The 72,089-nt window shown below is 40.5% G+C and overlaps 1 long non-coding RNA gene and 1 pseudogene across 1 annotated transcript; one reads left to right on the top strand and one right to left on the bottom strand.

The window, feature by feature from the left end:
• Nucleotides 1–28,741: 28,741 nt before the first annotated feature.
• On the top strand, nucleotides 28,742–33,335 carry LOC138906545 (uncharacterized). The gene is made up of 2 exons (XR_011413985.1): nucleotides 28,742–29,730; nucleotides 29,815–33,335. It is a non-coding gene; the product is annotated as an uncharacterized lncRNA (long non-coding RNA).
• Nucleotides 33,336–33,777: 442 nt separating this feature from the next.
• Nucleotides 33,778–46,870, bottom strand: LOC104106273 (probable hexosyltransferase MUCI70; annotated as a pseudogene).
• Between the last annotated feature and the right edge of the window lie 25,219 nt (nucleotides 46,871–72,089).

Here is a 72,089-nt window from a genome sequence, read left to right as displayed (position 1 = left end):
TAGAATTTAGAGTTGTATTATTTTCTTGGATTTAAGTTGATCAGCATCTTTTCAAATTTCTTTAATATTTCTAGAAAAATAATAAAATTACTTAGAAAATTATTCTGAAAATAATTGATATATGTTTAAATTATTTGTTGGCTTGCCTAGCTGTAGTGTTGGGCGCCATCATGACCTATAGGTGAAATTGGGTCGTGACACCTCCTAAGTTTGAAATGTTCGACGGAACTGGTGATCCGAAGGTGCATTTGATAACGTATTGTGACAAACTTGTAGGGGTTGGCAAGGATGAACGAATCCATATGAAGATGTTCATGAGGAGCCTCACCGGAGATGCCTTGTCTTGGTACATCAGTCAGAACCCAAAAAAGTGGGTTAATTGGGTGAGCATAGCGTCAGATTTCATGGATCGATTTAGGTTCAACACAGAAAACGCACTAGACGTTTTCTACATTCAAAACCTCAAGAAGAAACCAACGGAAACCTTCCGCGAGTATGCTACTCGGTGGAGGTCTGAAGCCGCAAAAGTAAGGCCGACACTTGAAGAAGAACAAATGAATAAGTTCTTCGTCAGAGCTCAAGACCCGCAATACTATGAAAGGTTGATAGTTATTGAAAACCATAAGTTCTCTGACATCATCAAGCTGGGAGAGAGAATAGAAGAAGGGATCAAAAGTGGAATGGTGACGAATTTCGAAGCACTCCAGGCCACAAATAAAGCTTTGCAGTTAGGAGGTATCTCTAAGAGGAAAGAAGTGGGTGCAGTAATGGTAGCTCAAGGTCCGAAGTCTCCTCTCACATACCAAACACCTCCACCCACATATCAGCCTTCACCTCCCAGATACCAACAACCTTCCGCCACTTACCATACCAATAACACCCAACTAGCATACTACCACTCACCACCAGCCTGCCAAAATTACCAAAAACCAAGACCAAATTTCGACCGCAGACCACCCAGACAATATACTCCAATTGCTGAACCCATAGACTAACTATACGAGAGGCTAAAGGCTACCGGTTATGTCACTCCCATTCCCACTGTTGGTATGGAAAACTCTTCCCAGTGGATTAACCTAAATAAGACATGTGCCTATCACTCAGACATGAAGGGTCATACTACTGATAAGTGTCGTACTATGAAGGATAAGATTCAGACATTAATTGACACCAAAGTCATACATGCAAATAAGACATATGCCTATCACTCAGGCATGAAGGGTCATACTATTTATGAGTATCGTACTGTGAAGGATAAGATTCAGACATTAATTGATACCAAAGTTATACAGGCAAAGGAGGCTGCACCCAATATCCATAACAATCCTCTCCCGGATCACAGGGGTGAAGGGGTTAACGTGATTAGAGATCGATGAAGAATGGGACTCGGAAGGGTCAGTTGGACTCATTCGAGAAGGGGATAATCCTAAAACATCTCCAGTTACTCTCACACCTATCATGGTACAAACTCAGGCACCAATTGAAGTTGAGGTAGCTACACCAACTCCGTTTGAGGTTGAAATAACAATACCCTTCACCGTGATGGTAGCACCTACGCCGTCTTATAAGTCTAATGCTATACCATGGGATTATGTTGTAGAAGCAAGAAGGAAAGGAAAAGCAAAAATGGAAGAAACAGGTGCAGCGCAAGGCATGACCAGAACCGGTAGGGTCTATACACCCGAGCATTTGGGAGGAACGAGCAAAGAAGCTGCATCTAAGCCGCCTGTCATTGAGACTGGCCCAGATGACCTTTGGAGAAAGGTGCAAGCAAGAGAATATTCTGTGGTTGATCATCTGAACAAAACCCCTGCTCAAATATCCATCTTATCACTGCTGCAAAACTCTGAGGCACATAGGAATGCCCTGATAAAGGTGTTGAATGAAGCCTATGTATCCAATAACATCACCAGTGGAGAAATGGCCAACATGGTAGGGAAAGTGTTGGAAATCCTCAAGATCACTTTTCATGAAGACGAGCTGCCACCGGAAGGACTAAGTCACAACAAGGCACTGCATATCACAGTGCAGTTTGAGGATAAATTCATTGCAAGAGTCCTGATAGATGGGGGTTCGAGTCTCAACATATGTCCACTAACTACTTTGAAAAGATTGGGTAAAGGCCTGCACGAGATACGAGCGGGAAATATGAATGTAAAAGCATTTGATGGGTCTCAAAAGGCCACAATTGGGGAGACCAACCTCAGCCTACAGATGGGCCCAACCTGGTTTGTTGTTGAGTTTTAAGTGTTGAACATATCTGCTACCTACAACCTATTGTTGGGACAACCTTGGATACATGCCGCTGGGGCCGTAGCTTCTACTCTACATTAAGCCCTGAAGTTTGAGTGGAACCATCAGGAAGTAATTATCCATGAAGACGGAAGTAATCCTATTTATACCAATCAGACTGTTCCGGTCGTCGAGAATAGAATGAAGTTGGGTGGAGAAACATACCATCGCATCGAGCGTGTCAACGCAATTGAGAAAGACAAATGGTAGAGCAGTAAGATAGAAAGCATACTTTCATGGACAGGGTATGAACCCGGTAAGGGTCTCGGTAAGAATCTCTAGGGGATCACCAAACCGATACAGCTAAAGCGCCATGGCACAACCTTTAGGCTTGGATATGAATACACCTGACAAGAGTGTCAGAATTGGTCACCACCATGGCGTGGTCCTTATTACCCTCTAGAACAACCAGTACCACATTTGCACCAGTCATTTCATCAAGCTGACATGATGTGGGGGTCCGAAGAAGATGAAGTTTTAGCTAGCATAAGGAATTTGTTTTTGGATGATGAAGTCATGGATTGCAGTGCGATAGTTGAGGAGGAGGAGGAGGAAGGCCTTATTATTCAGACCGTAGAGAAGAGAGTTGTTCTCAAGAGCTGGACTGCTGCACCATCAAGGGCCCGTCGAGTTCTGGGTAGTGTGGCAATTAGCATCATTTTATTTTCTTGAAAGCAATTTTATGAGCATCTAAGACGTTTTCAGTATTTTGTTTTAAGCACATTTTGTTTTGAAATAATTGCTCGAGTCATCGAGCCGTACTTGTTTGATGTTTTCAAGATTTATTTAATGCATTGTTATTTTTAGTATTTATTATTATTCTTTACATTTTTTCTCTACAACATTATTATTACTTATCCTAATGAACCTACGACCGTGACATGTAATGAGACAATGCAACATAAGGATAGTGATTCAGAGGATCTGGAAGAGGATGTAATACCCGAGGAAATTGTCAGAGAAGTGGAAAATTTTGAAAACAAGCCTAAGTCCAATTTGGATGAGACTGAAACTGTTAATTTGGGAGACTCCGAAATAGTCAAGGAAACGCGTGTAAGCATTCACCTATCACCGTCAGAGAATGAAGAGTACATCCAGTTCTTGAAGGAGTATGAAGACATCTTTGCATGGTCTTACGATGATATGACTGGTCTGAGCACATCCATAGTGGCTCACAAGTTGCCCACCGATCCCATGTGTCCACCAGTGAAACAAAAGCTCAGAAAATTCAAGCCAGATATGAGTTTGAAAATAAAAGAGGAAGTCACCAAGAAAATCAAAGCCAAGGTTCTCAGAGTGGTTGAATATCCGACCTGGTTGTCTAACATTGTGCCGGCTCCAAAGAAATATGGGAAGGTCAGAGTGTGTGTCGACTATCGGGATTTAAACAGAGCAAGTCCCAAAGATAATTTCCCTTTGCTCAATATACACATACTGATTGACAACTGTGCCAAGCATGAACTTCAATCCTTTGTGGATTGCTTCGCAGGATATCATCAGATCTAGATAGATGAAGAGGATGCCGAAAAGACAGCCTTTATTACACCATGGGGAGTATATTGTTACAAAATGATGTCGTTTGGCCTAAAGAATGCTGGAGCCACTTATATGAGGGCCATGACAACTATTTTGCACGACATGATACACAGGGAAATAGAGGTGTACGTGGATGACATCATCATCAAATCCAGGAGAAGCACAGATCATATAGCAAACTTGAAGAAATTTTTTAATCGGCTTCGAAGGTACAATCTGAAACTGAATCCTGCAAAATGTGCCTTCGGAGTCCCTGCCGGAAAATTGCTAGGATTCATCGTCAGCCGCCGAGGGATTGAATTGGACCCGTCAAAGGTCAAAGCTATCCAGGACTTGCCACCTCCAAAGAACAAGAAAGATGTGATGAGTTTCTTAGGGCGTCTCAACTATATCAGCCATTTCATAGCACAATCAACTGTGATCTGTGAACCGATTTTCAAAATGTTGAAGAAAGACATTGCAACAAGTTGGACTGAAGAGTGCCAGAAAGCCTTTGACAAGATCAAGGAATATTTATCCAAACCACTTGTTCTGGTCCCACCGAAACCTGGGAGACCTCTGCTACTCTATTTTTCTGTACTAGATGGGGCTTTCGGCTGTGTCTTGGGACAACACGATGAGACGGGAAGAAAGGAGCAGGCCATATACTATCTGAGTTAGAAGTTCACACCCTACCAAGCATGGTATTCTTTGCTGGAACGCACCTGCTGCGCTTTGACATGGATAACTCAAAAGTTGAGGCACTACTTTTGTGCCTACACTATATATCTCATATCAAGGATGGATCCGCTAAAATACATCTTCCAGAAACCCATGCCTATGGGAAAGTTAGCAAAATGGCAGATACTACTGAGTGAGTTCGACATCATCTATGTAACTCAGAAGGTGGTCAAAGGGCAAGCATTGGCAGATCATCTGGCAAAAAATCCTGTAGACGGAGAGTACGAACCACTGAAAACATATTTTTCCGATGAAGAGGTATCATTCGTAGGAGAAGATATCACCGAAGCCTATGATGGTTGGAGAATGTTCTTCGATTGGGCTGCGAATTTCAAAGGAGTGGGTATTGGAGCGGTTTTAGTGTCAGAAATGGGTCAACACTATCCAGTATCCGCAAAGCTCAGGTTTCCATATACCAACAATATGGCAGAATATGAGGCTTGTATCTTGGGACTTAGGTTGGCCATTGACATGAACGTTCAGGAGTTGTTGGTGATTGGAGATTCTGATCTCTTAGTACATCAGGTTTCAGGAGAGTGGGCCACGAAGAACACTAAGATATTACCATATCTGTACTGTGCACAAGAGTTGATGAAGAGATTCACAAAAATAGAGTTCAAACATGTTCCGAGAATCCAGAATGAGTTCGCAGATGCATTGGCCACTTTATCTGTTATAATTGATCCTATTGATAGTACAGAGAATGGGAGACAAGAATTTCATCAATCCTATCCAGTAGGGATTCATAATTAGCCAGCTTATTGTTCTCATGTTGAAGAGAAAATGGATGGAAATCCGTGGTTCCACGACATCAAAGAATATTTGGAAAAATGAGAGTACCCGGAGCACACAAATCATACTCAGAAACGCACAATCCAAAGATTATCCAACCACTTCTTCCAAAGCGGAGGAATTCTATACAGAAGGATTCCAGATCTGGGATTATTGCGGTGTGTCGACGCCAAGGAAGCATCCAAATTAATCGAAGAGATACATGCCGGAACTTGCGGACCGCACATGAATGGCTTTGTCTTAGCAAAGAAGATATTAAGAGCAGGATATTTTTGGATGACTATGTAAACAGACTGCATCATGTCTGTCCAAAAATGTCATCAATGCCAAGTACATGCTGATATGATACGAGTGCCACCCAATGAACTCAATACAACAAGTGCACCTTGGCCTTTCTCCGCTTGGGGGTTGGATGTCATCAGTCCAATCGAACCCGCCGCTTCAAATGGGCAAAGGTTCATTCTAGTGGCCATAGACTATTTCACAAAATGGGTTGAAGCCGCATCTTACAAGGTTGTAACTAAGAAGGTCATCACAGATTTTGTTAGGGATCGTATTGTTTGTCGGTTCGGGGTGCCGAAATCAATCATCACCGACAATGCGGCCAACCTTAACAGTGATTTGATGAGATCCATGTGTGAAACCTTCAAGATCAAGCATAAGAATTCCACAGCATACAGGCCGCAAATGAATGGAGTTGTAGAAGCCGCCAATAAGAACATCAAGAAGATATTGAGGAAGATGGTAGATAATTACAAACGGTGGCACGAGAAGCTACCATTTGCTTTGCTCGGATATTATACCACGGTTCGCACATCAACTGGGGCAACTCCTTATTTGTTGGTTTACAGTACTGAAGCGATTATCCATGCCAAAGTAGAAATCACTTCTCTGAGAATCATACAAGAAGCCGAGCTCAGCGACGCAGAATGGGTACAGAGCCGATATGAGCAACTGGCCCTCATTGATGGAAAAAGAATGAGTGCAATATGTCACGGTCAACTCTACCAAAATAGAATGGCCATAGATTTCAACAAAAGGGTCAGGCCTAGACAATTCACACCGGGGCAGTTGGTGCTGAAGCGGATCTTCCCGCATCAAGATGAAGCCAAAGGAAAATTTTCACCTAATTGGCAAGGGCCCTACATAGTTCATCGAGTACTAACAGGAGGGGCACTTATACTTGCAGAAATGGACGGAGAAATTTGGCCGAAACCTATCAACTCAGACGCAGTCAAGAGATACTATGTTTAGGATTGTTTACATTTCTTCATCTAATGTAAATGAACTACGCTTGACCTGATTCCCATTTAAGAAGGGATATGTAGGCAGCCCTGTGGGTTCGGTCACATCTTAATAAAATCTACATTTTTCCATGATCAGAAAACTGGGGCAGAATTTTGAGGAGGACCCTCAAAATTCTAAAGCGAGTTCAACCGACATTGTCATACACGGAACAACAAAAGTATTGCATTTAAACTGGGGCAGAATTTTGAGGGGAACCCTCAAAATTCTAAAGCAAGGAGGTCGCAATGTCTCTAAAATATGTCACAATCACTAGTTCATCTAAATTATTTGAAATCGCATACTACTACATTTAAAATAAATATATTTATCAAATGCATGCATATTTTTCGAAAACTTTATTTCTATGATAGCCAGATGCTACCCAGGGTAACTCAAACAGAACCTCAAGATAGGAGCAAAGGAAAAACAGAAGATAAAAGCGCAAACCAACCTTCCCCCCATAAAACTCATGATTTTTCTTTGGATGCAGGCACGATAAGGCAACAATACCTGCAGATACATCAAATCACTACCTTCATGACGACAAGTTACCAAACGCAAACATTTCCAGCTAAGAAATACTTTACTTTCTCACTGTCACTCATCATTTTTCTTGCATAAGGCTAAGCACTGCCTTTCCTTGCATGAGACTAAGTATTATCTCCCTCTTTGCATGAGGCTAAGCACTGCCTCCCTTCTTGCATAAGGCTAAGCATTGCCTTTTCCGCATGAGACTAAGCATTGTCTCCTATTTGCATGAGGCTAAGCATTGCCTCCTTAACTGCATAAGGCTAAGAACTGCCTTTCTTTGCATGATACTAAGCATCGTCTCCTATTTTCATGAGGCTAAGCATTGCCTCCTTAACTGCATAAGGCTAAGCATTGCCTTTTCCCCATGAGACTAAGCAGCGTCTCCTATTTGCATGAGGCTAAGCATTGCCTCCCTAATTGCATAAGGCTAAGCACTGCCTTTTCCGCATGAGACTAAGCATTGTCTCCTATTTGCATGAGGCTAAGCACTGCCTCCTTAACTGCATAAGGCTAAGCACTGCCTTTCTTTGCATGAGACTAAGCATTGTCTCCTATTTGCATGAGGCTAAGCCCTGTCTCCCTATTTGTATGAGGCTAAGCCCTGCCTCTTTAATTTCATAAGGCTAAGCATTGCCTTTCCTGCATGAAGCTAAGCACCGCTTCCCTTACTTGCATGAGACTAAGCATTGTCTCCTCTTCCTGCATGAGACTAAGCATTGACTCCCTAATTCCACAAGGCTAGGAACTGCCTTTTCCTCGTGATTAAATGCTATCTCCATTACGCCATCTAAGACCTAGCATTATCCTTTACTCACCCAGGTCTAAGCATTACCCTCATCTTACCCAAGACTAAGCCTTGTCTTGTCTCATCTTCGCATATGGTCAAACATCATATTTTGCATCTCATGGGCTGAAATATCGTCATTTTGTCCAAAGGCGTCATGGTCTGAAGGCATCATCCTCATAGCCGGAAGACACCATTCCATGGCCCGAGGATCTCTTAAACGTGCATATCATTATTCAAAGGTTTCATGGTTCGGAGGCACTATTCTCATGGCCCGAGGACATCATTTCATGGCCTGCGAATCCCTTATCACATGATTCATGGCCCAGGACGTCATGGTCTAAGGACACCATCCCCACCGTCCAAAGACAACCCTCATGGTCCGAAGGGAATCTACATCATGTTTAAATTCTCGCAATAATCCATATATACTTGTATGCATCGTGTTTTAAGTTTTGCAGGTAATCCAGGAAGTAACCGTTCTCCTAACGGGAGCATTCTTCATTCCGATTTTCGTTCAGTGTTCATATCCTGCAATTATTTCAAACGTAACCAACCACCATCAATTACCCGCCTTTTACTCCATGACTGTTCAGATATTTGCTCAGTGATACATCTATAACATTTTAAATTCACATTCATGACTTCGCATATATTCATCTGATACTATCCTACCCAAAGGAACCCTTTCCAAAACATAGACCATTCCTATAATAACTCAATCGGTTCCGTCCACTGTTGGATCCAGAACTACACACGACCTGATTCCTGTAACACCAGGGATATGTAGGCAACTCAGGAATCAGGGTTCGACCCCATTTTTTCAAATCACATCATTCCTCGCTCAATTCGGCCAAAATTGGTCATCATTTTCTTTACCCGACAACTCTTTCATCATCCCCGGGTAAAGAGGGGCAGATGTTGATACCCAATTTTGCCCTCATATTTTCTCGAATAGTATATATACTTTCAAAACATCATTTGGCATCATTATTTAGTTACAAATCTATACAAGCATTTTTCTATAATTTTTCATAATTTTTCAGAGCTTTAAAATTGATTTTCCTGTATTTAAATTACTTGAATATTTATTAATTACTCCTTTCAATTATTTTGTGATGATTTAATTACCTAAAATTATTATTTTTGCATCTATAATACTTGCTTTAGATATTTTACGCTATTTTTTATATATAATTATATTAGTATTTTTAGGCCATTTGCACAATCTTGCAACAATAGCCTATATTTTATAATTTTATTATATTTGTCATTTTATTTAAGGTCAAAATAATATCTTACATTTGTATAATCTTCTACTATTATTTTAAAATATTACTTTGCATAAATAGCATTTTTTATAATTTATTTAATTATTTTATTAAATTATTTTACCTTAATTTCCTATTTTAAAATCTGGCCCAAAATTGGGATTAATTTCGGACCAGACAAGCCCCAAATCCCTGGCCCAATCCCCAAGCCCAATACAAATGACCCTTTTATCCCCAACCCAGTCCAAAAACCCCGACCCATGTCTTCTTAAATCCCAACCGTTGATCCAAGTGATCAACGGCTCACAACACTCCTCCCCATTCTCCTTATATCCCCTCACCCAAACCCTAATCCCCATTTCCTAAAGACAACCGCCCCTATTCTCTGTCACGCCCTTCTCCTTCACGAACCCTAGTCGTCACACCCCTAATTATCTCCGATTCCGACCTTAATATGGAAACCTCTTACAATTTGCCTTCTATATATGCTCCATCTCCATGTTACTTACACGATTTTGGTATTACTTAGTACTTGCCTATTTTTGACAAGTACCAGAACTGGAATCATGTGGAACTCATCTTTAATCTTTAAGATCCAGACGGTATTCCGTTTATATACATTTATATCAAGGCTTTATGGGTCCGATTAGCCAAGATCTACGGCCAATTTTTGATTTCTGTCAACTAGGGTTTACCTAATTTTTCTCTAATCCGACTTTTACTGATTCTGCATGTTATTATTTCCTTAATTATATTGATTTTATAGTTTTCCTTGTTTACTTGTTCGATTTCTATCACTATATAAACCCCTCCTCATTCCCCTTTGAAAGGGGACCGAATCGATATAATCTCACTAAAATTTGAAGCTTTGCTCTGTTAATTCCTTCATTATCTTGTTCTGTGTTTTGTGTTGGCCGGCTGAAAGCCAAGGCCACTAAGAGTCTACTGTTCGAACTTTCTCTTTGTGCGAGCATTGCCCGGGGTTCTTTCGAAGCTCTTGGGAACTTTGACGCATCGAGGTTTCTGGGTCCTTGTGGATTTTTTGTTCTTTATTGTTGTCCATTAACTGGTAAGCCACTTGACTTTTGCAATTTTATCCCTATGTGTCTTTGATTTACATGTGTTCTCACCTCTGAAATCCATGGCTTAATATATTTCTGGATTACTTTTGTGCACGATTCTGTTAATTCTACTTTGTTGTAAGTCTCTTTAGCATTTAACTTCCTCCTAATGCTGCTAGTTCTGAGATTGCCTAAGTCTAACTTGGATAATCTGACCCTCTTAAGTTCGTTTAGCCAGTGTATTGGAGCCTGAATGTTCCCTAAAACATGCTTATTTGCTTTGTCCTTAATCTCTATAATCACACTTGTGCTAGAACTTCCTGTGTGAATTATGACATGTTCCTATGCTATTGTGTCACTAAGAATGATCCCCATACCCCATTAGTGATTGATTGATATCTTGACAGTTACCTCAACTTGTTTTCCCTGCCCTGTTTGAACCATTTTATTTTATGGCATAACTTAGATCTTCTTTAGTTAATTAGTCTATTGTGTCAATCCCAGAATCCCTACATATGCTATTTGGTATGAACTTGCTATCTCACACTGCTATGAATCTCTGCAATATTTGTTTTGCATGTACAATGTGTTTCAATTAAGACCATTCTCTATGATCTTGCTTCTGTGCTAATATATTCCCCAGCATGCCTATGGTTCATCTGATATCCTGTTCTTTCAGTAATTATTTGGCTTGTCACAATGTGCATTCCCATCATGTCTAAATACTGATTAGCATGACACTAGGATGTATGTTTAGCATAATCTCTTAGGTTTTAACTTGTTTGTATTGTGCATCTGTGACTGCAAACTTGTTTCTCCCCTGACCCTTCCCACATGTGATTTTGTCATAATATGTATTCCCTATCATGTCTCAATGCAGTCATGTTTCCTAATAAGAGTTAATATATCTATCTTATGATACTAGGATGCACACTTAGCTTAATTTGGACCTTTTAGGTCTCAACTGGTTTAGTATAATGCATCTGTACATTATAATCTGTGTATATCCATGCAAACATGTTTCTTCCCCAACTTTTTCAAAATGTGGCTGTCTATGTGATAGTTTGCTATGTATGGAAATCCTGCTGAACTTACTGTCCTTCTTGATTAGTTGCTTGTATGCTCAACTTGGCTATGTCTACTTTAGGTTATAAGTGTACCCCCAGTTCTATCCCTCAGCCATTGTCCATTCTCCTCATTTGCTACTTATGCTATTCTGAACTTCTTATTCTTAGCCGACTGAAAGTCAAGGCTATCTAGGCTTTACTGCTGACCTCCTAGTGTGAGCACTGCTCGGGGTCCATTTGAGGCCCTTGTGAACTCTGACACACTAGGATTTGGGTCCTTAGTCATTCCCTGAAACTTAAACTACCTCCATTCAACCCCTTTCTTCCTATTATCTGTTGTACATCTAAGTCGGTTGGTTTAACTGATGCAATGCTTAGCAATATGGTTATATGACTTGACTTTGGACTCCTCTATGAATTCTGGGTTGTGTTGATGAATACGACTCTTTATTAGAAGTCTGGGTATGCTGTGTGAGGCTTGCTGAAGGCTCAGACAGTGCTGTGTATTTCATTTGGGCCTGTTATGGGCCTATTGTCATTATTTGTATAATATTTATATCTTACTCATTAATGGGCCTGTAATAACTTTGTATAAATGATTGGGCTGTTAGTAAAGTGGGGAAGGGGTAGATTCTTAATGTTTGTATAAAAGGGGTAGACAACATGCCAATAGGATTCATTGATTCACTAGCTATATGTGTTGTTCAATTTATATGTGCACTGTAGAAACCTAGTCATCAGGGTAAGTGCACACACACACACACACACACACACACACACACACACACTATTTTCTAGCAAACATGAATCCAAATGCTGCAATCATTCTTATTGCTATGTGCCACTAGAAAATCTGCCTATAGGAACAAATGTCACTGGACTTTTCTTTAATCCGCTTCAGCATGTTCGTTAGGAATTATGTCTATAGGATTTTGATCATGTCATTTGCTATTATCTCGTATTGTCCACTAGAAACCATGCCTATAGGATTTTAATCATCTCATTTGTTACTGCATCGCACTGTTCACCTAGAAACCATGTCTATAGGGTTGAGTATAATGATAAAATCAGCTCTAAGTGCTAAACATTGGAGATCATGTCTGTAGGACATCACTGTTTCGTCTTAATAAGAATCAATGCTCCACCTCTCAATATGGTTTATTACGCACTTCTGGGATCCTCCCAATGGTCTTTTCATTATTCCTTACTGCACGAGTTACCTAGACACAACAGGCTTAATGACTGAAAATCTGCAATTTCATTAATCAGCGTGCAAATCGTATAATCATGTCTATGAACAACGCTTGGCCTCTGAAACTGCTTGCATGCCTTGTCACATAGAAGTCATGTCTATATGGATTTAAGTTTCTTAATTCTGAATTGCTTAACCTGAAATTTGTCTTGTGTGCATTTGCTGCTTAAGTGTGGAGGTAAACTTGAGCCCTTAACTGCCATATTTGAAGTCCAATATGTGTTTTGTATGTCGCCTAGTTTTGACATTTTTGAGCAGCCTATATAAGGTCTAGAACTACCTAAATAGAGGTCCAAATCCTCCTGGACCATAGGTATGGGACGGGCAGTGCACGCATAGGGCACGGTTTGGAATTGAATTAGAGCGCTCTTAGGTAAACAACTTTAACATAGTAATCGGGTAACAGGAGATGATAGTCTGTGCCCGTTGGATAACATGAGTAACACCCTATCTCAAGGGAGTTACGAAATATTATTTATGTTGCACGGGGTGATCCTTTAGGCTAAAAAACTTAGGACCTCCCCTTTTTTCCTTTCTTTTCTATTAGAATGGAAAAAAAAATAGTTGTACCTCCATATTCAAGATCTCTTTGTAATAAAATTCTTAGATTTTGTACTCTCTTTGCTTACTTGATCACATAGACTAATCCATATAATTTAAGTTTGACCGGGACCCACAGTTGTGGACCTCGAGGAGTGCCTAACACCTTCTCTTTGAGGTAACTTGATCCCTTACCCGATCTTTGGTGGCGTTGACTAGTTAAAACAGAGTTATTTGCAAATAGGTGCCCTAACGCACCTTAAACATCATTAGGTGGCGACTCTCCTCTTTTAATACTTCCTTTAAAAGAGTTGTCACATGTCGAAGCCTGATTTCGCGAGAAAAAAAGGGGCGCGACACACATTACGAACTTAGTCGAGCCTTTAAATCACATCAAACAACAACGCTAAAAACATGAATCACCCTCCAATTCAAACTTAATGAACTTTGAAACTTCAAACTTCTACCTTCGATGCCGAAACCTATCAAATCACGTCCGATTGACCTCAAATTTTGCACACAAGTCATAATTGATATTACAGACCTACTCCAACTCCCAAAATCGGATTCCGACTCTGATATCAAAAAGTCCACTCCCGATCAAACTTTCCAAAATCCTTCAAATTTCTATTTTTCGCCAAATGACCCCGAAACGACCTACGGACCTCCAAATCCACTTCCGGACGCGCCCCTAAGTCCAGAATCACCATACGGAGCTATTCCCAGGCTCAGAATCCGAATCGGACATCGATAACACTGAAATGCACTTCAACCCATATTTATGAAATCCTTCCAAAATGCCAACTTCTACAATAGACGCCGAAACGCTCCCGGGTCATCCAAAACCCGATCCGGACATACGCCCAAGTCCAATATCATCATACGAATCTGTTGGAATCTTCAAATCCCTATTCCGAGGTCATTTACTCAAAAATTACCCTTTAGTCAATTTCTCCGACTTAAAGCTTTCGAAATTAGAATTTTCTTTCCAAATCAACTCCGAACTTCTCGAAATTAAATTCCGACCACACGTACAAGTCATAATACCTGAAGTGAAGCTGCTCAGGGTGTCAAACTGCTGAATGACGCGCTAGAACTCAAAACGACCGGTCGAGTCGTTACAACCTGATGTTTGTACCTGCACATTGAACCAGAGCTCTGAGGAGTAATGATATCTCCTTCATCATCGTGGCCTGCTCGGTCTGAACTCGGCTTAGATCCGCACGAGTCTGTCTCAACTCATCCCTGGTGGCACTCAACTCGACACGAGTCGCTATCAGCTCAGCCCTGTTCTCTTGCATATCTGCTTGCATATGCTCAAATAATTGTTGGACGGTGAGCTTAGAAGACCTTCCCTTGTTCGGCTCTAGAACATGAGTGACATCATATGGTCCTGGAGCTTTAGCCTCAATGTCGTCATTCTCCTTGTCCCATAGTACTCCCCTCTCTGTTAAAAAAGCCGTTAGGGTATTAGCAAAGAACAGCCTCCACTTGTAATTCATCCTGGTTCGCTGCATTTGATCATGCATGATGGCTCCGAAGTTGAGTGGTATCCCCTCTAATAAAGCATATAATACGAGTGCGCGGTAACGAGGGACATCAGTTTTATGTTGGCATGGCAGCAGTCGGTTACAAATGAAATTTAGAGCCACACGTGCTAACGCACTCATGAATTCCTTTGCTATAGAGTGGTACTCCATACTCCCATGCTTCCATTCTGCATCCTTCCTGGTAGGGCATAGGACAGACTTAATGTGTGCATAATCTGGTGTTTTGCATATGGCGTCAAACCTGTCAGTGAGTGTGTGTGGCACCCTTAAGAAGTTATTCAGAGCTTCAGCTGACACATTAATATCTACCCCTCTTACTCGCACAATGTTTCCCCGTGCGTGACGCCAATTGGCGTAGAGCTCTCTAACAATGGTGAGGTTGGCTTTGCCATGACCTTTCAGAATGGGTCCCCATTTTTGCACCTCTCGAATTGACTTGAGAAACTCTGAGTACTTTGTCTTAAGTGGTCCGATGTTTATCGGCTTTTCCGGAATGTACTTCTTTGAAACCAATATCTTCTTATAGGCTCGGAATGCCTTCTCATTAACAAAGTATTTCTCCCAATCAACTCGGTCTATGGGTTCACCTTCGTCTTCATCACTCATGTTGATCTGTAGGTGGTCATTGTCCGAATCGGAATCGGATTCAGATTCTGTAGTAATCTTCTCCTTCCCTTTATCAGTTGGAGCACTCATTCTCGAAGCTTTTCTTTGGTATGTCACAGGCTCTCGTATCTCTATTCCTTTGCTTGGTGTAATACCCTTCTTCACTGTCCTCCGGACCAATGTTTCCTCCTCCTCTTGCTCTGAATCATCACTTAACTGCCTAGGCAGCAGTTCCATTTCCTTCTCCGTCCGCTTCCTCTTTTTCTGTGGATTTGGACCGCCCGCTGCCCTTCCGGTAGGCTTTTTGGGCGGTTGCTTGTTACCATCTTTGTCTTGTTGCTTGGATGGTTTACTCGCTGCTGTCATTTTACGAATCTAAGTACCTGCAATGCAAAGAATTCAACAATTAGCAGATGAAACAGCGAAGTTCAGCTTGAAAGCAATTGCGACAGCTTGCAGACTTCAATTTATTCGTAAAGTCATGCCATTCACTCTTCATGGAATTGTAGCTCATGACTTTCAGCAAGTATGTGATAACTCTCTTCAAAAATTCAATTTCACATAGCCCCTCACTCGACCCCACACTTATTCTCAAGCATACACCAATGTTGCTCGGTTACTCAGACTTCACCGACGCCTAAATTTTTCTCAGGGACAATTCGTCGAACATGTGGTATGCAACAAGTGTGCCTAGTTCATTCTATCAGTTGAGCAGTGCAACTACCCTCCCAAAGTTGGACGAGATGAAGGGAATTATAGTTTATCATCTCTCAACCATTACAACTACCAAGAACGACAGCCCTAAAAATCTTGAAATTGCAAAACCTACTTGTTGCTACCATTGAAGGAGGGAGGAGAGACGAATTAGGAGAGAAGCCAACGGAAGAACGAAGAGGATGATGCGTACCTGTCGCGTTTGAGCTTATTGCGTTACAATTTCGATGAGAGAATTCTGTTCTGCGTTCGTAGGCGTCGCCAAAACGAGACGAGTGGATGCGTCGCAAGAAACGTTTTTGTTCGAATAGGTTATCTTAAGATGTGTTAAAATATATATTACTTACCTGTGCGTGCGAGCTTTGACGCGACGCATCCCCTTGTCTTCCTTCAAAAATTTTCGGACGCGATACGGGCGCGATAGGCAGACTTCACTGCCTTGAGCAATTGGCCCGTCAAAAAAAAAAAAAAAAATTTTTGCTGAGGGGGACGCGACGCATCCGCCTCGTTTTCTTGAATAAAATCTATGTCCTACGAAAAGAAAGGAGAAAAAAAATTAAAATAAAAATAAAAAACTAACTAACTTGGGTGGCCTCCCAAGAAGCGCCTGATTTAACGTCGCGGCACGACGCAACATGTTCTTCATGCCTCCACTAAATCCATTGTGGTCTTGTGACGTGCAATGTCACCACCCCAATAGTGTTTTACTCTTTGGCCATTTACCAAGAATGTCGTATTGGACCCCTTATCACACAATTCTATCGCACCATGAGGTTTCACACTAACCACTTCAAACGGACCCGACCATCGAGATTTAAGCTTTCCTGGAAAAAGCTTTAGCCTTGAATTAAACAGTAGAATTTGTTGACCTGGTTCAAACTCACGATGTTGGATATGCTTATCATGCCATCTTTTGGTCTTCTCTTTATACAATTTGGCATTTTCATACGCATGCAATCGAAACTCATCAAGCTCGTTGAGTTGTAGCAATCTCTTTTCACCGGCCAAGTCCATCTCCATATTTAGCTTTTTAATCGCCCAATATGCTTTGTGTTCAAGCTCGACGGGCAGATGGCAGGCCTTCCCATAAACCAACCTGTACGGAGAAGTGCCTATTGGGGTCTTGTACGCAGTGCGATATGCCCATAATGCGTCATCCAGCTTCCCGGCCCAGTCCTTTCTATTCATACTTACTGTCTTTTCCAAAATCTGCTTGACCTCTCTGTTGGAAACTTCTACTTGACCACTCGTTTGGGGATGATAGGCAGTGGAAACTTTGTGCTTGACTCCGTATTTTGCAAGAATATTATTCAGCAGTTTGTTACAAAAGTGAGTTCCCCCGTCGCTTATCAACACTCTTGGGGTCCCAAAACGTGTGAAGATGTGCTTCTTTACAAAGCCTACCACAACTTTTGCGTCGTTAGTAGGAAGAGCTATGGCCTCTACCCACTTAGAAACATAGTCGACCGCCACCAAGATGTATCTGTGTCCGTTAGAATATGGGAATGGTCCCATAAAATCAATCCCCCAAACATCAAAAAGTTCTACCGCCAGTATATTTTGCAAGGGCATCTCGTGCTTCCTCGTGATAGTTCCAGTTCTTTGGCATCTATCACAATTTTTAACGAAGGCATGTGCATCCTTAAACAATTTTGGCCAATAAAAACCTGATTGTAGCACTTTTTGGGCGGTTCTATCCCCGCCGTGATGACCTCCATATGGTGACGCATGGCAGTCATGTAGTATAGCCTTCATCTCTTCCTCAGGAACACACCTTCTCACCAACTGATCTGCACACTGCCTATATAGGAATGGCTCATCCCACACGTAGAACCTTACATCATGTAGGAATCTTCTTCTATTGTCAGCTGTCCATTCTAGTGGCGTTACCCCACTTGCGATAAAATTCACATAATCTGCATACCATGGGGCTTCACCTGAGGTGATTGCCAATATTTGCTCATCCGGAAATGTTTCTTTAATTGACCCTCCTTCAGCTACATGGTTCCGGCTCTCTAATCTGGACAAATGATCGGCCACTTGATTTTCTGTCCCTTTTCGATCTCGGATCTCTAAGTCAAATTCTTGCAAGAGGAGGACCCAACGAATCAGCCTCGGCTTGGCGTCTTTCTTTTCAAATAGGTATCTGATAGCTGAATGATCTGTGTAGACGATGACTTTGGTTCCCACTAGATAGGATCTGAACTTGTCAAACGCCCACACCACTGCAAGCAACTCCTTTTCAGTCACTGTATAATTCATCTGAGCTGGATTCATAGTTTTGCTTGCATAATAAATGGAGTGAAAGATTTTATCCCTCCTTTGCCCTAACACCGCTCCAATTGCTATGTCACTTGCATCGCACATCAACTCAAATGGTTGTGCCCAATCGGGGCCAATGATAATTGGTGCAGTCACCAATCTTCCCTTCAGCTCCTCAAATGCTTTCAGACATGCATTATCAAACTTGAAGGTAATGTCTTTCTCTAGAAGCCTGCACAAAGGGGAAGCCGAGTTCAGACCGAGCAGGCCACGATGATGAAGGAGATATCATTACTCCTCAGAGCTCTGGTTCAATGTGCAGGTACAGACATCTCCCAGCTGATTGCATCATCCACTGCCGGACCATCCACTCCTGTTCCTCCCATAGTCACCGAGGCTCCACTCAACAGGCCTATTGAGGTCGCTGTAACACCTGATACAGAATCAGCACCAGTTGTTGATGATAGGAATGCTATGGATGCAGATGCTCCTCCACAGACTCGGATGAGCCCTCCACCTTGACTTAAGGGAGTCCTTCTCACCCTACTTTACCTTGTTTGTGTGCGTTGGGGACAACGCACAGTCCTAAGTGTGGGGTGGGGGTGATTTATGTTTGATGTATGGATGAATGTACTAATATATTCACTGGATTAATGGCATAAAATAGCAGTAAATTCATCTATATGGAGTAACTATCAGTTTATCTATCAGTTTATCATTAAAGTCCCCGGCAACGGCGCCAAAAACTTGTTGCGACCAAACACACTCACGCAAGTATACGCGGTCGTCAAGTAATAAAGTGACTAAAAGTCGGATGTCGAACCCACGAGGACTTATGATTAACTATTAACTAAATTAGACTATCCTAATTATCTAAACAAGAATGTAATGAAAACGATCTAGGGTTATGGGCTATCTAACAATCCTATTGTATTCTTCAATTGAATTGACCGACTAATTTATCTAGCTTATTGGTTGACAGGGTTAATATTGCTCATAAGAATCTGTCGAGTTCTTACTCGCCTATTCAAGCTAACCTAACGCCTATATGTCTATGGAGTTAGAATCAACAAGAACGCATTTATAATTCCTGTAAATCAACCAAGCAAGGCAATTAGGTATATGTCTATCCTAACCACGAATCCGTTCCCCGATGCCCGAGTTCAAGAACTTGCCCTACTCAATCCTATATGCAATATAGAATTCCCACTTTCGAGTTCAATTCTAGATTCGTAGATAATATTCAATTGGTGATCAATCAATTAAATAATTAAGTGCAAGATTGAATAAATAAACTAATATGATAAATCAAGAAGTCAAAATCAATATCCGAATAACAATATTCATGAAAGAACCACAACCCTAGAACGTGAAGTTTAGCTCCACATAGACATGGTAGCCAAACAACAAATCATATAAAGAAACATAAAAATTACTAAGTTTGGTGGGAGAAAGATGAAACTTGATGAATTCCGGCCTCCACAGCTTTTTCGTGGCTTTTTTCCCCTTCCCAGTATGTTAGATAACCTACAGGAGGCGTTTTTGGCTTATATATTGCGTACAAAAGTCGTGGGCCAAAGCTCTCCTATTCCTAGTCCAAATCGGCTTCAGGGATTGATGCTAAGGTGGATGCGACGCATCCACCTTGTCCTCCATTTCAATTTTTTGCCTGCGAAGGTGGATGCGACGCATCCACCTTGTCCTCTATTTCTCAGCTTGCATGCGATGGTGGACGCGACGCATCCAGCTTCACTTCTACTTCCCAGTTTCGCACGCGATGGCGGACGCGATGGCCCAACTTCACTGCTAAGGTTGCATGCAGGATGATGTTTTCCTAGGTTGGATGCGACGCATCCAACCCTTCTTCCTCTAGCTAAACCACCTTTTCTTCATATTTTGCACTCCGAACACCTTAAATCGTCACACATAACTTAATTAGTCATCAAACCAATAATTACACCATGTTGGGTGTTTTAAAGATTAAATAACATCAAAAAGTGGTTAAAGCATGGGCAAAGTAACATCAACACATATCGAAATATGCCAAACATCACTACCCCACACTTAAACCTTTGTTCGTCCTCGAACAAACCATCCTATAGTAGACGAAACAAAATTAAGCTCTGATCATTCAAAGCACACTACATCTATGACCATGGTTATTTGCTACAATTAGGCTCTAGACTATGCATCAACACACTTCCCTTTTCTTAGGCCCTTCTTTAAACATATTCGAACAAAGACAACATGCTCATAACAATCCTAACCTCAAAAACCGACTCAATGTCACAATGCACTCATGGCTTGAACACCCAACATCATAGAGAAGTCTAATAACGTTACCTATCCCTCGTGAAACCATGTGCCCTCACAACAAAAGCAAAGAGAGTAGAATCAATCCACACATTCGAATCTCATGCTCACAAAGAAAATCGCTCACTCTCACAAAAGAAGTCGCATGCATGCAGTTGGTACCATAGGCTTGCCCTTAATGTAAATCTCTACTAATGTAAGCTCGCTCGATCTAAAATCAATTAGGACTTTTTCATGGTTGTAATGTGGGCTAAGGGACGGGTAGGATATATTTAAGGAATAGTGATTCACCCTCCTAAGCACTTTAACACATCATCAAATAACTTAAGCGCAAATTCTTCAACACCACTTCAATTTCACAAATAATATCACCCCAACAATATTTCCTCTTTCTTTAAGCACTACTTTAATTCATACCCACTAGCAAGAACAAGACAACAATTTATTCATTTATATTTTTCTTTCTTTCAATTTCCGCTAGTGGTGTATTATTTTACAAAATAAGTGCACCCTTCTTTCTTTCATTGGTTCCACTCAAAAGTCACCCCACACTTAGTCCCTTCTTACTTCTTTTAGCGCTCATCTAACACTTAAAGTGCTTTAAGAGGTAAAAGGATCAAAACAATGTCAATTAAGAATAAAAAGGGTATAGGCTTGTAATGTGGGTACCAAATAAAAGGTCTACAGGCTCAAAAGGTTTAACTAGGGATAGATTTTATTTGTGATAAGCAATAAGCTCAAAAAGATCAAAGAAAGCCTAAAATCATTTTTCAAACCGAGCATCACCTAAAATTTCGCTTCAACTCACATACCGGGCAAGTTCTAGACACAAGTACACTACATGGACTACACAAAAACCTCACCACACATGGCACATGACTCATTAAGGACGGTTACATTCCGACTCTCAAACAATGCAAGTATTCACGGAGCAACGAGATATTAAGCATTAAGCGCAAAGTGAACACAAGTCAAGAAAATGAGAAATAGGCTGCAACAAAACATGCTATCCGTTTTAACAAGGCATCATCAATAATTTCAGAGTGAGAAGGGAAGATATTACATATGTAAAAGCTTAAATATGCCAGTATCAACCAAGTCAAGGTCACCTAGGTTCATCATTCTTCCTCCTTTTATTCCCTATATTCCTACTCTACTCTAAAAAGAAAACAAAATTACCCGGTTCAAACTACATCCCATGGAAAAGAACCGAGGCACAAAGAAAAACCACAGGGGATTATTACTATCTACAAAGATACTATATATATATATATATAAGTCAAATTCTTGCAAGAGGAGGACCCAACGAATCAGCCTCGGCTTGGCGTCTTTCTTTTCAAATAGGTATCTGATAGCTGAATGATCTGTGTAGACGATGACTTTGGTTCCCACTAGATAGGATCTGAACTTGTCAAACGCCCACACCACTGCAAGCAACTCCTTTTCAGTCACTGTATAATTCATCTGAGCTGGATTCATAGTTTTGCTTGCATAATAAATGGAGTGAAAGATTTTATCCCTCCTTTGCCCCAACACCGCTCCAATTGCTATGTCACTTGCATCGCACATCAACTCAAATGGTTGTGCCCAATCGGGGCCAATGATAATTGGTGCAGTCACCAATCTTCCCTTCAGCTCCTCAAATGCTTTCAGACATGCATTATCAAACTTGAAGGTAACGTCTTTCTCTAGAAGCCTGCACAAAGGGGAAGAAATTTTCGAAAAATCTTTAATGAAACGACGATAAAAACCTGCATGACCCAAGAAACTGCGAATGCCTTTGATGGATGTCGGCGGGGGCAATTTTTCGATCGTCTCCACCTTTGCTTTATCCACCTGTAGACCATCTTTTGAAACCTTGTGCCCCAAAACTATACCTTCACGTACCATGAAATGGCACTTTTCCCAGTTTAGCACCAAGTTCGTCTCTTCACACCTAGCTAGCACTTTATCAAGGTTCATCAAACAACTATCAAAAGAACATCCAAACACAGAAAAATCGTCCATGAATACTTCTACATATCTTTCAACCATGTCAGTGAAAATAGCCATCATACACCTTTGAAAAGTCGCAGGTGCATTACAAAGACCGAAGGGCATTCTCTTGAACGCATACGTGCCATAAGGACATGTAAATGTAGTTTTCTCTTGGTCTTCTGGGGCTATAGCAATCTGATTATACCCCGAATAACCGTCCAGGAAACAGTAGTATTCCTGGCCAGCTAATCTATCAAGCATTTGGTCAATAAAAGGCAGGGGAAAGTGGTCTTTCCGGGTGGCATTGTTTAGTTTTCTGTAATCTATGCAAATTCTCCATCCAGTTACAGTTCTTGTAGGAATTAAGTCATTATTTTCATTAACTACTACGGTTATCCCCCCTTTCTTCGGCACACATTGAACGGGGCTTACCCATTTACTATCAGAGATTGGAAATACAATACCTGCATCAAGCCACTTAATCACTTCTTTCCTTACCACTTCTTTCATGATTGGATTTAGTCGGCGTTGGTGTTCTACACTCGGCTTGTGTCCGTCCTCCATGAGGATTTTGTGCATGCAGAAAGCTGGACTAATGCCTTTAATGTCAGACATTGTCCACCCAATTGCTCGCTTGTGCTCACGTAGCACCCTTAATAGCTTTTCTTCCTGTAATTTAGACAAGTGAGCAGAAATAATAACAGGTAAAGTGTCAGAACTTCCCAAATAAGCATATTGAAGGTGAGGGGGTAGGGGTTTAAGTTCCAAATTTGGAGCTTTTTCAATTGACGGCTTTGGTGGGGGGCCACTTGGCCTATTCAGGGGCTCAAACGGGATTATTCCTTGCATGTAACCACATGATGTATCTAGGATTCCCTTCATCTCCTCAACCTCATCATCCATCTCCAAGCTATCAAACAGCATGATTGCTTTTTCTAAACAGTCGCCTAGATATACACTCGTGTTAAGAAGTTTCTCATCCACCTCCACCACAGATATCATAGAGAGCTCCTCATAGTGGCGGGGGAGTTGGATTGCTTTGTAGACATTGAAGACTGCCTCCTCGTTGTCCACTCTCATAATCATTTTCCCTTCTCTCACTTTAATTATTGCATCGCCAGTAGCCAAGAGAGGTCGTCCCAATATGATTGGAACTTGTTCATCAGCCTCGAAGTCTAGAATAATGAAGTCAGCTGGGAAGATGAATTTTCCAATTTGCAGCAGCACATCTTCAATCACTCCTTCGGGGTAGGCTATGGACCTATCAGCTAATTGCAACATCACGGTGGTTGGTCTCGGAGCTCCCAGACCTAATTGCTTAAACAAGGATAACGGCATCAGATTTATGCTTGCACCCAAATCACACAGAGCACGTCCCACGTTAATATTACCGATTTGTACTGGAATAGTGAAGCTGCCAGGGTCCTTAAGCTTTTGGGGAAGCTTGTTTTGGACCCTTGATGTGCACTCCTCAGTAAGTGCAACCGTCTCGAACTCAGTCAATTTCCTTTTATGAGCCACTATGTCTTTTATGTACTTAGCGTACTTTGAAATTTCACGAAGTACATCCACTAATGGAATATTTAATTGAACCTGACTCAACATGGAGAGAAATTTGTTGAACATGCGATCGTCATTCCTTTTCTGCAATCTTTGGGGGAAAGGTGGTGGTGGCCTTGTAACCTCCATTCGCTCTGAACTTGCATCATCTTCCTTTGACTCTTGTGTTGCCTTAGGTGTCAACTCCCCCCCAGGTATAGGTTTTTCTTTTATCTTCCTTGGCGCTTCCTCTAGTTCCCTCCCGTTTCTAAGTGTAACTGCATTAATTTGAGGGTTCTTCTCTGTATCACTGGGAAGTGAGCCTGTAGGTCTAGTATTTTGGTTTGCTGCTAACTGCCCCATTTGCCTCTCAAGATTTCTGAAATCGGTCCTGAGCTGTTGATTGTCTAGTAACAACTTTTTCAGCAAGTCATTCGTACTTTCTTCCATTTGTTGGGGTGGCTTCTGAGGTTGAGTAAAATTCCCTTGAGGCCTATACTGATTCTGTTGACTTCCGCCCCATGAGAAGTTAGGATGATTCCTCCAGTTTGGGTTGTAAGTGTTCCCATATTGCGCATGTTGATTCATAGGACCTCTGTTTTGTTGTCCCACATAGTATATAGATTCAGGATTCGTAGGGCACATGTCAATCATATGACTGTCTCCGCATAGTTCGCAACAAATAGACATCTGCTGTACATGTTGCATTTGTTGTGTTGTCATTCTATTCATCTGATTTGCCAATTTTGCTATATCGGCTCTCATGGCGGAAAAGTCATCAAGCTCAATCAAACCGGCGGCCTTCTGTTTAATTACCCTTCGTGAATCCCCCTCTCCTTGCCAATTATGGTCATTAGCAGTGAAATTATTTAGCAGGAGTTGTATTTCACTATACGGTCTTGCCATGCAACTACCCCCACAAGCTGAGTCAAGATTCATCTTTGATGCTTCATCTAACCCATCAACAAAAGTGTGACCCAATACCTCATCAGTTTGACAATGATGCGGGCAGTCTCTGAGTAGTTTCTTGTATCTTTCCCAAGCTTGACGAAGTGTCTCGCCATCCCGTTGTTGGAACCCAAGAATTTGGCTCCTCAACGACTTTGTCTTCTTAGTTGGGAAAAACTTGATCAGGAATTTCCTTGCTAGATCATCCCAAGTGTGGATAGAGTTTGCGGGCTCCTTTTGCAACCATTCTTTAGCTTCCTCCAACAGTGAAAAAGGGAATAGTGTCAGCCTGACATAGTCCTTGGAGACGTTCGGATAATTGTAAGTGTCCGTGATTTCCAAGAAGTTCTGAATATGCCTCTGCGGGTCCTCATGAGATAGACCCACATATTGTCCTGTGGACTGAATCAGCTGTACCATGTACTGTTTGAGTTCAAAATGCCCAGTGATATCAGGCTTCACAATAGCCTGAGTCATATTCGCAAGATTGGGCCTTGCGGCTTCGATTACCGGACGCTCTTCATTGCCTGCCATATCTATTGGCTGTGGTTGGATTGCGATGTCCAAATCTCTTTCTATTCTCGTTCTAGCTTCGTGTTCCCTTCTCACTCTATGTAATGTTCGTTCGATTTCTGGATCAAGAGGAATGAGGTTGTTTGCACTTCTACTCCTCTGCATTCGAGAGTAAACCCTGCGTTGACACAAACCAGGCAAACTGAAAATTAAAACTTGAAAACAAATATCTAATAAAAGCTTAACTTAGTCACGTAGCTAATTTCTAAGTCCCCGGCAACGGCGCCAAAAACTTGTTGCGACCAAACACACTCACGCAAGTATACGCGGTCGTCAAGTAATAAAGTGACTAAAAGTCGGATGTCGAACCCACGAGGACTTATGATTAACTATTAACTAAATTAGACTATCCTAATTATCTAAACAAGAATTAAACCTAAAAATATTTTATTCTAAACTAATTAAATAAAAAAATATAAATAATAAACTTTGAACAGAGAAAGAGCAGATTTTTATGATATCAATGTAATGAAAACGATCTAGGGTTATGGGCTATCTAACAATCCTATTGTATTCTTCAATTGAATTGACCGACTAATTTATCTAGCTTATTGGTTGACAGGGTTAATATTGCTCATAAGAATCTGTCGAGTTCTTACTCGCCTATTCAAGCTAACCTAACGCCTATATGTCTATGGAGTTAGAATCAACAAGAACGCATTTATAATTCCTGTAAATCAACCAAGCAAGGCAATTAGGTATATGTCTATCCTAACCACGAATCCGTTCCCCGATGCCCGAGTTCAAGAACTTGCCCTACTCAATCCTATATGCAATATAGAATTCCCACTTTCGAGTTCAATTCTAGATTCGTAGATAATATTCAATTGGTGATCAATCAATTAAATAATTAAGTGCAAGATTGAATAAATAAACTAATATGATAAATCAAGAAGTCAAAATCAATATCCGAATAACAATATTCATGAAAGAACCACAACCCTAGAACGTGAAGTTTAGCTCCACATAGACATGGTAGCCAAACAACAAATCATATAAAGAAACATAAAAATTACTAAGTTTGGTGGGAGAAAGATGAAACTTGATGAATTCCGGCCTCCACAGCTTTTTCGTGGCTTTTTTCCCTTTCCAATATGTTAGATCCCCTAAAAGAGGCCTTTTTGGCTTATATATTGCGTACAAAAGTCGTGGGCCAAAGCTCTCCTATTCCTAGTCCAAATCGGCTTCAGGGATTGATGCTAAGGTGGATGCGACGCATCCACCTTGTCCTCCATTTCAATTTTTGCCTGCGAAGGTGGATGCGACGCATCCACCTTGTCCTCTATTTCTCAGCTTGCATGCGATGGTGGACGCGACGCATCCAGCTTCACTTCTACTTCCCAGTTTCGCACGCGATGGCGGACGCGATGGCCCAACTTCACTGCTAAGGTTGCATGCAGGATGATGTTTTCCTAGGTTGGATGCGACGCATCCAACCCTTCTTCCTCTAGCTAAACCACCTTTTCTTCATATTTTGCACTCCGAACACCTTAAATCGTCACACATAACTTAATTAGTCATCAAACCAATAATTACACCATGTTGGGTGTTTTAAAGATTAAATAACATCAAAAAGTGGTTAAAGCATGGGCAAAGTAACATCAACACATATCGAAATATGCCAAACATCACAACCTCTTTTTCTTCTTTTTTGTTTTCCTTCAGTTTCTTTAACTGTTCTATAAGGACCATATCTGACTAGCACTCTTTGACAAACTTATCTTTGTTCATAGTACCATATCTGACTAGCACTCTTTGACAAACTTATCTTTGTTCATAGTACCATATCTGACTAGCACTCTTTGACAAACTTATCTTTGTTCATAGTTTTCAAAAATAATAGTTTTCAAATATATATATATATATATATATATATATAATTGATTAAAATATTGACGCTTCTAACCGTAGGAATGTAGTATACTAGTTTTAAAATGTATTTAAAATTGATTATTATAATTAACTCACTAATCAAACTACTACTTTATTATGGAGTAATATGCGAAAAGATATTTTCTAACAATATTAGTAGAAGACATACATGGAATAGATTATTGGCATAGCTGGAGCGAACAGAGAAAAGAAGGTCATCGGTAAAAAAAAAATTCAAAGAGAAACTACTTGTTAAAAATGAAAAAAGGAATTTTTGCTTTGGGGGCAGGTTTTTGCAGGGCGAAAACATAATGTTTTGTTATGCAGCGTGGGGCTGTGGGGGTTGAACTCTATGTAGGTTAAGGTTGAACTCGCACCGCAACCGTCCCGCCCCTTTGCCATCTCTAACCATACCGCGATTTCATCCCAATTACTGTTGGAAACTACTGATCAGCATTAACAAAATCAAGATTTTGGTCACAACAAAAGTGAATTCCTTCTTTCCTCAGAAGCAACAGTTCTATGGGCAGATTGAAAATGAAGCTTGCCATTTATGTCCCGTATATGATGGACTGTGATTTGATAACGTTTATAAGACTCTCAATTATGTACAACAAAAAATAATAAATTGGCCACCTCCTAAAAGAATATATGAAAAAATTTGATGCTACCTTTCTGCAAACAACACTCATCGTGCACAGTTCCTAACCCCAAGAAACCGGTATCCTTGAGTTCGGGGAAGGAAAAACATAGTAAGAATTTGCCTAAAACAAATATTTATCTTAAGTTGAGATCTCTACTACCAGGAATAATTTTTCTATGACTTCTGGATTTCCTTTCTCTCCCACGCTTCACGGGTATTTTGTTTTACTGGACTAGTACTGAAACTTGATGTTGAAAACATTGGGTAGGTTGCTGTAACACTTGAGCTATGATTAGCTCGATAGAGCAGTAGCAAATGAAAGACAAAAAATGAAAATCAAAAGAAATGATAGAAATTCTTCATAATAATAATTCTCCCTCCTCGTACAGACTCTGATGATATTTAAAGGACAACTAGGACTGAGCTAATACAAACAAAAGAAAATAACAGACCTATTAATTTAAGGACACGTTAAGGACACGCGGTAATTTTCTAGAGTTGAGTCTTCACTTCTACTAAGGCTAATACCCAACTGGGCTGACCAACTAAAAAGGAGAAGGCCTTTACTAATCAATTGGACTCGGAAAGAAAAAGCCCAATAGACCTATACTAGATAAGAGACCCGTCCCTTACATTCCACTCCCCTTAAAGAACCTTGACAGAGGTTCATGGATTAAATCCAGGAAATTGAGAACAGAGAAATGCAGGATCCTCCCATGTAGCTTCCTCTGCCGGCAAATTCGCCCACTGAACTAGCCATTGTACCACTCCTCGATTTCCCTTCTTGATCATTCTTCGTTCTAAAATGTATAATGGGCTCAGTCAGAATTCTCCCGTCATTTGTGCAATAAGGAGGGTCATGCGAAGCCACTATTTGATCTCCTATCTTCTTCTTGAGCTGAGACACATGGAAGACTGGGTGAATTTTTGATCCCTCTGGCAATTTGAGCTCGTAAGCCACATAACCGATTTTGCGCACTACCTCGTAAGGTCCGAAAAATCTAGTTGAAAGCTTCAAATTGCGCCGCAATGCTACTGAACTTTGTCGGTAGGGCTGCAATTTCAGGAAGACCCAATCACATACTTCAAAATTCCTCTCACTTCTTCTATTATTAGCAAAATGTTTCATTCGATTTTGTGCCCGAATTAAATTATCCTTCAACATTTTATCCATCAGCTGATGATCCCTCAATAATTGATCCACAGAATCAACTTTGGTCTGAGCAACCAGTTCAAAAGTGGGCATTGGAGGCTCATAGCCATAGAGAGCCTTAAAAGGAGACATTCCCAAGCAGCTATGGAAGTTCGAGTTGTACCAAAATTCTGCTTGCGCGAGCCACTTGCTCCAATCTGTAGGTTTATGGCATGTCATGCATCTGAGGTACGTCTCCAAACAACGATTCAACCTTTCAGATTGTCCGTCGGTTTGGGGGTGATATGCCGAGCTTGGTTTCAATTGAGCCTTAAGTCCTTTAAAAAGCTCTCTCCAAAATGTACTGATGAAAATGGGGTCACGGTCTGATACAATAGAAGTAGGTAAGCCATGTAATTTACATACATTATCAAGGAAGACCTGTGCAATCTGTGAAGCAGTGTATGGGTGGGTTAATGCAAAAAAATGAGAGTATTTGGTGTATATATCGATTACTACCAGAACTGAATCTTTTCCTTATGATTTTGGCAGACCACTTATAAAGTCCATCGCCACATGTTCCCAAGCTCGAGTAGGAATGGGTAATGGTTGTAGCAAACCTGGGTAAGACACATTTTCATCTTTGTTTCTTTGGCAGACCTCACATTCTCTGATTTGATTCTTTACATTTTGTAAAGTAGCAGGCCAATAGAAGACATTCCTGATACGTTGTTGAGTAGTTAACACCCCTGAATGACCTCCCCAGGAAGATCTATGGAACTCTGAAATGAGTTTCCTCCTTAGCTGACCACTACTTTCAACCCATATACGACCTTGATGCCTGATGATACCTTGTTGATATTGAACATATGGTATTGAATTTGGGTCAATAGAAAGCTTAGCGATGAGGTCTTGGATCTGTTGGTCTCCTTCATAGCTCTCTATTATCTCTCTCACCCAGCTGAGCTGCACAACTGAAAGTCCATCACAAGTTCCTTCCTCAAATTTCCTAGATAATGCATCTGCAGTCATATTTTCAATTCCTTTACAAAACTGTATTTCGTAACTGAGGCCTAATGGCTTAGTAACACCTTTATGTTGTAAAGAAGTGGTGATTCTCTGGTCTTTCAAAAATTTTAAACTGAAATGATCAGTTTTAATTATGAAATGATTTGGTTGCAAATAATGTCTCCACTTATTAACTGCATAGAGGAGAGCAATCAATTCTTTTTCGTAAGTAGATAGCCCAAGGTGTTTTGTGCTTAAAGATTGACTCAAATAAGCAATAGGCCGACCTCCTTGTGTCAAAACTTCCCCAATGCCTCTTCCACTCGCATTCACTTCCACAATAAATGGTACTGTGAAGTTAGGTAATGCTAACACAAGGGACTTTCACCATGGCTTGTTTAAGCTCCTCAAAGGCCTTGGTTGCCTTCTCTGTCCATTGGAAACCACCTTTTTTGAGTAACTCACTTAGAGGCTTGCTAATTAGAGCAAAATCTTTAATAAATCGCCTGTAATAACCAGTAAGGCCCAGAAATCTCCTTAACTCTTTGACCGATTTAGGTAAGGCCCAACTCAACATAGCCTATACTTTAGCCCCATCAGTACTGACTCCTTCAGTAGAAATAATGTGGCCTAAGTACTCAATTTGTTTTTGAGCAAAACTGCACTTTGCCAACTTTGCAAATAATTGGTTGGCCTTCAAAAGATCAAACACCATTTGTAAATGCTTGAGGTGGTCATGTAAGGAGGTGCTATAAATTAAGATATCATCAAAAAATACTAGCATAAAATTCCTTAAAAATGAGCCAAATATTTGGTGCATGAGAGTCTGGAATGTTGCAGGTGCGTTAGTAAGACCAAAAGGCATCACTCGAAATTCCCAAAGCCCGTGATGGGTTTTAAAAGCAGTTTTGTGCTCATCACCCGCCTTCATTCGGATTTGATGGTACCCCGAATGCAAATCCAGTTTGGAGAAAAACTTGGCACCAAACAGTTCATCAAGTAAATCTTCAACAACAGGGATAGGATATTTATTTTTTACTGTAATCTCATTGAGCTTCCTATAGTCTACGCACAATCTCCAACTCGAGTCTTTTTTCTTTACCAACAAGACTGGTGAGGCAAAAGAAGATACACTCGTGGTCACGGTGTTAGCCTTTAGCATATTAGCTACAATATCCTCAATGGCATTTTTTTGTTCGAATGAGTAGCGATACGGCCTAAGGTTGACTAGTTTAGAACCTGGTAACAACTCAATTGCATGGTCACAAGGCCTAGCTTGAGGTAGGGCCTATTGCTCTTGAAACAATTCTGAGTAAATGCTCAATAACTTTTGTACCTCTTCTGGGATTTCATCCCCTATCTTAGACTTTTCTGCCAATAATAGTTGGGCTACATAATTGCATTGTCCAGTGTAGAGCAACCTCCTGATCTTTCTAGCATCCACTTCCGTTGGGGGTGAATCTCCGTATGTCCCAGTAAATGAACCACTTTGGAGTCCCTAATAAATGATATACTCAGTGGTTTTGTATGTAAAACAATAGGTGCCATAGTGTCAATCCAATCCATTCCTAGTACCATGTCACAACCCCCTACCTTAAGAAATTTCATATCAAAAGTGAACTCCAACTCATGCATCTTCTACTTAAATTGCTTGCTATGTTCATGACACCACACATACTGACCATTGACCACCTTTACGCGCATGGGCCTAGGTAAGAAATCAGTAGGGCTTGACAATAATTTCACTAATTGTGGATCCATGAAACTGTGAGTGGATCCACTGTCAATCAAAATTATCATCTGATGCTTCTTAACCCAGCCCAAAATTTTAATGGTCGAAGGAGTCTTGTCATGGCCCATTATGGCATTAATGGACACTTCCCTCTGATCATGTCCTTCCACTACTTCCTCTTGCCCTTCTTCTGGCAAAACCTCAGCAGCGTCGCAAAACTCTTCCCCTTCCATCGCTTGTACTGCTTTTGATTTACACTGGTGACCGGGATGATATTTGTCTAGACACTTATAACACAGGTTCTTTGCACGCATTTCTTCTAAGGACATTTTTCGGTTTGCTGGGTATTTAAGGGTAACAACATTTGGGCTTTTTACTGGAGCTAGGGGGAAAATGGGCCTGAAAAATTGTGTGAAAAGTTTCTTGGTCCATTGGGAATACATCTGCTGGTAAAGGGCATCGAAGGATTGTTCATGAAGTTTGGCACAATTATATGCATCCATCAATGCTCTGGGATTAGCATACTCTACTAGTGGCAGAATATCAGGTTTCAAACCCCCAATAAAGTACTCCACAAAATAGGACTCACACAACAATGGGTTATTCAAAGAAATTAAACATCTTAATTCTTCAAATCATCGTTGATAACTTTCAACATCATCAATTTGTGACAAACGATTACACTCTGATGTTACCCCTACGGGTCTATTGTTGCCAAATCGTTTACACACATCCACACAAAAGGTAGGCCACATCACACGACCACCCCTATCAAGCACGTAGCTGTCAAACCAGTTGTCAACAAAATCTTTCAAGTGTATTGCAACATAAATTATTTTGGTGTCATCATGAACTTAATACAACTCAAAATATTTGTTACATCTACGAATCCAGCTGTGTGGATTAAGTTCATCAAATTCCGGAAAAGCCAGTTTGGCTAGTGGCAATTTAAGATGATGTAATTAGGCCCCATACCAATCCAGAGTATTAGGAGTGTGGTTAGACCAACCAATAGCTGGTTGGTTGAATGATCCAAACAGAACTACTGGGCCCTGATAATAATATTGACCATATGACGAAGGCAGATGAATTTGGTTGGTCTCATATAATGGATTGTCGAAGAAAAACTATTTGTGGATCGATAAGCTGTTACATGGGGTTCAGGGGTTGACACGAAGGTGAAGATGAAGATTGGCCCAATGAGACAAAAGGAGCGGTGCTGGGTGGTGTAAAAGCTACAGCTGACGGGTTAAATGGGTGAGACGATAATGGAGTGTGAATTTGGCTAGAAGAAAAAATAAGGTTCATTGGAAAAGGTTGGTTTAACGGAAAAGATGAAGGCGTGTGTGAGACGTTCCCACTAGTGGTGCCGGTGGTTGTTTGAGAGGGAGTTGAAGTGTTAGAGTGATAATTACCAACAACTGAAGACTGCCCAGATTCCATGGCAAAACCACCAAAGCTCATCACTGCCGGTGAACATGTGGCGGCCACCAGACCTTGAGTTTTGTTCAAGCTTAGCTGCATCAGTATCATTTCTTGTATTTGTTTAGTGGATTCCGCGAGATCCAACATCTTTGTTTCAAAAACATTCTGCTTATCGAATTTCTTTGCGGTATCGACAGCAAAGTCTTGAAACTGAGATTCCAATCGTTTCACAGCCTCATCCGTCGGAGTACCACGTTGTTTATCGACCATCGTTGCCAAGATTCAGGCTCTTGATACCAAATGTAACACTTGAGCTGTGATTAGCTCGATAGAGCAGTAGCAAATGAAAATCAAAAGAAATGATAGAAATTCTTCATAATAATATTCTCCCTCCTCGTACAGACTCTGATGATATTTAAAGAACAACTAGGACTGAGCTAATACAAACAAAAGAAAATAACAGACCCATTAATTCAAGGACACGTTAAGGACACGTGGTAATCTTCTAGAGTTGAGTCTTCACTTCTACTAAGGCATTAACCAACTGGGCAGACCAAGTAAAAAGGAGAAGGCCTTTACTAATCAATTAGACTCGGAAAGAAAAAGCCCAACAGACCTATACTAGATAAGAGACCCGTCCCTTACAGTTGCTCAGAGTGTCATCAATCACGGGCGGTAAAGGATGAACAACCGCAACAGCACCAGGTGGAGGTGGGGGAGACCGGTGCTCAAGAACATCTTTGTGATAACCCTACAAATAGCAAAAAGTATGATAATTAATCTATCATATAACAGAGATCAAGCAAAGTACGACACATTATGAAATAAGCATTGCAGAAGTTTATTATTCAACAATGTAGGATGTAATTATCATGTCAGAAAGAAAGAGAAAAGAAAGGGATTTCAAGAGCTAGACGGCAGTAAACTGCTATCAGATGTGGATCAGCAGTAGCAACTGCATATTGCATTTTCCCCACTAAGACCACGAGAATTAATACAGAAAAATCCAGAAACGTCTAGCAGTAACACTAATCAGGCACCCTCGTTAGCCTATTATGACTATTTATGTAAGTTCTCAAGAAACAATATACAGGTAAGGAAGCAGCTCTTTGTTTTCCGATTCTGTTAATTAGACTTCAAAGTAACTCAATCCAAAGGGTAGGGACTTGAGGATCACCTGAACCACAAAACGTTTTCCGTTCACAATCTAAGAACATATTCACAGTCTAATTTGTCTTTGCCGTTATCTTGTCTCTCACAATGGCAAAGCTAATTTGGTCTCTTGGAGTAAAGCGGTCCACTTCATTAAACCAAAGACAAGTAAAGAGATTGGAGATTGGAATATGCTCTTTTACAATTACACACCCTCACGAACATCTGAAAACATAATAGTATTAGTATGCTCAAGTGGTTTATAAAACAAAAAATGGCCAAGTTTAAGAAGGGATCAGTGGGGAGGAATTATATTCATTAGAAGTAAAGAAAGTTAAGAAACATAAGTATCACACACTAACCACTCGTGATAGGAAGTTTAGCTCTGGTATATGGAGTTGGGCCTTCTTTTTTATAGAAGTCGACCTGGAAATCTATGGAAGCATTGTCAAACTTAGAAGCTGCTTTATTAGCTTCTGCTTCTACAAACACATCAAAGCGCCTGTAGTGTCTTGATATTGCAATGCTGGCATTTTTCCTCACAAAAATCTGATAGAGAAATGAGGAAACTTCAACTAAGAAGGTTGAGCAGAACACAGAAAGATATCTGAATCAGAAAGCTTGGATTCAACATTCGCAGAGTTCTATAACCATTTGTCAGAAGGATATTGACCTTCACAGCAAGATAGTTTCCTCTAATAACAAAGGCTAATAGGCCCTTTCACATTCTTAGTTTTACACTTTAAGTCATGCAGTAGTGAGCAGTATGACTTCTTTATCCTTGTAAAGCGCCTAACATAAAAAAAGACTAGTTGGAGAGTTGCACAATATTCAACTATCATGACAAAATCGTAAGCATATCTCAGACTAGGAATTAGTGACATGTTAGAGTAAGACCCATATTCCCAAGACGTACACTTCGCGAACAACTATTTTTTCCTTCTATATTGACGGTTTGATTAAGAATGTCCAATAACAAATTTGCAGGAAGCATAACTTTACCTCTTAGAAAACCACCTGGGTGGCCCCTAATGCTACAGTACTCAAGGAGAAAACCTGGTGTCTTTAGTCAGGACATGAAATAAACCCATAGAAGACAATACGGTGGCTAAGCATGATATTTGCTAATGTAAATATGAAATGTGCGTTGAGATATGCGTATGCCTTTCAGGTATTTGATATGGATCCAAAACAAGTTCAAATTTTGCATCAACCCATAGGGAATAACGAGCATTTGGGAAAAGCTTTTGCAGCAAAAGCTTTGGGACCTGCAATGGCAATAAATACTCACTTGTACAAAATCCATACAAGACACTCCTTAATAAAAGAAGCTCTCAGCTAACAATGCAACATTTGGCTCTCAGTTGGTAAGCAGTTTTCTCAATTCATTCGGTTAGTAGTGTCCGGAGCATACACACAAATACCAAGTGGACCAGAAGGCCAAAAGAAATATAATTATGATAAGAACAAGAAATGCAAAACATAAAATAAAATAGTTACGTATATGTGTCACTCTTTATTTTTCTTTTCTTTTTTTGGGTAATAATCTGTGAATATTACCATAACAACCAAAAGCTTTACATCCTTCGAGCATCGAGTGTACTAGGCACATTCCCGTACGACCTCAAATATATTTGACTAAATACATGAATTCGAACCAAGAACAAACTAACTACACAATCTTTGTATCAACAATGGACACTGCCTTGCTTTTTTGGACTCTACATGCATTCTCAGTCTTTTTGTGAGCTCTTTTTTGATTTGACCAATACAAAATTCCATGTTCAAGTTGATTTGTCTAAAAATTTTTCAGTTCCTAGCTTGCCAAGTATGGTATGCTATTGCACCTATTATTGTTGATGCTACTTCTTTTCTAAATTGCTTCCAGTGCCTCCTTCTAATCTACTGCAAAGTCTCAGGTATTGCCATGTCTGGTATATTGATGTCCAACCACCTTGTCAATGCTCCTCTCATGGACTTCACCCAACAACAATCACCAAAAGATGCTGCCGAGATTCTAGTACTCCCAAGTCACACATGCAGCATCCAGCATCTCCAGTGATAGCAATATGCATCTGCAACAGTCTCTCCTTAGTTTGCAACTTTTGTTGGTTTGCTAACCACAACACAAATTTGTGCTTGGGTAGCATAACTCCACTCCATACCAAATTCATTTCCCAACATCTTGACATATGACCAAGCATTGCAATATATAACTGCTTGAAACAGAATAAGCACCATTTCCAGTCAAGGTATAAGTATTCCCATTGTACCATTGAGCCATGCTATGTTTTAGTCCATTGATCTTCTTCCAATACCAGCTACAATCCGCAGGTGGTTGGTGATCCCAAATGCTCCTACATGTCTTCATATACACATCATGCACCCATCTCACCCACAACACTTCCTTATTAGTCACTAGTTGCCATAACAGTTTTCCTACAGATGCAACATTCCATAGCTTACATCCCTTGATGTTTAAAACTCCATACTTCTTTGGCCTACATAGTAAGTCCCATGCTACCAGTGCCATTTTCCTATGCCCTTCAGTGCTACCCCATAGATACTCCCTGCACTTTCTATCTACTTCCTTAATGACACTTTGTGGAAGTATAAAGACAGCTCCCCAAAAATTATATACTGCAAAGAGAACAACATTAATAACTTGCAGTCTACCAGCATAGGATAACTGTTTTGCATAGCCAGAATTAATTTTCTTTATAATCTTCTCCACTAGTTGATGGCATTCAACTTTACTCCACTTCTTTGATGTTAAAGGTTACCCCAGAAATCTCATAGGTAAAGTACCCATTGAGAAGCCTGTGTTACTTAGGATTGTCTGCTTTAATTCAATATTCATCCCTGCTAGGAAAATATTAGATTTTTTCATATTAGCCACCAATCTTGAAGCTTCACTAAAGTGATTCACTACTTCCATCATTCAGTGAATGGACTGGATATTGCCTTTGCAAAACAACATCAGGTCATCAGCAAAAATGATGTGAATAAGCTTAGTACTCTTGTACATAGGATGAAACTAGAAGTCTGGAAGCTCACTCATTTTGCTCAACACTCTAGTTAGATACTCCATGACTAGAACAAACAGCAATTGAGACATGGGATCTCCTTGTCTAAGACCTCTCTTTCCCTCAAAATAGCCAAATCCACCACCATTCACTTTTACTGTAAATGTAGTTGTTGTAACACACCATGATCAAGTGTATAAATGGCATTTAAATCTATAGCCTTTAAGCACTTCCTCCAGAAATTCCCATCTAACCATATTATAGGCTTTCTTTAGGTCAATCTTCATCAAACACCTTGGGGTATTTTTCCTGTTGTAATGCCTCAATATGTCATAACATATGAGCACATTATGAAATAGAGATCTTTCTTCTATGAAAGCTGCTTGGTTGTCTGCTACAACCATTGGAATGGCTTTCCTTAATCTCTTACAAAGGATCTTAGAAATACACTTGTAGAGAACATTGCAACATGAGATAGGCCTGAATTGGCTAGCCTGCAGGGGATTATCCACTTTTGGTATAAGAGATATGATTGTAGAATTTATCTGTGTAAGTAGTTGCCCATTCTCAAGAAATTCCAGGACTGCATTAGTCGCATCCTCACCAATAATTGACCATGATGCTTTATAAAAACCACTCCCATAACCATCTGGTTCAGGACTTTTTGTTTCATCAATACTGAACATGGCAGATTTCACCTTTGCAGTTGTATATGGCCTTAACAACTGCATGTGTTGAGTAGTTGACAGTGTCTTCCCATTCTTCATAAAGCTTTGAAAAGCATGTGTCATGTTCCTACCATTTATTCCTAGCAACTCTTGGTAATAGTCCACAGATATCTCTGTAATTTCTTTTTGATCTGATTTCATTCTTCCGTGTTTGTCAGCTAACTGGATTATATAACTTCTTGTAATCTTCTGTGTTTTATCACAAAAAAGAAGTATCTATTATTATCATCCCCAGCTTAAGCCATGTAACTTTGCTCCTCTGTTGTAGGTATACTTCAGCTAGATAAGATGGCCTTTTAAACTTTTGAAACTGCCGCAATTCTTCTGCCTGCAGCCTAGCACCTAGTGGGTTACTATGAAGTTCTGCTTGCACTCTAGCAAGAGCCAACCTATCTGCATCAGCTGTTGCAACAATATTGTTGAAATAACTTATATTTAGCACTTTAAGTTTTTGCTTCAGCAACTTTAATTTCTTGACAACTCTGAACATACTGCACCCTATTATTTCGTGTTCCCATCCCTCCTTGACCTCCTTGACTACATCAAGCAAGTTAGGGTGAGTGGCCCATACATTGCAGTATTTGAAAGCAGCTTTAGCCCTCATAGGTGTATTTGCAGTTGATAACTTGAGTGGGCAGTGGTCACTGATCCCCTCTTCTAGATATTGTGCCATAAAGATTGGCATAGAATTGAGCCAATCAGTATTGATGAACACCCAGTCAATTTTTGATAAGATCCTACTGTCACCATGTCTGTCATTCCATGTATACCTGCTTCCACTTGTTGGTAGCTCAACCAGAGCACACTCTTCTATACATTGATGAAACTCTGCTATTTCAGCCATAGTTATAAAATTCCCTCCCACTCCATCTTCAATGTGTAATACAGAATTGAAGTCTCCCATAACAATCCATGGACTCCCCATACTTCTACTCACTACATCTAAATAACTCCATAGACTTCTTCTATCTTCCTTTGTATTAAAAGCATACACTATAGTCATCATAAAAGTAGCTTGCAGGCTGTTGTGAGTAACCTCACAAGTGACTACTTGTGCATTCATAGATATAAGGTTCATTTTGAAATACTCTTGTCTCCATGCCAACCAAATTCTCCCATTATAGTGCTCCCTCAAGTTTGTTATACACCCCCACCCACCAAATAGCTTACTGGCCACTTGGTCTATTTTCTCAGCCTTTATTTTTGTTTCCAACGTACCAATCAATCCTATCTCTTCTTTATTACAAAGGAGTTTCACCTCCTTTTGTTTGTTAAGGGCATTCATACCCCTAACATTCCAACATAACATGTTATCCATTACCACTTAGAGGAGGTACTTTCCCTCCCATATTTCTAACAACTTTAGTTGCACTGCTCTCATTATTATCATTATCATTCATCTCCAACAATTGAAAATTATTTTGATAACTTTTATCTCCTTCTCCCTTACCCTGTTGTGACTATCGACCTGTTGGCCTTGCAGCATTTAAATGAGTCACCCATCCTGCATTGCCCTGCCTAGGCTGAGTGTTTTGCTGTCCTGTTGCAGTGTTGTTGCCTATACTTTGCCTGTCCTCTGCTACTTCCTCCTTATCATTTACTTGAATCCCTTGTTTTGCTCCTAATTCATCTTTTTTCCCAATAGTGTCCTCTGTTGTTTTGGTACCTGCCGGTTGCTGTTGTTTCCTTGCCCTACATACTTGGTCATCATGTCCATATTTCTTGCACACTTTACACAAAGTTGGCTTCCAATTGTACTGCATTTTCTGTTCCATTAGCAGGCCTTTCTCATTCTTAAAGAAAACTTTGTCAGGTAACTTTGTATCCATTTGAACCTCTACCAAAAGTCGTGCAAAGCTCAGCCCCCACCCTCCTTTCTGTGTGACTGTCAACTCTCAATGGTCTTCCTATTAAGCTCCCAATTTTGGTTAGGCCTTTGGGGCTCCAATATTTGAAGTCCAGCCCAGGCAATTTAACCCATATAGGGACTGTGTACAACTCTTCTTTGGTGAATTCCATGTCTGCATGCCATGCTTTCACAATGACAGGTTTGTTGTCAAATAGATATATACCCCTTTGTAACACCTCATTCTTCCCTATCTCTGAATCAAACCTCACCAACACAATCTCATTCTTCAACATAGATACCTTATTTATACCATGTTTACCCCAGAGTCTACGCATATACCCGTTAAGTACTGAGAATGGCGGGTGAGCTCCCAGAAAATAACACACTATTGCTGATTTCCAGTACTCTATCTCTGAGCTTATGTCCTCTACTTCAATTTCACAAACAAGTGCCTCATCATGTATTTCAGGTTCTACAAATTCGAGTTTGAAACCAGCATTTGTTACCTTAGTTATATCAAAATTGTCCCAAATGGAACCCTTAGCATTCAGCTCCGGTGAAGCTTCAGCTTCATCAGCCCATGACAGTTTTCTTTTACCAGCCCCAGATTCCACCACCTCCTTCCATTGTTGTGGTGCCGATGATGTTCCTTCCACCAATTCCCTGACCTGTGATCCTAATTAACTTACGATTGGCATGATTTCACTTCCTTGTTCTTCAAATTCCCCTTGTTCGGTCAGTTCATCCATGCATGGTACTGTTCCATTGGCTCCCTCCTCCTCGAGCTGCTTTAGTGGAATTTCACTTCCTTTCAACTTATCATCCTTCTTCCTTTGATGCTGCGCACCCAAAACAATGGTTTCTCGTGCCATTATTGCCTTCTGCGAGGGATTCCGAGCTCTCTTCCCCATGGCGGCGCACGTTATGCTATCATGCGCTGAGAGAGAAACGGAGACCCCTTTTTTCAATTAATTTTGAAGTCCTAAATATATATGTGTCACTCTTATCTAGTTAGAAAGCACAAAGCTTCCTGCATGAAGTCAATAAACATATGTTATAGGGGAGAGAAGTTTCATATCAAAAGAAGATTTACTATATCGAACTTGTGGACATGACGAAATATGAAAAAAACTCAACTGGGAAAATATCATGTTCCTGCTATACTTCCAGAACAGATGATAATATTTCTAATGCCACCATAAGTGAAACAAAAATTAATAATAAAGACTTCTCTTTTGGATATGTAGAATTCATATAGCCAACCCAACAAATTTTGGGATTAAAGCATAGTTGACTGATTAACTGAAAGGCTTTTCTTTTTCTATTCTTTGAGTTTGAAAATTCAACAACAACAAACCCAGCGTAATTCCACAAATGGGATCTGGGGAGGGTAAAGTGTACGCAACCTTACACCTATCTTGAGAAGGTAGAAAGGCTGTTTTCGATAAACCCCGACACAGAGTTTGAAATTTCAGGTAGCAAATAATAGAAAAATACATAGACCGAGCAAAACTTACTATTATCGGCTGCTAGTTAAAATAATGAAAGATACCACTCCATGAACTCAAATTGCAAAAAGAAACCATCAATGAAGCATTGTCTAGTCTCTTTATCCGAAAAAGACCATTCATGTAAAGTGACAACTAAATCCAGAAGACTACTCATGTATCAAAGATGCAACTAACTCAAATGGAATAAATTGAAAGATGGTCATACATCAAACAAGAAAAAATTCCACCAAAACTTAGTGCATTTTTCACACTGCCTCACTAAGAAAACCATCAAAAGTAATGCATCTTATGCTATCTCTTCTTTCTTCTAATAAAAAAAGAATTTACATCAGTGGTGGGAGGTAGCAGTTACCCAGTAGAATAGTCAAGGCGCACGCAAGCTGACCCGAATACCACCATCATTTAAAAAATCCACATCAGCACAACTCCTTTCAAGAATTTCCCCTTAGAATAGAGCTAATGGCTTATTCCGCTTGTAGACTTCATGATACACAACAATAACTACTACACCTCAATCCCAAGCTAGTTGAGATTGGCTATTGAAGTAAAATGTTTAAGTCCCAATACAGACTCAAAGTTTGAGAAAGGATCCAAACTATATATAGAAAACAAAGTTCACTTATCATGTACATTTATTTACTATTATTAAGAAAATCAAAGGCTTTCTCATCAATTATGAATATGCAGTTCTGGTAGCTAAAACCTTAGCTGCAGTTCTCCACTGACTGTAATTCGTCATTGTGCTGTAGTGAGTTTGAGATTATAATCAATTTAAGACATTTTCATAAAAACTTTCTCTCACCTGCATTCATTTGCTTCAAAATATTCACTGGAAATGAACAGACATTACGGTTACCTTATATTAATTGAAAAGCAACTCCGGAGAAATAAGACTTCATAAATGACCACATAGATATGAGAATTGTTATGCTTATCTTAAAAGTAGAACTAGTGAAAAAATAAAATACAGAAATCACCAAGTATCCCTTTAAGTCATTCATGTACTACTCTTGCATCAATTTCTTTTCATGCATAAGCATGAAAAGAAGTAAGAACCCTCATAAATGGCCATTTTTTCTACTAATAATGCCTGCAAAGTCCAATATTATTCAATATAGGCAATGTAGGATTACACATAATTACCTTTCCATTTCGTCTTGGATCATCATAAGGTAGGTTATGGACAACGACGATTCTCCATAAATCAATTCTCATGCTACTATCCAGTTCACTTGAATTTCTTAGAAAATTTTCTGTTTCTCATCCACAAACAGGTAGAAGAAGGCGTTCCTATATTTACTTATATTTTGTGGTTGGCGAATCAAATCAAAAGCACCTGATAAAAAAAGGACTTGTTACAACAATAGTCAGCAGGTTCAGTGACTCAATGTGACTCTATATGAATTGACAGATCAGTACCAAATACTGTCGATGCCACAACAACACCTTGACAAGATTCCATAGCAAGATGGTCGGAATCATCAATGTCAAAATTTGTCTGATGTCCAGGCCTGGCTCCCCTGATAAATCTGTCACAATGATGTGCAGAAGAATAGCGCAAAATAGACAAACTCAGAAATTTGGCAAATTATGTAATTAATGTAAAATAGCATCATTAATATCTAATATGTGAAGACACAAATTGCAAGAATTTAAAAATAATAACCCTGTGAGTGAAAGCTTTAAAATATTTTCTAAGAGATAAAAGTTCATAGCTTCAGTGCACACTCACGCACTCTCTTGTGTTCATAGAATTACCAAAGTACAAACAAAAGGGCAAAGTTAGAGATAACCCCAGTGCGCACTCATGGACTTTCTTGTCTTCATAAATTGCCAAAACAGAAAAAGAAGAAAAAAGAAAAGGACATACCCGCAGTGCACACTCATGGAATCTCTTACATCATATATTCATTCCACTGCTTCAGTGAAGGAAACCTACCAAAGTCTGAACCTCCAAATTCGGATTTACTCAAATTTTCTTCATGAATGTAAGTCAAATTGCTAACTACGGGAGAGAAGGATGGTGCATATGGCATTAACGCAATAGCTTGTTCGACAGGTAGATAGCATACTAGACATGCTGAAAGTACCAAAAATAAAAACAATTGGTTCAGAATTAAAGCTTACATCTTCTCCACCCCTTACAATTCATCAAAAGAGAAAATATTTAAAAGTACCATGTCATGAACAAACTTATGCCTTGGTCCAATCCTCTTCTTATCTGCTGGGGGTGGTGGCAATGTGAAGCCTTCACATGGATTCCCAGGCAGTAAGAGTATATCCTTTAAAATATGCAGGGGGTGGAGGCGGGGAAGGCTCGTTTGATGCATTTTTTCCAACATTTTTTTGTTCTATTGACTCAATATCCCTAATCTGTCCAGTCCCGGGAGGAAACACCTTATTATTCATGGAGGTGTTAAGTTCCTGTGCATCTTCACCTATTACCAAATTGAAAATTGTTTAGCTCATAAAAATAAAGACAAAAGGAGGGCATCTCATGTATGCGCTAGCGTTCAGATATGGATATGCAATATGGATATGGATATGGAACAAGATAGAGACCGTTTCCTTAGCCATGAAACACAAGAACAAGATTGGACAATGTAAGAGAACCATGAAACAGAAAAATAAGATTGGACAATGTGAGAAAATCTTTGAGTGTAAACAAGACATAAGCAGGAAATCTCCTAATCAAATAAAGACCTATGAGAAGCATAAAAGCAAAATGCCACCAAGTACAAAGCCTTTCTAATTTTGAAATAATAAACACTATGGCATCAACTGTACAAAAACAACAACAGCAACAATAAAAAACTCAGTGTAATCCTATAAGTGGGGTCTAAGGAGGGTAATGTGTATGCAAACCTTACCCCTACCTTGTGAAGGTAGAGAGGATGTTTCCGATAGACTCTCGGCTCAAGAAATAGTGAAAAGGAAGCAACAAACTATAGCAACAACAAGGTAATAAGATAATAGAAGCAAATGACACAACGAGTAATAATAAAGATCTAAGAATAAGAAAATACAAGAATACTACTAATACTACTGATAAGACTAGGAGAAACTCTCGACTGTATTGAGAAGAGTTGTGAAAAGCGGTCGCTCCTTCGCTTAAAGCGAGAAGCGAAGCGAGGCGACCCACTCACCGCTTCTGTTGTCTGAAGCGTAGCAGGTATGAAAAAGCGGTCGCTCCCACTAAAAAGCGAGAAGCGACGATGCGAAGCGAGGCGACTGAAGCGAGCGCTTCTCTGTTTTAAAGAGCTGTCTAATTAAAATAGTTCTTTTATTAAAACATATCGACCAGCACCCCAGCAGCAACAGAGAAAAAAAAAGGCGACTAGAGTTCCAAGTTTTCTACACTTTTCAACTTCAAGATCATCAAGTTTGGTCCAGGTATGTGATTTCTTCCTCTTCTTCTTCTTCTTCTTCCACTGTTTCAGCGTCCAAATAACAGCGAAATGCTAGCGAATTTTTTTTTCCCCTTCAGTTCTTCTTTCTCATTCTTCTCTTCTTTTTCTTCTTCTTCTTCTTCTTCTTCTTCTTCTTCATTTTCTTGCACTGTTTTTCATTTGAAATGCTGCCCATTTTTTACTTGAATGGTATACTGCCCTTCCTCTTATTTTTATATCCTTTATTCTTAGTTCTTATTGCCCTTCGTATTTATTTTAATTTTTTTTTAAATTCCGCTTCACTTTAAAAAAGCGAACGCTTCGCTTCTCGCTTCTCGCTTTAAGCGAAAAGGGGTTGTCGCTTTTCCTCACTTCGCGCTCTTCACAACACTGGTATTGAGACAAAATCATTTTGAAATTCCCAAAGTAATTATGGCATTACAGTAAATGAGATTATCAATGTCATATTACTACTATAACCAAAATGTTCCGCATTAATATTTCCAATCAGCATTAAAGTCGAGGCAGAATTTTGTAACATCTATCTAAACTAAAGTGATAGTGCTCCAATATGATGAAAGCTAATGGTTTGAGATAAAATCCAACAATGTCACGAATTCAGAAAATTAGAAATCAAACCTTTGCCAACATACAAGACCCAAACAAACACTGCAGCCGAAACAACACACAATAGCAGCATCCCAACCTTCTTTCTAGGTGCAAATTTGCAGATCCAAAGAAACAATCCTTCTTTCTTCTTGAACATTTTAGGGGGCTTACGTGGTAGAACAGGGGGTGTTGCTTGGAAAGGAGAGCCACTGTTTTGGAATAGCTTTTGTTGCAATGACCCATAACTCCCTGAAGAACGAAGACCCAATGACCTTGCCGTCATTGTTCTCCTCTCAAGTCTCAACCTTTCAACTTCATCTCTCATATCCTCCCCCTTCTCATCCACACCCAACTCTTATAATCTTCCTATAAAGTTTGGATCTTTACACTAAATTCACCTATTTTTGCACAAAATCAGCCACAAACTAATAAAAAAATGCACTAAATTCACCAAGAAAAAACAGACCCAATCCACCAAATGATCTCAAGAATCAAAATCAATCCTCTATTTCGAGTTTATTGATCCAAAATCACTGCAGCAGTGTCCTAAAATGTGTGAATGCAATAAAGATCGTGGCTTTGTTCACAGTAACTGAAGATGAAGAGTTAACTTCTTCATTTCACACACAAGAACAAATAAAACAGAAATACTTGCAAGAAAACACAGTAATAACACAACCAATCAAAACCCAACAGGGAATTTCAATTAAATAATCAAAATTAGAAAAAAAAATATGTGAACTTGTTTGACTGACCACGGAGTTTAAGAAAAAATGAAAAATTTTGTAATTTGTGATTCTAAATAATTCAAAAAAGGGGCCCAGAATATTTGTATGGTTATAAAAGTTTCTCATTAAGGATAAAATTGTAAATTTAAGTAAAATTATTTTTAAATTTAGAAAGAGGTTAGATCAAAAAGTAAATAGGTTAATATAAACTGTAACGGAATTAGTAGCACTAACTTCTAGGGTCTTTGTGGGACTATCAAATTTAAGATCACAGTTCGCGAGTCTAATCAATTATTTTTCATTTTTATGGCGGATATACCCACGAAATTTCCTATATTCAAGAAATAAATAAGAAAAATTAGCAAAGATACAATGGAAAAGATAATAATACTGGGGAATAAAACATAGTACTATGATTCGAAAAAACAAAAGAGATAATTGGAGGGTAGCTTGTTGCATGTGCGTGTGATGCCACCAGACGGCGAGTCTGTATTAACGTAATTAGCTGCCATTAGGGGATATTTTTTAGTTTGTTAATGACTCACTCTAATTACGAAAATATAAAAATACACATATTCTTTTTAAATAATGTGAATATTAAATTGATGATTAAATATGTCATAACAATTAATATTTATATCAACTTGTTATCAATGACGGAGCCACATAGCTTCGAGGGGTGCCAAATGACACCCTTTAGTCGAAAAACTATCTTATTTAGATATATATATATATATATATATATTTGTGTATTAAATCTCTTGACTTATTCGTGAATTACTTTTTAAATTTTTAATACCCTTAATGAAACTCTTGACGGCTACTTATAATTTTCATTTTGTTTGACAGGGGAGTTATGTACATCACACGGTTATGCACTTCTTCTCAAAAGATCATTAATTGGGGCAAAAACATTTCATTCATTACTTCTATTAGGGTTCATTCAGGTACTTACTGAATTATTTATCGAGGTATTTGAATTTTGATAGTAGTAACTAGTAAGTGATATTACAAAGTAGTTATTATTAATGTTAACCGACATTCCCAATAGCACCATTCCCTACAATATGATTGCATCATGCCACCAAAACTTATGAGAACTATCACCTATCCTCTATCTATATAGAATAGGAGAAGCAAAGCCATATTATTGTGTAAGTGTCAAAACAGAAAATAAATATATGTCCAATTTTAGAACAAACCACTAACTAATTTGGAGGTTAAAAATAATTTAAAATAGAAATTTAAAAATATGTTAATGCAATTTAACATCTGATTCTCATGTTCGCTGTGCAGTTTTTTTTTTATTTGTTAGGAGAAGTTCACAAAGTTTAAAACTTCCAGATGCTTGTTGTGCGATTTTTTTTATTTGTTTATAGAAGTTCACAAACTTTAAAATTTCCAATTTAGTTTACATCTACATTGAGTCCCACGTTTGTTGGTATGCTTTTATTAAATTTGTTAAACCTGAAAATTCAAATTGGTCAGAATATAGAACTTTGCAAATATGGCTACAAAAATTCATGACATCAAAAAATCAACATGTGTCCAGTTTTAGGACAAACCTCCAACTAATTTGGAGGTTAAAAATAATTTAAAATAGAAATTTAAAAATATGATAATACAATTTAACATCTGCTTCCCATGTTTGTTGTGAAGTTTTTTTTTTATTTGTTAAGAGAAGTTCACAAAGTTTAAAATTTTCAGATGTTTGTTGTGCATTTTTTTTATTTGTTTATAGTAGTTCACAAACTTTAAAATTTTCAATTTAGTTTACATCTACATTGAGTCCCATGTTTGTTGGTATGCTTTTTTTAATTTGTTAAACCTGAAAATTCAAATTGGTCAGAATATATAACTTTGCATATATGGCTACAAAATTTCATGACATCAGACAAATTTCAAACAACTCTATGCAATGGAATTTAAAAGTTAGAGTAGTTCGAATGTGAAAAATTCCGGATTGCTTCAAGACTGAAATACCTTATTCTATAGAGTTGGTATTACAAGAATGCAAAGGTAACATATTTATAATTGCTTTTATTTTTATTCTTCCTCTTCTCTGCTGCTATGGTTCATAAATTTTCCAAAATTTTTGAACAGATGAAAAATTTCACGTGAAACTATTTGTGCAGTACCCTTATTTCTCTCTACTATCATTTTAAAATTGTGATCTGCTTGTGCCGTTAAAATAAGAACTTCTTGAAATACATTATATACAAAAATAGGTCCAGATTCTTTGTAGATATACATATATTCTTTTCAACTCGGTTATCAGTTTCTGTCATTTTGCTTTTCACAGCTTTGCGCGTGCTGGATAAAAAAATCATATCTCACTACTGTCATGTCGAAAGCACGGTCCGCTTGTGCCCTTAAAAAAGGACTTCTGGAACTACATTATATACAAAAATTAGATCTAGCTTCTTCGTACATTTGTACAGATAGGCTTTTGAGTTAAATTATAAATTTCAGGTAATCTGCTTTTCACAGCATTGTGCATCTTGACTAAAAATATTATATCTCTCTGCACGCATATTGAAACCATGATCCGCTTATGCTTTTGGAAAGAAGACTTCTAGAGCTACTATATGTACAAAATTCAAGTCCAGATTCTTTGTAAATTTATACAGATACTCTTTTGAACCTAGTTATGAATTTTTGTCATTTTGCTTTTCAAAGCTTTGCACGCCCCTGACTAAAAATATTTTATCTCTCTATAGTCATATTGAAATCACGATCCGCTTGTGACTTAAGAAAGAGGACTTCCGAAACTACATTATATGCAACAATTAGGTCCAGATTCTTCGTATATTTGTACAGATATGCTTTTGAATTCAGTTAAAATTTTAAATATTCTGCTTTTCACAGCTTTGTACGTCCTGGCTAAAAAACTAATGTCTATCTGCATACACGTTGAAACCACGATCCGCTTATGCCATTGGAAAGATAATTTCTGGAGCTACAATATGTACAAAATTCAATTACAGATTCATTGTAAATATATACAGATATTCTTTTGAATTTAGTTATGAATTTTTATCATTTTAGTTTTTACAGCTTTGCACGCCCTGACTAAAAATATTTTGTCTATTTATAGGCATATTGAAATCACGATCTGCTTGTGCCGTTAGAAAGAGGACTTGTAGAACTACAATATATACAAATATCAGGTTTAGATTATTTATAAATATATACATATATATTTTTTAACTCGGTTCTAAATTTCTATCATTTATGGTTCTATTTCTTTTCCTCTTATGAGTGGTTAAGAAATTTCTGTAATTGGTCGCACTATGACCTGTTGAATTTACTGTTGGTGATTTCACTATAGCATAAATAATTATATCTTTTTTTTTAATTTACTACTTTTGTTGTTGAGATTGATGAGCCAACTTGGAAAATATTTGCTGAGATGATTCCCAGAAACATTTGTAGGGCCGGTTCCCATAATACAATGCACGGATACGAATACTAGATTGGTAATGCTTAAAAGAATCCTATTTAATTATACTATATTACTATATTGCAAGTTCAAGTTACTGTGATATTTACTAATAAAGTGTTTTGGAATAATGTGACAATTATCCTTCAAAGTAGGTTTTGAAAGGAAAGACTTTATTATTTAAGCATGTTCTTTCTAGAGTGAAATTAGTGTAAATATTGATCTACATTCATCTTTAAAAAATTAATTTTTAAATCAGTACTTAGTTGACTCTTTCAGTAAACATGTTCAACTAACTTTAACATATGAATTAAGAAAGATGAATACTTCTTGGAACATGTCTTATCTCACACCTAAATGCTATTATGCATATTGAACTTAAGTGTGTGTATACGCCTAAAGTGTAACAGGCTTTAGCTGTAAATTCTCCTAATATTTCACCTGTTGAAAAGCAAAAAAAAAGATCCACATTATTCTTTTAGCTAATGTAACAAGCCTAATGTCACGATCCAAAATCCATTAAAGGGCGTGATGGCGCCTAACACTGCTGTCAGGCCAGCCAGCCTTGACTAATTAATTTAATTACACTTTTTAGTATTTTTGAATCGAAATTTTCTTCAATTAAATAGTAAGAGATAAAATTTATAGAATAAATGGAAATGTTTTCACAACTACAATACTGAACAACCCATAAGTACCAAAAAACCCGGTGTCACAAGTGCATAAGCATCAACTAGGAAGAAAATAAAATACAGCATTTGTCCGGAATACAAATTAGACAGGAGTATATAAATAACACTGATGGAGACTTTGTATGCTGCGGATTCGTAACATGGAAGTGCAGCTCACCGTAAGTCCCCGCAATAGATGCGCCTCTGCGCCAAAAGATCACTAAATATATGTGTACCTACACAAAAATATGCAGCAAGCGTAACATGAGTATGTAAATAATGTGTACCCAGTAAGTATCAAGCCTAATCTCGAAGAACCCGTGACGAGAGGTCAACTTTGACACTCACTATGGGTCAATAATATTTCAAATATAAATATTTCAATAAATATGATTTATAAGAACAACAATAAATTCCTTGACAAGCAGAAATAATTAATTTCTTAAACTCTAATAATTTCCAATTTATCAATTAGCTTCACAAGTTGCAATTAAAATATCAAGGTATCGTGTAATAATTATTATTATTATTAGGCACGGTTTCTACCGAGGACGTACGATCTGATCCAGAGTGTCATGTACACTGCCGAGGGACGTGCAGCACGATCCATAATTGCATCTATACTGCCGAGGCGTTCAGCCCGCTCCGCAAGAACGGAGGTCATTTTCTTATGAACCTTCAGAATAAGAAGTTATTATAATATTAACACGTAGGATGTTCAATATCTATTAACAATTCAATAATTTACACAAAATTCGAGTATATGAAGTTTCGATCTTTTACTATTTCCTCTAACAATTTACAATATAGTTTCAGTAATTTAATCAAATAAAAGATGCAATTATCACTAGTAATTCATGATTTGAGTCCTAAATTACCCGGACATAGCATAATTAGTAGCTACGCACGGACTCTCGTCACCTCATGCGTATGTAGCCCCCACAATTAGCAACAATTATTAATGTGAATCAACTATGGGGTAAATTCTCTCCTACAAGGTTAGGCAAGAGACTTACCTTGTCTCAAAGCCCACTTCCGATCACGATGTCGTGTAAAAATCCCAATTCGGTACCGAAAAATATGAAACTATTCAAATATTATATAAAATAATTAATACATGCTCAATAATTCGAAATTAGACTATTAAATTAATTACCCAATCCAAAATGGTAAAATTTCTAAAATTTACCCCGGGCCCACGTGCCCGGATGTTGGAAATTTTCGGAGGAAGACGTTACTCATAATCTCAAGAACTCAAATATACAATTTCCATCCAATTCCATGCCCAAATTCGTGGTCAAAATCCAAAAATACAAATTTCTAGGTTTTTCTTCAAAATCCCAAATTCCTACTAATTTTCATGTTTAAGTCCATATGTAAACCAAGTACTTAACTTGCAATAGGTGGGAATCACTTACCTTGCATTGGATGACGAAAAAACTCCCTTGAAGAGCTCCAAAAATCACCTAAGCCGTGTGAAAAATGGGTGAAATGAGCCCAAACCCAGCTTTAAAAACATTCTGCCCGGCCACGATTTTCGCATATGCGGCTAGCCAACCGCATATGCAGCTCCGCATATGCAAAAATAACCTCGCAGATGCGGCTTTCCCCTTAGTCGGCTTGTCCGCTTCTACGATGCATGCGCTGCACCTGCGTTGGATCCCGCTTCTGCTGTCCTTGGATCGCTCCTGCGGTCGCGCATCTGCGCCCCTCTCGTCTGCACCTGTGACTTCTAGGCGGCCAACACTTGGTCGCTTCTGCGAGCTCGCACCTGCGGCTAGCCCTCCGCAGGTGCGGTTACACTAGAAGCCTGGTGCAACAGCTGCTCTTCAAAAATCCAAACTTGATCCGTTTACCGTCCGGAATCCACCCGAGGCCCTCAACCAAATATACCAACACGTCCCAAAATATATTACGAACTTAGTCGAGGCCTCAAATCACGCCAAACAACATTGAAACTATGAATCACCCTCCAATTCAAACTTAATGAACTTTGAAATTTTAAACTTCTACGATCGATGCCGAAACCTATCAAATCACGTCCGATTGACCTCAAATTTTGCACACAAGTCATAATTGACATTACGGACCTACTCCAACTTTCGGAATCAAAATCCGATCCCGATATCAAAAAGTCCACTCCCGATCAAACTTCTCCAAAATCATCCAAATTTCCAACTTTCGCCAATTGACGCCGAAATGACCTACGGACCTCCAAATAAATTTTCGGACACGCTCCTAAGACCAGAATCACCATACGGAGATATTCCTAGGCTCGGAATCCTAAATGGACATTGATAACATTGAAATGCACTTAAGCTCAAATCTATGAAATTCTTCCAAAATGCTAACTTCCATAATAGGTGCCGAAATGCTCCCGGGTCATCTAAAACCCACTCCGGACATACGCCCAAGTCCAAAATCATCATACGAACCTGTTGGAACCTTCAAATCCCGATTCAGAGGTCGTTTACTCAAAACTCATATTTTAGTCAATTCCTTTAACTTAAGGCTTTCGAAATAAGAATTGTTTTCTCCAAATCAACTTCGAACTACCTGAATTTCAATTCCGACAACACGTACAAGTCATAATACCTGAAGTGAAGCTACTCATGGCCTCAAACTGCAGAATGACGCGCTAGAACTCAAAATGACTAATCGGATCGTTACATTCTCTCCCACTTAAACATACGTTCGTCCTCGAACGTGCTAAGAACTACTCTGGAGTTGTCCGAAATCACTGTTTAACCCTCGTGCACCTACCCGTGCTACCACAACTCAGTTGAGCACATTAGCTCGAGAAAATCTGAAGACCCTCCCCTTTTATTTAGGCAAATGAGCCTCAGAGCCAAATTCCAACATCCGAAATTCTCTACTAGGCATGCTTCCAACATACGAACACCATTTCAATCACTACACAATGCATTAATACATGATTGCATACCTTTGCTGAGTTCGCACCATGCACCGCATAATTCACATGACTATAATAACATCCTTCGATAACAATAGCCGAATTTCCACGAATCTGATGCCCACAACATACATCAAGACACATATAAGTCCTGTTCCAACTCTTTCAATACTGCCATGACGGAAGAGATGTGTAGAGATTCATAACTAACCGGCTAGTCAATAAATCATTGAGTTTCTCCTCTTGATAAGAACCATTACCTCATTATGAACCAAATAGCGATATTTGCTCTTTAATATGCTTCATATAAATCTGATCGCACTGATCCCAGGTCCAAAGATCTCGCCTCACCCAGCATAAGCTGCTCAGGCAATAAGCCACCTCGGATACTACCAAAAATCTCATATGATGCCACAATGTGCTAACAAGTTACAAACTCGAATGTGATACATAAGGAAAAATGAACTCTAGAAGGAACTACTCAACCCACATAACAATTTAAAAAATCGAAAAGGTGTTATGAACCTTTCTTAGAACATGAGAAATAAGACATGCAAGAATAGATGTGGGAAACTGCACTCAATATCACACTATTGTGGCATGCACCCCAATCCACACATGATACCATTCCGGCATGCAACCCGATCCAAACAACATACCCGTGGCGGCGTACCACCCGATCCACATATGACAATAAATAGGGAAGTACCCATCAAGCCAAAACACTTATACCTACGAAATACCCGAATGTCAACCACAAGCATGCCAAGTGCACAATACCATCCCTGGGGAGACACATAGCGCCATACGCTACAAAACTCAAGCACGACTAAGGTGCAATAAATGACCTGCATCTCGAGAGCCATCCTGCTCATATAACACCACAAACTATACGGGATCTCAATATGAGTACGAATAATCAAACCACCTCACAACCCACATGGCGCAATAGAGACCACACGGAAGGGCCGACAACAGAAATAACATCCAAGGCCCGAAGACCTCTCCGAAAACAACGTTATGCCGAAATGAACACATCTAGCATGATATAGAGCCCACACTCATATTTAGATCCATCCACAGACCTCAAGCCGATTCTGATCATACCGCACTGGGCTAATAACCTTTCAAAAATCCACAATAACCCTTTTTTCCCATGACACACAAGAACAACTGTCAAATCCGAAACAAACTTCCACATTCCAAAACCAAATAAACCGAGCGCCCTTCAGGCATAAATTCACACATTAGCGATAGTACCACAATCTCCATACTTGGTTCTAAATCTTTAATCAATCAAGTGACTACATGTCACACTTATGCAATCTTCCCATGGGATACACTCCCACGATCTTCCGCACCAGGTAATAAGTCAGCACGTCCATACCACCGGCCACACTAATGCTGTAAGGCAAATCAGGAATCCGCGATCAGTACTTAAATCCTCTTACACATAACACCGATCTCAAGTGACACTAAAGACAATACCAGCTTACTCTAACCATCTGAATCCTTTCCTGCTCATCCGAGCTCTTGACATTCTTGTCGACACTAAACACTAACCTTGATCCTCAACTCCCAATTCCCATGCCGCTCACTGCACCTAACATACCAATACGTGAGAGTACAAGAATTCCATCATGACTCCTGATCCACTAATAGACTAAACACTCCATCACATAGCAACATTTTACTTAACGCATTTCAGGAGAACCATTGCAACACGCAACTGAATTCCCATAACTGTAGAAAATACAATCCTCAAGTAGTGGTCTAAACCACCATAACTCTTCCGGGATCCATCTACACATAACATGCCATAATACTTGAGTGCTTCCAAATAAAATCAATTACGACGGCCGTGAGGCCTCGCACATACCGCTACCAACCACATGTATAACTTAACACACTGAAGGAACTGGTCATTGCCACCATCCTGCCAATTCAACCATTGCTAACCAATCCGACTTCTTCTAATTTTACCCTAGACTTTCCTTAGAAATAACAATAACTCCATTTAAATTATATCGAACTCAATCCGCACTCACCCCGAGTGACTCCATTTCACGATCCCACATTGCCTCAAAACCCACGTACTATCTCATACCCTCTTTGTGCGCACGTTTACATCCTCAACTGGTACACCCATTATGATAATTCCTCTATGAATCCGAAGTCATTTTCTTCCATTCCTCCCATGCCACACTGCAACCCGAAGATAACGTAGAACACTCCAAGCCTCTTTCAATCTGCTACAAAAGCTCGATGCTTAACCATACTACAGACTCAAAATCCTTAGGCACCGCACTTAAATTTCTGAATCCACTAAGACCGTTATTGAGAGTCACTCACCCTAACTTGGTCTCGACTATAATCAAACTCCAAGGCCCTGCTAGCATATGAACAACCTCTCAAAGAAGCAGCCGGCTGGATCACTTTCCTTGTACATCACCTCCACATAAAGCATAAACCCTGAGTCTTCTCAAAACTGAACATGAACCAATAAAGCCCAAGTATAGCACATATTCCTCCAATCCTTCGCTCAAACTACCACTGATGTTTTCTTTCCTTAGTTGTAATAACTCACCAATATGCAGATAACCAGAAACCTCACAAGTAGACAACCATGCAATTCAATCGTAGACGGTGGGGCTCTCCCACTTAGCTTGAAGCTACAATTACATAACTCTGGAACCCACCAAGACTCCTGTCACGACCCAAAACCTAACTCGTCGCGATGGCGCCTATCGTGATACTAGGCAAGCCGACATCTTCAAAACACTTTTAACATTTAAAAGAAATGAATTAATATATTTAAAAATAACCGAAGTCTTTCATAAAAAATGGGGTAAAACCGAAAGCATAAGTGCGGAAAAATAGCCCGACATCGGGGTGTCACTAATTCATGAGCATCTAGATATCCAGTCTAATACAAATAGTGTCTAAGTATCAATACAGAAAAGAAAGAAAACATAGAAGGAGAGATAAGGTTTGCGGACGTCGACAGCTACCTCGTAGTCTCCGATACTCGATCGCGCACGAACTCAACGACCTCTATGATCAAACACAACTGGATCTGCACATGAAGTACAGGGTGTAGCATGAGTACAACCAACTCAGCAAGTAACAGAAATAAATAAGGAACTGAGAAGGTAGTGACGAGCTATACAAATGCAGTTCATTTTCAATAATTCCAGCAAAGAATAGACATGCTTTCAAATCCGGCAGCTCAAATCAAATCAGTTTTATACAGTTAAAGTGCAGGTAAATTCGGATATAGAATCTTTTAAAAATTTCACGATAATGACGGATAGCAACTAAGTGCATCAACAAATTAAAAAAAAAGCAAGTACAGCCTCTCTGGGAAACAGTCACTCAACTCGTCAAAACAACTAAATCACTCGGCTCTCAGCCCTCAGTACTCACACTCAATAGGTACATGCGCTCACTGGGGGTGTGCAGACTCCGGATGGGCTCCTTCAGCTCAAGCGCTATATCGCTACGACGTGCAGCCCGATCCCATATAAATATCCATAAGGCTCATTACGGCGTGCAAACCGATCCATATATATATATAAACAGCCCGGAGGCTCGTGGCGGCATGCAACCCGATCAATATATACAACCCTAAGACTCGTTGCGGCGTGTAACCCGATCCATATACATACATATAGCTCACAGCTCGGTACTCAGGCCCTAACTCAGTCACCAACCTCTCTAGTCTCTCAGGCTCTCAGAAATCATAAAGATCAGCCCAAACAAAAATAACATAGTGTATCAACAAGAATCAAGAAGAGACTGAGATATGATACGCAAGTAAAACAATGACAGAGTACAAGACAACAATTAGCAAATACTTCAATAAGTACTTGACTCTGCGGGTCCCAACAGTACCATCACATAGCTAAGCATGATTTCTAACATGATTGCAGTCAAATTTCTATAACAAAGAGAGAACAGGTAATTAACAATAGGCTATTCGACTTTACAGTCTCACGGAATGGACCAAGTCACAATCCCTCATGATGCACGTCCACGCGCTCGTCACCTAGCATGTGCGTCACCTCCAAAATAGTCACATCATACCAAAACCCCGGGGTTTCATACCCTCAGGACCAGATTTAAAACTGTTACTTACCTCAAACCGCGCAAAATCCTACTCCGCAATGCCCTTGCCCCTCGCCGAATCTAGCCGCAAGCAGTATGATGTAATTAATACAAGCTAAAAGAATCAATTCCACAAGAAAAACACAAAATTATAAGCCAAAAATCCGAAATCGGCCCGAACCCGGCCCCCGAGCCCATGTCTTGAAATCAGACAAAAGTCACAAAACCCGAAAGCACATTCACTCATGAGCCTAACCATACTAAAATTACTCAAATACGATAATAAAATCCACATCCAAAACCTCAAAATTCTAACTCAAGAGTTCTTCCTCTTTTTCCCCAATTTCTCACCCCAAATCACAAATTAGATGATAAAATTAAAGATGAAATCATGGGATTTAACCAAAACCAAGCAGGAATCACTTACCCCAATCAACTCCACAAAAATCCCTTCAAGAATCGCCCAATTCCGTGTTCTCTAGCTCAAAATATGAAAAATGGGTTCAAACCCTCATTTTTGAAATTAATACCGTCTGCCTAGAAATCCTTCTTCGCGAACGCGACCGTCCTCTCGCGTTCGCGTAGGCTAACTCAGACTGCCTCCCAGTTTACTCTTCATGAACACAATCAATGCTTCGCGAACGCGAAGCTTTACAATCTCAACCCATCGTGAATGTGGCCCATACCTCGTGAACGTGTAGACCAAAGACCTGGTGTCCCCAACTGCCTCACTTCTCTTCGCGAACACGATACCACTCACGCGTTCGCGATGCACATGCAGACCACACCTTCGCATTCGCGTCCTCTTCTTCGCGAACGCGAAGAACAAAATCTTCCCATATCACATTAACCCTTCGCAAATGCGAGGCTCCTCTCGCGAACGCGTAAGAGGAAACCAGAAAATATACACCAGCAGATATCAGCCATCAACCAAAGTCCAAAAATAATCCGTTAACCACCCGAAACTCACCCGAGGCCCCCGGGACCTCAACCAAACATACCATCAAGTACAAAAACACTATACGAACTTAGTCGAATCCTCAAACTACCTCAAATAACCTAAAAAGACACGAATCACCCTCCAATCCAAACTTAATAAACTTCAAATTTTCCAAATTCTACAAACGATGCCGAATCATACCAAACCACGTCTGATTGACCTCAAATTTTTCACACAAGTCATATTCAACATTACGGACCTAATCCAACTTTCGGAATCGGAATCCGACCCCGATATCAAACTTCCCAAAAATTTAACGTTCGCCATTTCAAGCCTAAATTAGCTACAAACCTCAAATTTACAGTCCGGACACGCTCCTAAGTCCAAAATCACACAACGGAGCTAACAGAACCGACGTAACTCTATTCCGGAATCGTCTTCACACACTTTCGACTATAGTCAAAATCCTAAGACTTAGCTCCTGTTTTAGGGACTAAGTGTCCCAAATCACTCAGAAACCAAAAACAAGACCTCCCGGCAAGTCACATAAGCAGAAACAGATACGGGAAAAACAGTAAATAGGGGATCGGGGCTAATACACTTAAAATGACCGGCCGGGTCGTTACATCCTCCCCCTCTTAAAACATTCGTTCGTCCTCGAACAAGCATAGAGACATACCTGAAGTGGTGAAAAGATGAGGATAACAGCTGCGCATATCATGATGGTCTCCCAAGTTGCCTCCTGGACCAGCTGACCCCTCCACTGAACCTTCACAGAAGCAATATTCTTCGACCTCAACTTTCGAACCTGCCTTTCTAAGATCGCCACTGGCTCCTCAACATGAGATAAATCCTTGTCCAACTGGACTGAGCTGAAATCCAATACGTGAGACGGATCGCCATGATACTTCCGGAGCATAAAAACATGGAATACTGGATGAACTCCTGCTAGACTGGGAGGTAAGGCAAGCTCATAAGCAACCTCCCCAACACGTCGCAATACTCAGGCTCTCAGAAATCATAAAGATCAGCCCAAACAAAAATAACATAGTGTATCAACAAGAATCAAGAAGAGACTGAGATATGATATGCAAGTAAAACAATGACAGAGTACAAGACAACAATTAGCAAATACTTCAATAAGTACTTGACTCTGCGGGTCCCAACAGTACCATCACATAGCTAAGCATGATTTCTAACATAATTGCAGTCAAATTTCTATAACACAGAGAGAACAGGTAATTAACAATAGGCTATTCGACTTTACAGTCTCACGGAACGGACCAAGTCACAATCCCTCATGATGCACGTCCACGCGCTCGTCACCTAGCATGTGCGTCACCTCCAAAATAGTCACATCATACCAAAACCCCGGGGTTTCATACCCTCAGGACCAGATTTAAAACTGTTACTTACCTCAAACCGCGCAAAATCCTACTCCGCAATGCCCTTGCCCCTCGAATCAATCTCCAAACCCCCCGAATCTAGCCGCCAGCAGTATGATGTAATTAATACAAGCTAAAAGAATCAATTCCACAAGAAAAACACAAAATTATAAGCCAAAAATCCGAAATCGGCCCGAACCCGGCCCCCGAGCCCATGTCTTGAAATCAGACAAAAGTCACAAAACCCGAAAGCACATTCACTCATGAGCCTAACCATACTAAAATTACTCAAATACGATAATAAAATCCCATCCAAAACCTCAAAATTCTAACTCAAGAGTTCTTCCTCTTTTCCCCCAATTTCTCACCCCAAATCACAAATTAGATGATAAAATTAAAGATGAAATCATGGGATTTAACCAAAACCAAGCAGGAATCACTTACCCCAATCAACTCCACAAAAATCCCTTCAAGAATCGCCCAATTCCGTGTTCTCTAGCTCAAAATATGAAAAATGGGTTCAAACCCTCATTTTTGAAATTAATACCGTCTGCCTAGAAATCCTTCTTCGCGAACGCGACCGTCCTCTCGCGTTCGCGTAGGCTAACTCAGACTGCCTCCCAGTTTACTCTTCATGAACACAATCAATGCTTCGCGAACGCGAAGCTTTACAATCTCAACCCATCGTGAATGTGGCCCATACCTCGTGAACGTGTAGACCAAAGACCTGGTGTCCCCAACTGCCTCACTTCTCTTCGCGAACACGATACCACTCACGCGTTCGCGATGCACATGCAGACCACACCTTCGCATTCGCGTCCTCTTCTTCGCGAACGCGAAGAACAAAATCTTCCCATATCACATTAACCCTTCGCGAATGCGAGGCTCCTCTCGCGAACGCGTAAGAGGAAACCAGAAAATATACACCAGCAGATATCAGCCATCAACCAAAGTCCAAAAATAATCCGTTAACCACCCGAAACTCACCCGAGGCCCCCGGGACCTCAACCAAACATACCATCAAGTACAAAAACACTATACGAACTTAGTCGAATCCTCAAACTACCTCAAATAACCTAAAAAGACACGAATCACCCTCCAATCCAAACTTAATAAACTTCAAAATTTCCATACAAACGATGCCGAATCATACCAAACCACGTCTGATTGACCTCAAATTTTTCACACAAGTCATATTCAACATTACGGACCTAATCCAACTTCCGGAATCGGAATCCGACCCCGATATCAAACTTCCCAAAAATTTGACGTTCGCCATTTCAAGCCTAAATTAGCTACAGACCTCAAATTTACAGTCCGGACACGCTCCTAAGTCCAAAATCACACAACGGAGCTAACGGAACCGACGTAACTCTGTTCCGGAATCGTCTTCACACACTTTCGACTACAGTCAAAATCCTAAGACTTAGCTCCTGTTTTAGGGACTAAGTGTCCCAAATCACTCAGAAACCAAAAACAAGACCTCCTGGCAAGTCACATAAGCAGAAACAGATACGGGGAAAACAGTAAATAGGGGATCGGGGCTAATACACTTAAAATGACCGGCCGGGTCGTTACATCCTCCCCCTCTTAAAACAATCGTTCGTCCTCGAACAAGCATAGAGACATACCTGAAGTGGTGAAAAGATGAGGATAACAGCTGCGCATATCATGATGGTCTCCCAAGTTGCCTCCTGGACCGGCTGACCCCTCCACTGAACCTTCACAGAAGCAATATTTTTCGACCTCAACTTTCGAACCTGCCTTTCTAAGATCGCCACCGGCTCCTCAACATGAGATAAATCCTTGTCCAACTGGACTGAGCTGAAATCCAATACGTGAGACGGATCGCCGTGATACTTCCGGAGCATAAAAACATGGAATACTGGATGAACTCCTGCTAGACTGGGAGGTAAGGCAAGCTCATAAGCAACCTCCCCAACACGTCGCAATACCTCAAATGGACCGATAAATCTCGGGCTCAGCTTGCCTTTCTTTCTGATCCGCATAACTTTTATGTCTGGACTGGGCTGTGCGTAGTCTATCCTGAATCACCCTAACCTTCTCCAGAGCATCCTGAACCAAGTATGTACCCAATAATCTAGCCTCGCCCGGCTCAAACCAACCCACTGGTGACCTACACCGCCTACCATACAAAGCCTCATACGGTGCTATCTGGATGCTCGACTGGTAACTGTTGTTGTAAGCAAACTCCACTAGAGGCAAGAACTGATCTCACGAACCCCCAAACTCCATCACACACGCACGTAGCATATCCTCTAGTGCGCTCGGACTGTCCGTCCGCCTGAGGGTGAAATGCTGTGCTCAACTCTACTCGAGTACCCAATTCATATTGTACGACCCTACAGAACCGTGATGTAAAATGCGTACCCCGATCATAAATGATTTATACCGATACGCCATGAAGCCAGACGATCTCGCGGATATACACTCGAGCCAGCTGCCCAGAAGAATAGGTAGTCATCACAGGAATGAAATGAGCTGACTTGGTCAGCCGGTCCATAATCACCCAAACTGCATCAAACTTCCACTGAGTCTGTGGAAGCCCAACAACGAAATCTATAGTGATCCTCTCCCATTTCCACTCCGGAATCTCTAACTTCTAAAGCAACCCACCTGGTCGCTGATGCTCATACTTCACCTGCTGGCAATTTAGGCACCGAGCTACATATTCCACTATGTTCTTCTTTATTCTCCTCCACTAGTAATGCTGTCTCAAGTCCTAATACATCTTCGTGGCACCCGGATGAATAGAATACCACGAACTGTGAGCCTCCTGAAGAATCAACTCATGCAAACCATCTATATTGGGCACACATAGCCTGCACTGCATCCTCAATGCACCATCATCCCCAATAGCGACCTCCTTAGCATCACCGTGCTGGACCATGTCCTTAAGGACAAGTAGATAGGGGTCCTCATACTGATGCTCCCTGATACGATCATAAAGAGAAGACCGAGAAATCACACAAGCCAATACTCGGCTCGGCTCAGAAATATCAATTCTAACAAACTGGCTAGCTAAGGCCTGAACATCCAATGCCAGTGGTCTCTCTGCTACTGGAAGATATGCTAAGCTCCCCAAACACTTTGCCCGGTGACTCAAGGCATCGACCACCACATTGGCCTTCCCGGGATATTACAAAATGGTGATATCATAGTCATTAAGAAGCTCCAACCACCTCCACTGACGCAAGTTTAGATCCTTCTATTTGAACAGATGCTACAAACTCCGATGATCAGTGTAAATCTCATAATGGACCCCGTACAAATAGTACCGCCAAATCTTCAAGGCGTGAACAATAGTTGCTAACTCAAGGTCGTGGACAGGATAGTTCTTCTCATAGGGCTTCAACTGGCGCGAGGCATAAGCAATCACTCTACCTTCCTGCATCAGAACACACCCAATGCCGATCCACGAGGCATCACAATACATTGTGTAAGAACCAAAAACTGATGGTAGGACTAGATCTGGAGCCGTGGTCAAAGTAGTCTTGAGCTTCTGAAAGCTCTCCTCGCACTCCTCTGACCACCTGAAAGGAGCACCCTTTTAGGTCAATTTAATCAAGGGTGATACAATAGATGAGAAACCCTCCATAAAACGACGGTAATAGCCCGCCAACCCAAGAAAGCTCAGAATCTCCGTGGTTGAGGATGGACTGGGCCAACTCTGCACCACCTCTATCTTCTTCGGATCCACCTGAATACCCTCACTAGACACCACATGCCCCAAGAACGCCACTGAACTGAGCCAAAACTCACACTTGGAGAACTTTGCATAAAGTTTCTCCTCCCTCAATCACTATAACATAATCCTCAAATGCTGAACATGCTCCTCCTGGCTATGAGAGTACAGCAGGATGTCATCAATGAATACAATAACGAGCGAGGCTGAAACACACTGTTCATCAAATACATGAACGCTACTAGGGCGTTGTAAGCCCAAAAGACATCACAAGGAATTCATAATGGCCATATCGGGTACTGAAAGCTGTCTTAAGAATATCTAAGTCCCGAATCTTCAGTTGGTGATACCCTGACCTCAAATAAATCTTGGAGAACACCATCGCTCCCTGAAGCTAGTCAAACAAATCATCAATACGCGGCAAAGGATACTTATTCTTGATTGTGACCTTGTTCAACTGTTTGTAATCAATGCACATTCTCATAGTACCATCCTTCTTCTTCACAAATAGAACTGGTGCACCCCAAGGTGACACCCTAGGCCAAATAAACCCCTTATCAAGGAGTTCCCGAAGCTGCTTCTTCAATTCCTTCAACTCAGCCGGTGCCATATGGTACGGTGAAATAGAAATGGGCTGAGGGCCCGACACCAAATCAATACCGAAATCAATATCCCTGTTGGGCGGCATGCCCGACAGGTCTGTAGGAAACACATCCGGGAAATCTCGCACCACCGGAATAGAATCAATAGCAGAGGCCTCTGCCCTAACATCCCTCACAAAGGCCAGATAAGATATACAACATTTCTCAACCATCCGCTAAGATTTCAAGTATGAAATCACTCTACTGGGAACATAGTCTATAGAGCCACTCCACTTAACCCTCGGCAACCCCGGCATCGCCAACGTCACAGTCTTAGCATGACAATCTAGAATAGCATGACATGGAGACAACCAATCCATACCCAAAATCACGTCAAAATCGACTATACTAAGTAACAAAAGATCTACTCTGGTCTCCGACTCCCAATAGTCACCACTCATGATCGATATACACGGTTCACAATGATATTATCGCCCATTGGAGTGGATACATGAACAGATAAAACTAGAGACTCACGGGACATATGTAGATAATGAGAGAAATACAAGGACACATATGAATAAGTGGAACCAGGGTCAAATAATACAGAGGCATCTCTATGGCAAATTGAGACAATACCTGTAATCACAGCATGCGAAGCAATGGCATCTGGTCTGGCAGGAAAAGCATAGAAATGGGCCTGGCTACACCCTGATCGGCCTCCCCCTCTCGGGCGACCCCTAGCTGACCGGGCTCCACCTCGAGCTGGCTGAGCGAGTGGTGAAGAAACTGGTGCTGATGTCATATACTGGCTCCTCTGCTGAGCCGGACCTCCCGTAAGGCAGGAACAATGTCTCCTGATGTGGCCAAACTCTCCACACTCATAGCAACTCCATGGTGCTGGTGCTGGGGACTGAAGGGAGCCCCGAACACCGGGATAACTGGTAGAAGGACATGGCATAGATGAGCCCTGACCTGATGGAGCACGGGACAAACTCTGAGTTGGGAGGGCACTGAGAGATGAATGGCCCTGCTGATAACTGTGTGAACCATGGCCAGTTGATGCACCACGGTGAACTGGGCGAGCCGTTTGAGCATGTCTGAAAGGACGACCCCTACCGTGGTAGAACTGTCCCCAGAAGGAACACTGCTAAATCCACCCTGTCCACGAGGACTCTTGGCCTCTCTCTTAACCCGCTCCTGGATGCGAACTATCTCAATCTGACGAGCAATGTCGACAACCTCATCAAAAGTATCACTAGACACTCTCTCTCTAGTCATAAGCAATCGCAGCTGAAAAGTGAGGCCATCTATGAACCTCCTGATCCTCTTTCTATCTATGGGAACTAACCAGATAGCATGACGGGCCAACTCATAAAATCTCATCTCATACTGCGTCACGGACATATCACCCTGACAAAGCTGCTCGAACTGCCTGTGTAGCTCCTCTCTGCGGGACTGAGGCACGAACTTCTCTAAGAAAAGAACGGAGAACTGTTGCCATGTAAGGGGTGCTGCGCCGACCGACCTACGTCTCTCGTAAGCCTAAACCAACTGAAGGCAGCCCCAGAGAACTAAAAAGTAGTGAACGAGACCCCACTGGTCTCCATAATACCTGTCGTACAGAGTATCCTCTAACACCTGTCCAAGAAACCCTGTTCATCCTCTCCCTCTGCACCACTGAAAGATGGAGGCTGGAGCCTCCCAAACCTCTCCAATTTACGCTTCTCATCCTCAGGCATAGCAGGAACCATATAATCCCGAGCAGCGGCAATCAGCTGGACTAGTGGTGGCCCCGGTGTCTAGAATCCCTGTACCACCTGCTCTGGAGTGCAGGCGGCAGGAGTCTGAGCGCTTCCCCCGGCCAGAGAAGTGGCTGCTGCGGCCGGAATAGAGTTTTCTTGGGCAAGACTGGTACACGCAGTCAGAATCTTAGTTAAGGCCTCCTAAAGACCTGGAATCACAATAGGCACAGGTGGTGCATGAGCTGGTCCCACAGGCTCATCCACAACTAGTGCCTGCTCCTGAATTGGGGCAACTGGTGGGTCTGCAGGTACTGCCCCAGCTGTTGTTCGGGCTACACCTCTGCCCCTACCGCGGCCTCTACCGTGACCTCGGCCTCTCGCGGCCCTGGCTGGAGGTACTGGTGGCTGTCCGTCCTGCCACGTAGTACGAGTCCTCACCATCTGTGATAGAATAAAACAACAGAAATTTAGTTACTAGAATCAAAAGATTCGCATGACAAGAATTCAAGAATGTGAAGTTTTTCCTAAGGGTTCGGCAGCCTTTTGAAGCGGCATGCAACCCGATCCATATATATATACAGCCCAGAGGCTCATTGCGGCGTGCAACCCGATCCAGATATACAACCCTAAGGCTCGTTACGGCGTGTAACCCGATCCATATACATACATAGAGCTCACAGCTCGGCACTCAGGCCCTAACTCAGTCACCAACCTCTCTAGTCTCTCGGGCTCTCAGAAATCATAAAGATCAGCCTAAACAAATATAACATAGTGTATCAACAATAATCAAGAAGAGACTGAGATATGATACACAAGTAAAACCATGACTGAGTACAAGACAACAATTTGCAAATACTTCAATAAGTACTCGACCTCTGCGGGTTTTAACAGTACCATCACATAGCCTAAGCATGATTTCTAACATGATTGCTGTCAAATTTCTATAACACAGAGAGAACATGTAATTAACAATAGGCTATTCGACTTTACAGTCTCACGAGACGGACCAAGTCACAATCCCCCATGGTGCACGCCCACACGCCCATCACCTAGCATGTGCGTCACCTCCAAAATAGTCACATCATACCAAAATTCGGGGTTTCATACCCTTAGGACCAGATTTAAAACTGTTACTTATCTCAAACCGCGCAAAATCCTACTCCGCAATGCCCTTGCCCCTCGAATAAATCTCCAAATGCCCCGAATCTAGCCACAAGCAGTACGATGTAATTAATACAAGCGAAAAGAATCAATTCCACAAGAAAAATACAAAATTATAAGTCAAAAATCCGAAATCGGCCAGAACCCGGCCCCCGGGCCCACGTCTTGAAATCAGACAAAAGTCACAAAACCTGAAAGCCCATTCACTCACGAGCCTAACCATACCAAAATTACTCAAATCCGATAACAAAATCCCATCTAAAACCTCAAAATTCTAACTCAAGAGTTCTTCTTCTTTTTCCCCAATTTCTTACCCCAAATCACAAATTAGATGATAAGATTAAAGATGAAATCATGGAATTTAACCAAAACCAAGTAGGAATCACTTACCCGAATCAACTCCACAAAATTTCCTTCAAGAATCGCCCAATTCCGTGTTCTCTAGCTCAAAATATGAAAAATGGGTTCAAACCCTTGTTTTTGAAATTAATACTGTCTGCCCAGATTTCCTTCTTCGCGAACGCGACCATCCTCTCGCGTTCGCATAGGCCAACTCAGACTGCCTCCCAGTTAACTCTTCGTGAACACAATCATTGCTTCGCAAGCGCGAAGCTTTACAAGCTCAACCATCGTGAACGCGGCCCATACCTCGTGAACGCGTAGACCAAAAACCTGGGGTCCCCAGTTGCCTCACTTCTCTTCGCGAACGCGACACCACTCATGCGTTCGCGATGCACACGTAGACCACACCTCCGCGTTCGCGTCCTCTTCTTTGCGAACGCGAAGAGCAAAATCTTCCCAGCTCACATTAACCCTTCCGACCGCGAGGCTCCTCTCGCGAACTCATAAGAGGAAACTAGAAAATATACACTAGTAGATATCAGCCATCAACTAAAGTCCAAAAATGATCTGTTAACCACCCGAAACTCACCCCAGGCCTCCGGGACCTCAACCAAACATACCTTCAAGTCCCAAAATACTATATGAACTTAGTCGAATCCTCAAACCACCTCAAATAACATCAAAAACACGAATCACCCTCCAATCCAATCTTAATGAACTTCAAAAATTTCAAATTCTACAAACGATGCCGAATCATACCAAACCACGTCCGATTGACCTCAAATTTTTCACACAAGTCATATTCAACATTACGGACCTACTCCAACTTCCGGAATCGGAATCTGACCCCGATATCAAAAAGTCAAGCCCCCGATCAAACTTTTCAAAAATTCAATTTTCGCCATTTCTAGCCTAAATTAGCTACAAACCTCAAATTCACAGTCCGGACACGCTCCTAAGTCCAAAATCACCCAACGGAGCTAACGAAACCGACGAAACTCCATTCGGGAGTCGTCTTTATACACTTCTGACTATGGTCAAAATCCTAAGACTTAAGCTTCTGTTTTAGGGACTAAGTATCCCAAATCACTCCGAAACCAAAAACAAGACCTCTCGGCAAGTCACATAAGCAGAAAAAGATATGGGAAAAATAGTAAATAGGGGATCGGGGCTAATACGCTCAAAACGACTGTCCGGGTCATTACAATTCCTTACCCCCCCCCCCCATTGACATGATCTCGCATAATCGACCTACCAAATTCCTCGAAATTCTTATGTTTAACATTTCATGAACATTCTTAATCACTAGCCACATTCACATATTCGACCTCTTACTGGGTAGCCTGTAAAATTCTTCGTAGAAGCTCCATCAACACCACGCAACCGCTAACCTTCTCACAGGAGTTATCCCACCTGTGGAAATTCCATGCCGACATCCTCCAACCATGCTGCACCGAGTACAATTTCCACGAAACCAATAAACCATCCTAAGCCCGTGCTCGTTCACCAGCTGTACAAGTCTGTCCACTCCTCATGGACATCAACTAAAGGTGCGACAATACATTCCAATCCAAAGTCATGTTGCATTCCTCTTCATATCAAGCAAACTCATTTCTGCCGCATCCAAATCTTTCCCCAGTATAACAGCCAACATTCCAAATTAAGTCCGTAGACCTAGTCACTATCCACTATGAATCCCAAATCACTCCAAACTTTTCTCAAGGCGTATAGTCATTCTACCACAGAACTCATATGCTACTCTGCCACTCTCCCACTTTGGTTAAACTCACTCCTTTAAGCAATTACTCGACTCTTGTTTCTCACGCTTGGCCTTCTAGAAGTTTAACCACCGTGAGACACCTCCCACATGTCCTTCCTCATCCTTCGCTGCCCAGTTGTTGCCTTAAATCAATATTTATCTCTGTACCACTTGAACTAATAGATCGCCACCAACTTTAAACCTCCCCGAAGATCATCTTCCATGAGCCATCAACATTAGGATCACCAATTCGATTCTGAACCACAGCACACTACGACCCCTAATAGCCGCTTCCCTGGCACCATTCACAATACTCTGTCCCAAAGGCGAATTGAAGAGGACCATAATACCGGAGAACTTAACACATTCCATCACAGATGAAAAATTCCACCACGCTCGAAAATACCAAGTCTCGTTACCCCATTGACCTAAACCTGAGCATTCGTAGTCCGATTGCCTTTTCTCCACCGGAAATAAAATACTAAATCTCTGAATCATGCACCGAGTAAAACCTCCTTTCAAGTCATTCACTGCCTCGATGCATAGAAAAATATCATACCATTACACAACACTATGCGATAGCAACGCACGAATCATCATAACAATCAATGCCTAATCTCAAAACCTTAAGTAATACTGATACTGAGCTAAAATGATAGAGCGGCCTTCCGCAAGGCGACGACAATAGCTCAATCAAATACGCAGGGAGAAACACCATGTACCACATCTATAGTACCATTAAACTTCCTCGATTCCCAATTTATAACATGTGTTTCATTTCGCATAAGATTGAATAGGAAGGAAACGAAGGCATAAGCCTCAAAGGAATCAATTCGCATGATGAGGAATCAAGAAGGGAAGTTCTCCTAACAGTCCTGTAGCCTCTCGAAGATAAGTACAGACGTTCGTACCGATCCGTAAGACTCTACTAGACTCGCTCATGACTCGTGAGACCTAAGTGAACCTAGTGCTCTGATACCATGTTGTCATGACCCAAAATCCATTAAAGGTCGTAATGGCGTCTAACATCGTTGTCAGGCCAACCAACCTTGACTAATTAATTGAATTACTCTTTTTAGTATTTTTGAATCGATATTTTCTTCAATTAAATTGTAAGAGATAAAATTTACAGAATAAATGGAAACGTTTTCGCAACTACAATACTGAATAGCCCATAACTACCCCCAAACCCGGTATCACAAGTGCATGAGCATCAACTAGGAAGAAACAAAAATACAACCTTTGTCCGAAATACAAATTATACAGGAGTATGTAAATAACACTGATGGAGATTTTGTATGCTGCAGATTCGTAACATGGAAGTGCAACTCACCGTAAATCCCCGCAATAGATGCGCCTTTGTGCCAAAAGATCACTAAACATATGTGTACTTGCACAAAAATGTACAGCAAGCATATCATGAGTACGTAAACAACGTGTACCCAGTATGTATCAAGCCTAATCTCGACGAAGTAGTGATGAGATGTCGACTTTGACACTCACTATGGGTCAATAATATTTCAATAAACATGATTTGTAAGAACAACAATAAATTTCTTGACAAGCAGAAATAATTAATTCCTTAAATTCCAATAATTTCTAATTTATCAATTAGCTTCACAAGTTGCAATTAAAATATCAAGGTATCGTGTAATTATTATTATTATTAGGCACGATTTCTTCCGAGGACGTACGACCCGATCCAGAGTGTCGTGTACATTGACGAGGGACATGCGGCACTATCCATAGATGCATCTATACTGCTGAGGCGTTATGCCCGCTCCACAAGAAAGGAGGCCATTTCCTTATGAACCTCCGGAATGAAAAGTTATTATAATATTAACATGTCGGATGTTCAATCTCTATTAACAATTCAATAATTTACATAAAATTCGAGTATATGAAGTTTCTATCTTTCACTATTTCCTCTAACAATTTACAATATAATTCCAGTAATTTAATCAAATAAAAGATGCAATTATCACAAGTAAATCATGATTTGAGTCCTAAACTATCCGGACATAGCATAATTAGTAGCTACGCACAGAATTTCGTCACCTCGTGCGTACGTAGCCCCCAGAATTAGCAACAATTATTAATGTGACTCACTTATGGAGGTAAATTCCCTCTTACAAGGTTAGACAAGAGACTTACCTTATCTCAAAGCCCACTTTCGATCACGATGTCATGTAAAAATCCCAATTCGGTACCGAAAAATCCGAAACTATTCAAATATTATATAATATAATTAATATATATTGAATAATTCAAAACTAGACTATTAAATTAATTACCCAACCCAAAATGGTAAAATTTTTAAAATTAACCCCGGGCCCACGTGCCTGGATTCAAAAATGTTTTGTAGGAAGACGTTACCCATAATCTCAAGAACTCAAATATACAATTTTCATCCAATTCCATGCCAAAATTCGTGGTCAAAATTCAAAAATATAAATTTCTAGGTTTTTCTTCAAAATCCCAAATTCCTACTAATTTCTATGTTTAAATCCATATGTAAACCAAGTACTTAACTTGCAATAGGTGGGAATCACTTACCTTGCAATGGATGGCGAAAATACTCCCTTGAAGAGCTCTAAATATCGCCCAAGCCATGTGGAAAATGGGTGAAATGGACCCAAACCCAGCTTTAAAAACATTCTGCCCAGCCACGATTTTCGCATATGCGGCTAGCTAATCGCATATGCGGCTCCGCATATGCGAAAATAACCTCGCAGATGCGGCTTTCCCCTTAGTCGGCTTGTCCTCTTCTGCGATCAGCGGCTCGCTTCTGCGGTGCATGCGCCGCACCTGCGTTGGATCCCGCTTCTACGGTCCTTGGACTGCTTCTGCGGTCGCGCATCTGCCCCCCTCTCGTCCACACCTGCGACTTCTGGGCGGCCAACACTTGGCCGTTTCT

Source organism: Nicotiana tomentosiformis, chromosome 2 (genome assembly GCF_000390325.3).
Source record: "Nicotiana tomentosiformis chromosome 2, ASM39032v3, whole genome shotgun sequence".
Classification (NCBI taxonomy): Eukaryota; Viridiplantae; Streptophyta; class Magnoliopsida; order Solanales; family Solanaceae; genus Nicotiana; species Nicotiana tomentosiformis.
This window is presented reverse-complemented; position numbering and strand designations above follow the sequence as displayed.